The sequence below is a fragment of the Vidua chalybeata genome, chromosome 15 (assembly GCF_026979565.1).
Source record: "Vidua chalybeata isolate OUT-0048 chromosome 15, bVidCha1 merged haplotype, whole genome shotgun sequence".
NCBI lineage: Eukaryota > Metazoa > Chordata > Aves > Passeriformes > Viduidae > Vidua > Vidua chalybeata.
Genome location: NC_071544.1, coordinates 13,861,186 through 13,917,902, shown reverse-complemented (window position 1 = coordinate 13,917,902; position 56,717 = coordinate 13,861,186). Strand labels below are relative to the sequence as shown.

The following is a 56,717-nucleotide window of genomic DNA, read 5'->3' as shown; positions in this document are numbered from 1 at the left end:
TAACCTCTCCAGCAACATCAAAAGGCTGTTCTTTCCTCTGCTCTTGTCTGCTCATCTCTTCTGTTCTGGAAAAAGTGATGGAAAACTACTGAGTACCAACTGTCCTCTGTTAAAAATAATGGTGGAAGTATCCTGCTAACAGGTGATGGAAACTTTTGCCCTTGGATGTCTGCTAGGCATGGTTTCTGTGGAGAGTTTCTGAGCAGCTTTGCAATATTCTGCTCTGGCTTTGTATCTTTTTAGAGCTCCAAGGAGCTGTTTGCTGCTTCAAAGAGAGGGTGAACACTTTTTCTGGCAATGATTTGATAAGGTAGGGGTTAAGGGAATTGCCTGGTTTTGGATGATTGCAGCACTACATGAAAGGATGCCCAAAGCTTGAACGATTGAACTTGGATGAGCAGACAGCTTTTAATTCAGCCTGTCTCAAGGTAACCACGTCTGCAGTGGCTGAGGCTGTTATTTGGTGCCACCAGAGTTTAGACAGCACCAACAGAGACAGTTCCCAAGCCTGCCACAGCCGTGGTGGGTTCTAACCCTTGTGGTTCTGCCCTCCCCATGCCAGTGCATGCACCTGTGGGTCTGTGCTAAGCTGCTGAGCGATCCAGGGTCACTGGGCCATAAAATACATCCCGGCTCCTTTCTCCCAGGGTTGCTAAATACTTTATGCAGGTCACTGTGGCCCCACAAAGCCTCGTGTTGGCAGAGCAGGAGTGGTGGGCTGGTGATGGACAACAGTGGGTGAAGTGACACGTAATCAGCAGATCGTTTGTTTGCAGACTTCTTATCCGGAGGTGTTTGCATCAGAACTCCAAATCAAGCAAAGCTGCATGTGAAAGGCACTCCTGACTTGCAGAGGGGGTCACAGAAAGGGTAATTTTGTTAAGCTATTGAAAGAATAAAACAATCATTAATGAGCTGTTCCCTGCATTAGTGAAGCGACTTTTATCTGGGCATGTAAACATATTTAGGAGCATTAGGAAGAAGGAAGATGGGGGCCTGTATCTTTGATACTGCTCCCTTAGGGCTGGTTGTTCAAAATTCAGAGCCTTGGACCCTGAGACTCAAAGCAAGGACTGATTCTGGCTTCAGGTGAGACCATGTGAACTCTCAGCACTTCATAGGGCTGGTGTGAGAACTGGGGTGTCCATGACACAGCAGCTAAAATTAGTTTAAAAAAACAAAAAAAAAAGAAAGGAAGAAAAAAACCAAAAGAGAAATCTTGACAGGAGAAAGGATAAAAGCCAAAAAACCTGCCCAGTATCAGTGGCTGATGCAGGAAGAAAGTCCTGCTCTCCTCTCTGCCATTCCCTGTAGTAGAACCATGTTGAAATCAGTAAATATTGGGCAACTTTGAACAATCAAACAGTCCTGCACAGCAGGGTATCACCCAGAGAGCTGCAGCACAGCCTCAGAGCACATTGGAAAGATCAACAGAGCTGCCTGGCCATGGTGAAAAGTTCACTTCCAATTCTATGTGAAGAATCATTGCATTTCTGTTCCTCTCAAGCTAGGAAGCTGTTCCCATGAGGAAACCTTGGGAAGAAGCTGTGAAAGGGAACAGCAGTTAGTGTTTGGGCTGGAGCTGATGAGCACAGGAGTCCAACTCCCATAGACCCATGTCAGCTGATTCTCCCTAATTCCTCAGCTCCCAGATCTTTTCCCCTTGCTTCCCACTTCTCTTCGGTCAACAGCCACTGCTGCGTCTTGGGTGCTTTCCACACAAAAACTAAGAATGGTTTCAAATGGAAATTTGGGAAAATAATAGCAAGGAGAATCTCCTGGAATAAAAAAAGGCCCCTGTGGAGTTGACAAGGCTGCAGTAATGAGAGGAAATTAGCACCTCAGTTTAGCTTTGGGTAGAGCCTGTCAAAATCTGTTAAAAATGATTATATGATTTTCCCTTCCCTGACCCTCTTATACTAGAACAAGTTTTAAAATGAAAAATGTGTTGTGCAAGAGAGTTCTTCTCAAAAATCATTAACTTTTTGATAGGAAAATATGTCTGTTTTGGTGTTGGCCACAAAGCCTCATATGTTTTCCTTTGGTTTTTAAAAAAGCTTGACATTTTTATCAAATTAGCTTTTCTTTTGTGCAAGGTACAATTGAAACCTCTCCCCAAATAACAGTTATCACAATGATGATGACACCACAAGGTAAATTCTGCCCATTTCATGAATGAGCCCAATTTTTATTTCTCTTCATCACAAAAGTAATCCCACATTTGTTGTACACATTGTTGGTTGCTGTGTTACGGGACATATCACCAGGTATCAGATGCTTTACTCTTGCAGAAGCACTTCTAATGGAGATGGAAGCTTCTGTTGGCTGAATTTTAGAACAACAGCAAAAAATAATAATACAAAACAAAAATATCATCTTCAGCTGCATAGCAAATATGGATCAAAAATTTAACACTGTATCAGATCACAAGCGTAAATATACCTCACCATAAATAAAATTCATTGTACAAAATAACTCAAGCAGCTTTTCATACAAATATGGTACATTTGACAACAGTTTTTGAGAATATTTTCTTGGTTTTTTACACCTTTGATTCTTTTCTCTTTTGTTCTCCAATACACATGAACCTACTGGACTGGAGTAATGCAGGAGGAAAAGGACTAATGTTATTCAGTGCTACTAAGTGCTGTCAGAATTTAAAAGGAAAACCACTGAAGTGCTGAATTTGATCTAGTTTGCTTCCCCTTTCTATTGCAGCATTGCAAGTCAAGTGTAGCATCATCCCAGAAAAGCATGTGCACTGCCAACAGTCACATTTTATAAGGGCAAAGCCAGAGGGAACATGAAAATAACCCAGTCTGACTTCATTCATGACACAGGCCATCCCTTCTCCCTGTAATTTCTGTATGGGGCCAACAACTTGTCTTTGGAGTAGACATTCCAAGTGGTGGCTGGTGAGTGCTGGGCAGTTTGCAGACTACTTTAGCATAAGCAGGAAAATATAGGTAATAAAAAGCAAGTCCATTGTCAGTGGGCTTGAGGGGATTCAGACAGGGATCAACATTTCCCTAAGAAAACAACATTAGAAGTCTGCAGATTAGAAAAGACTTAAAAATATAGGACTGAAGCACACTGCAAGGAAGACTCCCAAACTTGGCAGAAAGTCTGCAAGTATCCCTGACCCCCTGGCAATCCATTATTATTTAGCCCTACTCTTACAAATTTGCTCCCTATTTCCATAAACAATTATGACATTTAAAAAAGCACGGGAGGAAAAATAAAAACATTTTCAATGGACTTGTTTAAAGACCTAAGCCTGGACCTTTCTCATATACAGACAAAGAGGGTGAGAAAACTGAAGCTAAGGAGAATATTAATCCTTGAGATAATCAAAGGACAGTAACATCAAATCTCAGAAATTAAGACTGTGATTATTACTAGCTGATATCTCATACTACTTGAGCAACAAGGCAAAAAATCTGCATACACTCTACGGTCAAAACACTTTACATTTTGTTCATGCACTTTGACATTTTGCTCAAAACATTTAATCCCTTGGAATCTGGAGGGATTTTATATTTTTGCTAGCAAATCCGAGGGCAACAAATAGATTTCAACTACCTGTTCTTTCAAGTACAATCTGTACAAGTACAACAACTTTCCAGTGCAACTGTGTTTTGCAGGGTTGTAGGGAATTATGGCAAAACTACAGGAAAAGAATGCAAACAGATTTACAGATTATTAGGTGAAATATCTCATGACTCACTCCAGACCTAAACTGATGAAAAGAGGGATTTAAATTCACCTTGCTGTATCCCATTTTGTCTAGCTAGCTGAGACTGGGCCATTTGGTGCAGTTCATCCTTTTGTAGCAACTTCTTGTTCATGCTGGTTTCCAAGAAGATTCCAGCATTCTACAGCTTGTCAGATGTAATAGGACACTTAATCTGTGCTGTGCCTAAAGGTGGCTCTGAAAGTCAGACAGGGACTTGTGCCAACTTTTCAGCAAGACTTTCATACCAAAATAACAAGCACTTGCTATTTAGGTCAGGAAAAATAGGATCTTGGTCGGATCTATCTTCCTTACATCTTGTTTTCCACAAAAAATAAAGTGCTTGATTCTTCTCTTCCTTTTAAAAATATATATCTTTAGATACCCTCACTCCAGTTGAGTGGAAGTGTTGGATCATGATGGAATGCCAGAACTGACATCCTGAGAGGAAGAGTAAGTGGAGAGCAAGCCCCAGATGCTCTTCTGCTGCTCTTCCTCACGGCACGGAGGAAAGAACTCGCTTTGGTGGGCTGGGTCCTTCCCTGCCACGCCAAGATTTCAGCCAGACTTCCTGAGATTTCATTTTACTTTCAGATTACTGTGCTGCACAATTTCCCCCCTGCAGCTGAAAAGGTCTGTCTCAATAATAAAAGGAAACTCAAGGTGTGAAAATGTCCAGCACTTGTCACATGTGTTGATCATTGATTATCAAGGGAGTAGGTGATGATAGTCTGGGAGCACAAACTCATGCCACACACCAATATCTCCTCTTGCCAGCAGTAGTTTGCTGGCTGTTGTTCCTGGAGACAAAAAACTCCAGCTCAGATATTTCTACTAATTGATTAGATGCTCCCTCTGAGAGAATAAATGCCCAGGCTCTGCCTTTTTAACATCTGTAACAGCATGCAGTTTACAAGGCATGATGAAATGCATGGAACAAATATATATCATCACATCTGGACACAGCAATTTTTGATGTGGCCAGGCCAGAGCTGAGGAAACACTGCCAGTGGTGAGGCTGGCATCATTTTCTCTTGGAGCACATGGTTTGATCTCCTTTCACATCAAGCATAAGCTTTTGTATCACTCCAACGACACTGCTGAGGGTTAGAAGCAGGTTAGACCAGGAGTTATGAAATTCTCCTTGAAGTTCCACCTGAATTTGTTCTCAATATCCAGGGATCTTAGATTAGCTGAGTGGGAAAAGGCAACAGACTCCAGTGTTCTCTCTGAACATCTCTGAACTTGGAAAATCCGGGGTATTTTTTAAAGCTTACCCTATATTTTATCTTTTCTAAACAATCACATAATTTCTGAGTGATGGGAAGCTTCCTAAGCCCTGCTGGTAGTCACCATTCCCTGGAGAAAGGTATTTGTTTGCTGTGCCACTAGGAATTTGTCTAAACCAAGGGAAAATAGCATCCCAGAACACACACAGGTGACACACCCTGGCTCTCCCCCTTGGCTGAAGAACAAAGATCCCGCATGTTCAAGGTAACTACACCTGTATCCTGTCAGCACCAGTGATTATTTCCACCCAAACTAAGATGTTTCAGAGCACATTCACATGAATGCAGCCTGTTCTGTAGTCCACAGGAAATCTGGTTTAGTCCACAGATGTGTCTTCAGGGGAGAACCTCTGCATTAAAATAACTGGACGTCCCATAGCATGGAAAAAGCCAGGCCATTTTCTCTTTCCCCAGCTCTCTGAAGTGCTGAGGAGTTATCTGATGACTGCATCATTGCTATCCTCAAGCCCACATGCCAAAGCTCATGGAAACAACTGCTGGAAAAGCCAAGGACACAGCAGAGAGCTTTGTGCCTGGGTCAGGCATCCATCCACGACCAGCCTGGCAGGGCTCCTCTGCACCCAGCACTCGATCCTCAGGGCAGTGCCATGGGTGAGATACTGCCTTCATCCCTTCTTCCCCTCAAAGAGTGGATCAGGGACTTGTCTTCAGCCCCTCCTGCTCCTTGGCTGGTGGCACGTGTCACGGGGGTGTTGATTTGTCCTGCTGCTTCTGCGGTGGGAGCGGGTTCCCGGCGCCGTGGGAGCGTGGAGATCTCCCACCTGAGGCTGCAGTATGGCTTCAGAGAGATGTGTGGACTGGGTGAATCACAGGGAAAACCGGACCACTTCATGGAAGAAAAGCACATTTTGCCCACCCACCCCCACCCCCCTCAAGTCCGAAAGCTACGAGTAAAACCGATCACAGGGATGGTACAGAGGAACATGCACTCAAACGGGGCGAGGGGAAGGTGTGTCCTCGTGTGGTGAGGCAGACCCAGCCTCACTCCCTTCTCAGGCCTCACACCATCAAGTTTACCCCTCCCAGCTGGTTTGGGTTCAGTCCCTGCTCCCTTCCCAACCCGTGCAGGGTCCGTGTCCACACTAGCAGGTGGTGGCCAGCGACTGGTGGATGGGGGGCTGGAAGCAGCGCACGTGCTCCACCGTGGAACTGTCTGTTTCCACCGACTTCATGTACTTGTTCAGGATGGCAAAGATCTCGTTGTTCAGGATCTGATACTTCCTGATCCTGTCGGCCATCTTCTTCAAGGGCTGGAGGGACGGTGAGGGAGAGAAACAGAACATGAAGGCTCTTATGTCATCTGACCAGCTAGGAAGTAGCAGCACCTGTGCCCTGCTGCTGGAAAGCTCTGCTAAGGCAAAGCAGCTCTAACACATGTTCCTGTTCCACTTAGCACCTCGCAGGGACCGGTGACTCGCTTCATTACTGGGTTTGATGACTCAAGACAGAGCATTAACAGGATCGCTGAGTGGTCCTCAGTTAACCACTCCGAAGTCTAGGCTCCCAGCTGCTTATTGATAAAGCCAGTGAGATTACAGGATGGTTGCTGGAAATACCAGCTCCTCAGGTCCAGCTTCCCAACCCCAGGAAGAAGGGAAAAGCTTTGGGAGAAAAAAGATTTGATTTTCAAGCCAATTAAAACCTTGGCCTCTCTGCTGAGACTGCAGATGGAAACCTTACAGCAAGGGCAGCCAGTAGGAATAAGATTAACACCAGGCTTTGTTGTAATTGATGAGTTTGGACAAAGCAGGATAGAAAACAGAAAGAAGCGTGCTGGTTTGGGTCCTTTGGGACCTCACCCTTCAACTTACCACGTTTTTTATGATTTCATCTTTCCCATCCTGCCTCTGCACCTTCAGCAGGTGGTAGCAGAAGTCAAAGAGGTCAAAGCGCCGTTGCTGTCCAAGGAGAACAATGATAGAGCAACCTGCCCAGTTCAGACCATCTCCAAAGCACTGCCTGGGGGGAGGAACAAGGTGATGGGTGGGGAGAGATGACAGGATAGAGTTAGGCAAGAGAAGTACCATGGAACCAGGAACTTTCTTTGGTGAATTCCTAGGGAAACTGGGTTCAGTCCTGCTCCTAGAAAGTGAGTATACACCTAGAGAAAATTAACCCAGAAGGAGATAATACAGAATTACACCCAGGCCAGGCTGTGTAGGATGAACCACATAGTAAGATAGGTGAGGACCTAGTATTGGGTTGTTGATCTACCCATCTCCTGCCTGTCACCTCAGGCACATCCCTTTACCTTGCTCTTTCCTCCAGCTGTTCCAATACAAAGCTGAGCACAACCAAGCCCTTTCACCAGGAACCCACATTCCCCCTCTACCTCCACAGAGGCTCTCACTGCAGCTGAGGGCACCCCGGGGGCTGGCTGGCCCCGTCAGCCCGCGAGCAGCCGTGGCAGGAGCTGGCTGGGGACACTCACTCTGCCGTGAACTCGTTGGTGCCCACGGGGATGCAGTACACGAACTGCATGGCGCTCCAGAGCCGGTGGAACTCCACGCACTCGTCCACGTGCATGACCCCGTTGGTGGGGGGCGGCCCGCGCCAGATGGGGTCCTGCAGGTAGCTCCGGATGCGCGTCAGGATCACCTCGAACATGGAGAGCCCGCAGCACAGCCGCTCCTTGGTCAGCAGGTCCCCCTCCCGGGCGATGGCTATTTGCTGAGGACAGGGACAGCCAGAGGGACACCAGTGAGGATGTGACCCACACCCACTGGATTTAACGCTGCCTGGTCTCTCCCCGGCTCTGTCGCCTCGTGGGAGGTCCAACCTTACCTCTGATGGCTGCTCCCATGGCACTTCCCACCAGACAATGCTCATCCCTCCAACAGGAGGCTCAGTGTGGTGCTCTGCTCTATTTCACCAACCTCACGATCTTTTGGAGTAACTATGTACGTCAGAACAGCAGAGCTGAAGGCAAAGCTCTGACCAGAAATACTGATCCTTAATTCTGTTAGCATGCTGCTCTGCCCTCTTAGTGCTACTCAGCATTTCGTTTCAAGATTTTCATTTCATGATTCATTTAATGGGTTTCGTCTCATGATTTCTGCAGATTATGAAGATAAAACAGGAGAGAACAGGGACATTTTGCTTCCCAGGACATTGCCATCATCTCTTCAAAATGCAGATACCCTATGGCTTTCTTGATTTCTTTTGTAGTTAGGGTTAAAAAGCTCTGAGGAAGATGAGAAGCCACTGCAAACTTGATACTGAAAAACTTGGGGTTTATAAGAAAGCCAAATAAATTTTTCCTAGATGTGGAAACTTTACACGTGTGGATAATTTCTGTGACATCCCCGCTCAGCTTTAGATACACAAATTTGGAATAGCTCCACTGGATAAAGTTATTTTGGCTTTTACACTAGAGGCAAATTAAAAGAGAATTAACTTCATTTCAGCCCCACTGCTCCCCAGGATGACAACAAAAAAAAAAAAAAAAAAAAAAAAAAAAAAAGGGATTTAAGACAAGCAAGCAGTGCCTTCCCCCAGGCTCACTGAGAGGTGCAAGCGTGGGGGTCTCTCTGCCCTGATATCCTCTCAGCTGCCCCTTTTCCTGCTGTTCCAGTGGCAGGACTGACTTCTCTTTGCAGTGCTGCCAAAAATAACTCATGAAATGGGAGCTGGGTGCTGTCAGAGCTGTGCCTGTGGCTGTGGGAGGCTCTGGCTCTGCCGTGCTCACCTTGGCAGAGGAGTGGCTGCACAGGCAGAGCCTTTCACCCCTCCCACCACTCTGGAACAGGCACACAGAACAAGTGTGACATTGACTGAGACCCTGCCTATCCCAGAAGACTTCCCGGAGCTTTAAGCACTATTTAAGCATTTGCTCCATTCCCAGCTGTCCCTGCAATGCCTATAAAAATGTTATCCCAATCAGTCACGACGGGGACTTGCAGCAGCTGGGACAAAGGGCAGGCACATGTCCTGGCCAGACATAAAGAACATGAATTATGCTTGGTTTACTTGGGTCATCTTCATTCCACTCTGAAAAATGCATGAATGTGCCTGCACATCCCCATTCCTGATTATCAATTTATGCTGGCAGTAACCTCAAGCATTTTTAGTTTGGTTGCTCTTGAAATTAGAAGCTTTGCAATTCCTGCTTGTGCCACAGTTTCAAGGATGTTCTGGTGACCTCAGCTTAATTAATATTCAACTAACAGCAAATATCAAGGGAAAGCTGTCATCATGTGCAAAGGCCATATTTGGTGTGGGATCCCTTGATCTGTTAAAAGCAGGAACGGCATCACTGGTTCCATGGCACACACCTGCATGTGTTTGCTTGGCAAGTAAAGGTTTATTTCATCCAGCTTTTTAGCTAAAGGCTTTACACTGTCCCTCTCCTCACCTGCTCCAAGCTCTTATGGGCACAGATCTGCACACACTGGTCTATCATGGCAAAATGAGGGCACAGTAGAAACAGAGCCATTACAAATATAAATTAGGTGTTAGCATTACTGTTTGCTAAAACGTAGTGATAAAAGGGACACTTCTGAGAACAAACTTCTCCAGTGATCCTAGTACACGATTTCTGAAGAAATCTTAATTTAGAAAGGGATGCATCTGGCTTTCAGTGTAGGTAGTGCCACTCAGTTATGCACATTCACAGACAGAATTTGGTTCTAAGACTCATCACAGTAAGACCAGTCTTTGATACAGGACTACCATCCTAGGGTAGATATCTTAACACGGGCAAAGCAGCTGCAGAGCTGTTGGTCCTGTGTTCAGAGCTGCCTCACAGTCTGGGGTCCCACTGATTTCTAAGATCAGGAGAGGAAGGATGCTCTCAAGGTAAATTGCTACAGGATGCCACTGTGCTGACTCAATTATTCCTTCTGTCTTCAGAAGCAAATGCTCTGATTATTTCCAGGGAAGAAGCCAGACTGACCAAACACTTTGAAAACCTCTTACTAAATACCTTTATGGTCGGCATTAAAGGGGAGAGGATTCCTTTAATGAATCACTTTGACCCCCCTGCTTCTTTATAAATGGTCCATCAAACAGCTGCTTCTGGATTTCCAATGCAAAGTAATTATTTACAACAATCATTGGCAGTTTTCCTGCCATTGCACAAATCCAGTTTTGATTTTCCAGTTTTTGAACCTCTTTTACAGCCTGTATACTGGTGAACTTGACAGAACCCTACCCAAAACCTGCAAAAACCCATAGATCCTCACTATAACATGCATGGGGCCACCTTTTGGGAGAGGCTTCGGGCAGGCAACTTCAGCTTAGATTCTGGACAATTGTTACAAGATGTTTATGCATTCTGTAGGAAAAAATCCTGTATGGCCTGTGTCCAAAACTGCATTTCCAAAATGCATGTCCAAAACTGCATAAAAGGAGCAAGCTTAGAAGCTATGGAGGCATCTATAGAAAGCAATTCTTGTGTTCATTTACATTTGAGCTCAAAAAAAAAAAAAAAATCTGGTACCCAACTGTACCTGTGTGATGAATATGGGAACAGTTTACAGAAAAATAACTTTTTAGTGGGACATGAAATATCTTTTGTTTTCATCACCATTATAACTACAGCAGAGATAAGCAACGAGTGGACTCTAATAGCAGAATTCAATGATGATTTTGCATGGAAAGAAGGAGAGATAGAAAGACCAACACAAAGACACGAAAACACAGAGGTGAATTCTTTTTCTCGAGTGTCTCCTTTAAAAGGAAGCGTCTACAGAATAAGATAAAGTCCTCAGTTATCCAGCCAATTTCTCTGTTTCAGATGATTTCCAATGATTCAAAGTTCAAAATGTCCTTGATCCATGAGAAAAAAAAATACAGGAACAAATATCAACCACTTTCTGCCTGCCATAGATCTGTCACCTCCTACACCAGCTGACTGTTCGTTCCATTCCCTCATCAGTACATTGCAGGAAAAGGGTGTTGATTCATTTGATACTTGAAAGATTTTTATCCCATCAACCCCAAGTAAATGGGCACTTGAAGTTTGATTATTACTATCAATGGACCTCAAATTTTGCCCATTACACTGATCAGTCTAGGGAGATACTTTAAACAGTACTGAGTTTCTGTACAAGAGGTCTTTCCCAAGCTGAGACCCACGTCAAGAAGACACTTAAATGGAGCAGTAATTTTAAGCATTTGCTGAAGTTCTAAGCATGTGCTAGGAGGGAAACCATTCTCAGATGTATTCCTTGACAGGGATGAGCTTAAATGGACCCCACTGCAATCCTAAAATGGGATCCCCAAAAGTGATGGCAATTGATTTTTAGGATGGCCTTGCAAAGATTCTCCTCAAACCACTCCAGCAATTCTCCATCTTTAAAGTGGAGATGAAGAGGTTTTTGGAGTTGTTCTGATTCAGAACTGGCTTCTAGCACACTTGCCTTACAGCTCCCTGCCAGCTCTCCTGACTAGAGGCAGCAACACACAAATTGTTTGTGGTGCCTGGACCCACTCACAAATTTCCCTTCAGAGCATTTGCTCGGGCAAAGATTCGGATTTGCTCATCCAATTGATGTTTTGGGGGAAAAATCAACCAATCAATAAAAAAAAAAAAAAGATCACTTTTCCCAAGGCCATGCAGGCCATGTGGGGACTGCTACGAGTTTCCAACAGCCATCCCTTCCAATGCAATCCTTACCTGCGGAGTGCCCAGCCTCTCTATTAGGGGAACCAGGTGAAGTGGGGCATACTTGGCTTCGAGACGCTTCATGCGCACCTCCAAGCGTTCTCCTTCTGTCAAGCGAGCAGCAAACAGTGAAATGAGAGGAGGAAGTGGAGACCCGCGACTTTCCGCAGAGTTTGCTCAGAGCTGCCCCCCAGCAACCATCCGGGGAGACTGTGGGACCAGGGAGCCAAACCGACAGCAATGAGGGGCCAGTGATGCAGAGGAGGGAGGGATGGGCGAGTGCAGTCTCAGCAGCAGCTTAATCACACATGTCCAAAGCACGTCCCTGTTACCGAGCACTCCTGTTGAGATGGACATTTCATGCTGCCATTCTCCAAAGAGGCTGTGAAATGCCTTCCAAACCTTAAGGGAACCCCCGAACTGACTGAGGTTTCAGGTTGTAACTGTGCTACAGGAAATGCACCCCTGGCTTTTGTTTGCACCTGACGTTTGGCTGTATCCACTGATCTGTTTGGAGGGGGAAGCAGGGTCAGAGCTAATCCTCAGGAGAGATGGGAGAGAAAAAAGCCTCTTGGCAGAGACCTCTGAGTCTGCCCACTGCTTCCCTCTCAGCTTCTTACCTTTGATGTAGACCCTGGGCAAAATATTTTGGAAGGGAGCAGCATGCAGCAAATCACAAACTTCTTCCTGGGACTGAGGCAGGAAGAAAGAAAGATAAAGTAAGTTAAAAAATACCTATGGGGGAGACTGAATGGCTCAGGGGCCTGGGCAACACTACAGCAGTTCACACCTACAGCACCTATTCAGATCCAACCCAGCTCAGTAGTAACTCCAGTGGTTTCAACTGAAATGATCTAAAACTGGAAGTAATACCTCAGCTTCAGTCAGGAAGTTTCCCTAACTCAAATATACTTCCTGCCTGTATAAGGCCAGACCTTTATACTGATTTTCTGTCCGACTTACTAGTCCTGAAAGTAAGAGGGGGATAAAGAATATGGAGATTTCTATTTCATTTTACCCTGAATGAATTCCTGCAGCCTGTTCTTTAAGAGAGTGCCCAGGTGGAAATTACCCTTCGGTTCAGTTATTTTAGGAAGTGTACATGAAAAATATACTGACATGTGGCTCTTCTGCAAATAGCACATCATAACTGGTCTGAAATGATTTGGTTGTTGGTGTGGTGTACTCAGCCAGGGCTATCAGAATCCCAGTGGTGCAGGCACCAGGAAGAAGAAAACAGAAGTCCAGAGAGGAATAACACCATGAGATGCCACCTTAGGGGATGCATGCCAATGCACTTGAGAAAAAAATAATCCCAAACACAGATGCACAAGGAGGAGAAACCTAGAAATAGGCAGGTGGTGACTGAGGAGCGATGGCCGACAGTACATTGTACACGAGTCTGCAATGGGAAACAGCAGCGAGGAAACCAAAGCTGTTCAACACAGAGGCATCGTGTCATGACAAGGCATCAGCCTACTCCTGCAGAAGCCTACTCCTAGGACATGCTTTCAGTCCTGAGCTCACTGGAGAGATGTAGACACACTCGGAAGCAGATCATGACAGCGCAGCAGGAGAAACCTGGGGCCCGGATGGAATGACTCAGCTGGGCCTGTTTGGGATGCAGGGGTGGACACCACCCTTCCAGCCAGCAGGACAGCAGAGCATGGAGCTGCAGGAGGCTGCACTGGCGCATGGATGCTGGGATGAGAGCAAGTTTGTGGGAGTGCAGTTTGTGACACAGTGCTGGAGGGACAGGAACAGTCTGGGGCCCCTCCACGGGCACAGAGGTGCTGATGCTAACGGAGTGGGCCTGCCACCTTGGTCATTTTGTTTGCAAAACACTTCATTCCTAGGTGAATGTTCTTCCACTGCTGTTTTCATCTCATAAAGTGAACATTTTCAGCCATTTGCAGCCTGCATTCACCTCATATCTGTCCCAAAATTAGTCATGTTATTAACAGACCTCTTCCCCAAGGCCCATTAACGGAGAGCACAAACTCTGCTTAGAAATTTCATCCCAAGCAATTCCTCATTCCTCAAACTTAAACAATAAAAAGGGGGTAAAATGCAGCAGACTGGACATCTGCATCAGAGCCATTTTTGCCAGCAAATACCACCAGCCTTAGATCACTCAGACAGCTCTGAAGGTAATTGCAGTATAAAAGCAATTCCTCCTGCTGCACAAGAGCTCCATTAGAGGGAAAATCTTGTTCTGTGCTGGCTCTGTGCATCTGACATCCTCCAGCAAGTGGGAACCAGTGCCCACTGCATGCAAAATGGCTTTGTATTTCAGGCCTATTACTGCCAGGAAGAACAGAGAATCCAAGAGGGAGAGACTCTGTCTGGCATAGAAAGTAGGCAGATGTGGATTTTGATGGGCAGCCTTCCTTAAAGGATCCCCAAATTCCCATCATCTTTATCTTCTGCTATTCTAAAATGCCAGTACACTGCTGATGTACAGTTCCTGGGACTGAAGGAACATTTCTGCATTGAAATGAAAGATTTCTAAAGAAACCACCATGTCCCATGAGTGTCCCATTAAAGATGTGATAGGAGAGGCAAATGCAGTACATCCAGCAGAAAACCCAACACTGAGAACAGCAGAAAGTACTGACAAAGCCACAAAAAGAACAGAAACTGCCAGAATAAAGTTGGCAACTCTGGTCATTCTATAAAATTCTGTAACAGCCAAGCTGCTGGGTGATACACATCTCTTGTCTTCTTCATCATATGCAACCATTGCTCACTGAATGTGTTAGATACACTGTACCAAGAATTAAGAGTCTCTTGATCTGGAGTTAAAATGCAAAGGCAAGGGCAGAAATCTCCATTTTGAGGACATGCAGAGACTTTTAGTTTTCTCTGTGCTCTATGGCCAGATAAAATTTGGAATCTTTAAACTTTCTTATGGCTTTGCTCTGAACAAAACTCCTGGTTTTGCTTGGAAATTCTGTCTTATGCTAGGAAAGAAATTCAAAAATATTTCTGGAAAAACTGAAACAACCCTGCCCAAACCATTATGACACAGTGTGCACATTTAATGTACAGTTGTGTTGTTGAGCACACCTCAGTTGGCTCTGGGCTAAATTATGAGATGAATTCATTGCTTGGTAAATTTGTTATGTGAAAAACTAGGAGCTAAAAAGATAAGACACTCAGCCACAGCCTTTGCCCCACACTAGTGAGGGCATCACATGAGCTGAGACTTGTGCACGTGTAAAACTCCTGTGCAGGGGGCAATACCAAGTTGTTACTCCAGCCAAATTTTCAGTGAAGATGTCCTAGGACATATATCATCAGCAGATTTCCTTCCTGTTGGATTGCTTTATCCATTTCACCATTACAATCAAGCAGGTTGTTTCCATTGCACTGGCACCCTAAAAGAGCAGAGGGATCAAATCTACTTCTCACTGTACAAATATGTATATAAAAAAGTATTGATCCCTGCCCCAGAGAGCTTACAATCTAGAAATTAACTCCAGTTGGTTTTATTTCTAAGTAGGACAAACAAGGGGCAGCTTTGGGTCCAAGAATAAAATCTGGATCTTCCAGTATTCAGATTCAGCCATCCCAGAGGCCTGACCAAGCACCAATGCACACCATCCCCATGGACATGCCCAAAGACTCCAACAACACAGCCCCAGAGAGACCCTGAGAAGATGAGAAGCTGGAAAGTAACACTTCCCAAACTCTTCTGCTGGAGAACCCACTTGCACTTCTACTCTTGAGCTGGAAATTTCGGGTATGATGTTGGTGTGGGGGTTTTGCCTTACCAAAGCCTGCTCGATAAGGAGGCAGAAGAGAATGGCATTGCCCACTTCTCTGAGGCTCTGGAACACGTCAGTCTTCAGCTCTGCATACTCAATGATGTCCTTCAGCTGATGGTGGAAGAACTCCAGGATTCCTTAACAGAGAAGGAAGGACAGTCAGGAAGAGATTAGAATCATTTCCTGGTAATTTGAATGAAGAGATGATCACTGTGATTAAGGAAAGACTGTCTGGTATTTCCTTAATCACAAACTGCAGCTGCTAAATGGATACACAGAGACTGGCATTGGGAAGAACTAACATTTAGTGTCTTATCCTGCTTTCAGTAAGCCTTGGGAAATAAGGAGTAAGTCATATAAACTTGCTGGATTTCTTCATCAGAGGAGGAAAGAGGTTCCAGACTGTGATGCATGACTTGGTGCTGGCTCATATACAGCAGCCACAGTTTCTGACTGCAGCCATGCTGCAAAAAATCTCTTCACCAGCTAAACAGAGCATTTAAAAAATACCAGTGAACTCACAAAAGCTTACAGAATCCTGAAAACATAAGAGAGGCTACCAGAAGACATTCCCTTATCAGCCATTTATGTGTTCAAAAGGAAATTTCCAGCAGGAGATTTCCTGGAAAGGTTTCCTATACACGTTCCAGTGTCGACAGCAGAGCAGCTGAAAGTGTCCCAGCAAACCTGGCTGCAAGTGGCACTGGCAGGACAGGTGCCCAGCCTGGATTAACCACGAGTGTGGGTCTGAGTAAATGCTGCAGCAACATGGCTGAGCTCCTGCTCCTGCTCAAGGATCCTACCAGCAGCACCCACCTGGAGAGCCATATTCATGTCTTGGCAAGCGGCAGATCTTGGGCATTACTTCAATCAGAGTCTTCACATACTGCAGGATGGTGCCTTGGAGCTGTTGGAGACAAAGGGAGGTTAAACTGGAATGCCAGGTCTCCTGGCACTGGTTTTGAAACAGGCTTGTTGTGGATGGGTCCACATCTGACAGCACAGGATGAAACTTCAGCTGGAGTCTGAGAAGTTGTTTAATTTGGATTTCACTCAAAGATGAAATTCAGCCCAAGTGTATGGAGTCAAGAGTGCTTTTACAGCTTCCTCCCAAAGAATAAATCCCAGCTGCATGGATTTCCAACTTCAAAATACAGCTTGCTGTGTTTGCATTGTTTGCAGCTGAAATCCAAAACAAGGCTCAGTCTTAGATGCAGCTGGACTTGTGCTTCTAACCCAAAAAGCATTTCACCAGAGCTGCCAAAGGATTCACTCCCTTGCAGAGGAAACGCTCCTTCCACCTGAGGAATGATCACTGGATACTCAAGAGTTTAATAAGGAATTTACATTCATGTACAGCAAGTTTCTGTAGATCAGATATTTTGGACATACATGGATTAGAGCAGAGCACACTGCTTACTTTAAAGCCCTTGCTGTCATTTGGAGTTACACACCTGCACCCTGTGGATACGTTATGAGATAATGCACTGAATTCCATTTAGTCAACCATAAAATTTTTGTGCTGAATGCTGTCTGATCCTGCTGAAACACTCCACCATCCCACAGGAACTACTGGGGTTGCTCATCACTGAAAATCAGCCCATGGCTCCAAGTGTTCCAGCGTGGATCAAGAGACACGACGGCGCCCCGATGCCAACACCCCGATCCCAACGCCCACACTGCCTGCCTGCCTGCACCCATCCAGGCATTGGGGTTTCTCCATCACCAGGGCCAGGCTCAGAATTACCAGGCTCTTGACGATCTTCAGCAGCTCCTCCATGACCACGGCGATGCCCTGGTAGCCCAGGAGCCGACAGATGGTCTTGAAATGAGGTGGCCCCACGAAGTTGCGGTAGGAGCTGTAGATGTGGCTGTAGGCAATGTTGAGAGGCTGGAAATTGGAAGCACAGTGACAGACAGGACCTGTAATTCCTGACCAGACCTGTAATTCTCTTATCACAGTATTATGTTCCATCACTACAAATTTTAAGGAGGTGGAGGAGAAATAATAACACCAGTGGCCATGCCCACTTCTGCTTCTTGTAGGAGAAAAGATTGCTTTTCTTCCTATGTGCTCAGATACACTCTAACCTCAACACTGTCATGTCACAAGGTTTTATTATCCTCCAATGTAGCAACACCACTTTCATTTCCAAGGTAATTTACTCTCCCATACACTCCCAATCAAATATTTCAGTTCAGTGGCCCTTTGCCTCTTCAAAATCAAATTGCTCTCTACTAAAATGAAAAGTTTTACACACATTTAAGCAGACAGATATGTATTTCCTCTATGAGCACTTGCTTTAAATGAGGCTTATTAAGAAAAGCAGGAACTGAAGCAACTGAGTTTAAGGGCAGATGGAAAAGACATGGAAAAGACGCAGAAAAGATCATTTTTGCATCCTGCAAAGCTTTACATCAGCCTCTACTTAACAGACATCCCATGGGTCTGTGACAAGGGTAAGAATCTGACACTGGTCTAGGGAGAATGGTACCCAGGACACTGCCCCTAAAAATTCTTAGCAGAGAACAGAAAGTGATTTCCAGGAATATACTCTATCAGTGTCATCTTGGAAACATGGAAATTGCTGCAACATTTCATCACTGGAACATTTACAGGATCCATTTGGTGTGAGGCAAAGAGAAGTAGGGGGAATTAATTGACTTGTGTGTTCTGCAGAGAAGTACTGAGAGTCAGATTTAGCTGAGACACCACATGCTCAGAGAGGGCTCTGCAATGGAAGTGTTGGCATCACGACTCAGCCCAGCAGAGTGGCTGCACTCTCCCCCCATGACATCTCCACTTCAGCCTCAGGGAACAGCAAAAAAGCCATCCTGGGAAAGATCCTGGCACATAGTGCCCATTCCAGCAAAACACAGATTAACCCCGGGCTCATGCTTACCTAAAGGTGAAACAAAGATAAGGAAACCAATCAGACTGAATCCCAAATGCCTCCCTGTGGATATTGCAGACGTATTCTGCAATATAGGATCCCCTTTCCTGCCAGTAATGGAGCCAAGGGAGTGATGGAATGAAGGCACTGAGGAGGTTTGGGTAAAAGGGAGCAAGGGCTGGAGTAGCAGAAAAGGGCAAAATGTTGTCTTTGCTCCACCACTGCTGCAATACCCCCAGCTGGAGGCTCCTGTCATCCTCCACTCCTGACTCCCTCCACAAGGTTTATTTTTAACACTTCATCTGAGCAGCTAATGGCTTACAAAATCATTGGCTAAAAATTGGAAAAGTATTTTCTTTTGCTCTCAGCTGTATAATTTCACCAGTGTACTGACCACGCTTTCACAGACTTGTCAGTTACTTTAATCAATTAATTCTCCCTCATTTTGTCACAGCCCTACAGATCAGGTCCAGCAGGTTGTTACCCGCTGTAATTCCTAAGTGCTCTTTGAATGAGCAGAAATAAGGCACAGCTAGAAAGTCCCCTATTTTCTGTGAAATGTAATTTCACCTCTTGTTCCTGGTAGGTGCAAATAGCCCTGAAACACAATATTAAGTGCAGAAAGACTGTCTTGGAGGCTCATTCACAAAAAGCAAGACCTTTCTCTCCCATTAAAACTTTAAAAAAAAAAAAAAGGGCCCTAAGTATGTGAGTATGTATCAGAGTTAAGAATTATTTAAGCAGACAGAAGCCTACTTTCAAAGCTCCTTGGATACCAGCTCTTAAGAGAACTGAGCACCTCAATTAGGCTTCTGTCTGCATCCTCAGATAACCAAGTCTTTAAAAATCTGGTCAAGACAGCCCCAAAGCCACTGGTTATGCACCTTGATACATTTGAAAAACTGCATTTTTTTTTTTTTTTGAAAAGTGTTTTTGTTTAAACACTAAGTAATGCCCAACCTGGAACATCTGCCAAATGGCTAACATGACCATCCCAGAGGGAAGACAGTGCTCCATGGCCCCAGCCCAGCCATACTCCCACCACAGCTTTTGTTGCTTTAACTTTTGCAAGGCAGTGTCCCCGCCCCAGGTGTCCCCACAAAGCAAGTGCTGCAGGGGTGATCCAAGTGGCCCAGAGATGGCTCCTTGCCCCTTCCTTCCACACCTCCCTGTAGGCTCCTTTACCCTTTTATTTCCCCAGACTTAGCACACTAGCTCATCCTAGCTTGGGGGAATAAAAAATAAATCCTTGTTTCAGTGGGCCCATGAATCCACATTCATTTCTGGAGGCCTCTTTGCTATTCCATGGCTGTGGGACTTCTGTCTGTGCATGTCCCTTGTTCCCCTGAGATGGGCCCATGAATCCACATTCATTTCTGGAGGCCTCTTTGCTATTCCATGGCTGTGGGACTTCTGTCTGTGCATGTCCCTTGTTCCCCTGAGATGGGCTACCACCACTGGTACCAGCTGTGGTGCAACTGGTCAGGTTTTTCCCACAACAGGGCTGGTATCTGGCTGTACAGGCAGCTGCTGCACAGCCCCCACCTGGCAGCACTCCCTCTCCAGCCCCTTTATCCCTTTATCACTCCTCAGCGGGATAAAGAGGCTGGAGAGCAGCTCCCAGCCAGCTTCTCCCTAGAGTGGGGGTCTCAGCAATTAGCCTGACTGGGAGAAGACACATTTTAGGATGCGCACTGGCTGCAGATGAGCAGGATGATTCACGCCTGCCTGTCTGCAGGATGAGGTGGGTTCATGGAGCTCTCTGCGGAGCCATACAGTGCACTAACAGCAGGCTTGTGTCTAATAATAATGCTCTGCCAGCAATTAAAAATATAACTCCATTTAAGGGTGAGATACACAGCTTGGGGTAGAGACTGTAGGATGTAAAAAATGACACCAGTGGGTATTTTAAGACAAAGCAGCTGAAGGCACAAGCTGGCTGCACAGCACAGCACTGCTCACTCCCCCGTGTCAGTGGCCGCTTCTGATCCCTCAGAGGACCAAAGCAAAAGCCTGACCCTGACGCTTCCTGTGAGCAGCAGCTGCTGCAGACACTGGGGAGGTTTGCCCCATCCTTGGTTTGGGGCCAAATGGGCAGGTTTTGGGGATGGGAAGCTGGGATTTGCAGCATGGGGCAGAGCTCCCAGTGTCCCACAGTGTCCACCCTGTACCCAGGTCTCAGGGACAGCCATCTGTAATTGTGAGCATGTGGGCAGCATTGCTTTAGGAGCTCAGGAGGTTACCAGCAATGCTCTGGAGAAGCTTTAGCAACAAATGGAGCAAATCAAACCCCAGCTCTATTTCCATGTCTTTGACCTTGTTGTTGGCCATCACTCAGAGCTGTCTGAACTCACCTGAGGACAGGCAGGGAGAGTTTTATCTGGTAAAATTGAACAGAGGGGGATAATAAATAGTACTGGCTGTTACAGAATTCCCTTGGAAAAATGAAGAGCTAATGAAAGAGCAATATACTCAGAGACAAAAAAAAGGAACTTGCACACAGCCCAAGACAAATCAGGGCTCCCAGCCAACCTAATTTCAGTGCAACTGCTGAAAGTGTCTTAGAAAGTGGAATGAGTAACTCCAGACTCAGCATCAACATTTCTGGGAAAGTTCCTCTCAAGCACATTTTGGCTTTAGAGAGGAGCAAGTCACTTGTTCAGAGCCTCTCCCTACCAGGCTCATCTGTCCCCTCCTGGTCACAGGCTCGACCTGCTCCCCTGAACACCACAGGCACTGGCTTTGCCTCTCCCTCCTGCCCTCTCACCAGACTCACAGGGGACATCCCCAAGCTGTCTGTAAGTCAGAGGCATTTAAGAAGAGCAGATCTTAAGTCCATGCAGTTCAGTGGGAGGTCAAGTCTTTGAAAACCCAATTCCTACTCCCATCACACAGTTTAGAAAATATTAAAAGGTTACTGGAAATTGCAGCACCATCAGAGATCAAAATGCACTGCTTGTGGCTCTCACTTAAATCAGTAGTTTAAGTGTGCAAGAAATCACAGAATTAAAGAGAGAGTCTCTGAGTAAACAGGTACCACAGGTCAGGATCCCAGAGTTCACACCATGTGCCAAAGTGTCTGTAACCCCAGAGCCTGCTGGGCTCAGTGATGGTCTTGCTGGGGCACTGTGGATACAGGAGAAAAATAAAACCCAAATAAGCCAGCAAAAAAAACCTACCTGGCTTGTTTTTTCCTGCCTTGGAGACATACACTTCTCCCAGGCAGAAGCTTTTAGGGAAAACATTCCCAAATCACTCGAAGATGCCTGCCCATCCTTTCCTATTGGTTGCCATGGTGAGAGATGACGGAGCCCGAGCTGGGTATAAACGAGGGAGTTCAGGGAAGGGATTTAGCAGAGGCAGGAGGGAAGTGAGTGCTGGCAAGACACTGCCTGAGGCCACTCTGTCACCAGACCTGTCACCACCCAGGACCTGGCTGGAGGTAAGTGCTGGCTCTGGGAGGGCTCAGCATGGGCATGTGCAGCCTCATGTAAGGACAGATTAGCAGTCATTAGTATGAGCTTATTCTTGAGTGAATGAAAGGAAAGTTAGTTATTGTTAGAGAGAGAGGAAAAAGGAAAGAGTAAACCAGCTCAACTGAACGGAGGTGCTGCTCTGAGCTTTCTCTGGCCAGGAGAGAGAACCCTGCAGTGATGCTCAGAGAGCACTTTGGGGATCTAAAGGAGTGATGTGCTCAAGTAATTTGTGGCTGTTGCCAAACAGCCACACAGCTCAGAGAGTATTAAAAAACTACAGGGCATTGCACCATCAGGGATCATCATCTACTACTCACTAGCTCTGGCTCAAATCAGTTTAAATGTTTAAATTTGTTAGGCAGACAGTGTCTTTTTTCTGTCTTTGTTCTTATTATTCATATATTTGTGTTTCCCTAAAGGTACTGCTTTTATATTCCACCAACCTACAGATTGCATATTTGAGACCCAGATATTGCAGTGTGAGATGCTGCGGGAACAGAAAGAGTTTATACTTTATTAAGCAAGGAAGGTACAGAAAATGCAGTGACAACTTAAAACAGTGAATTAACCATTATGGAGCTTTCTAAATGCCATTTAGGTGTAAAATCAAAATATCTGTTGATTGGCAACTTCACAAGGCAAGCTGGAGCTAGTTTAATCATCCCTTTATGCTAATCACACTTGCAGTATCCTTTTTATTTTGTGGGAAACAAAAAGCTAAGATAGCTTCTGATACAGACAAGCAGTCACAGAGATTTTTAAAAAAAAATAACTGGAGCAAAAAGTGTACCCTGTGCTCCAACTGGATGTTTTTGTTATGAAGCAGAGTTATACAGTAGTCTGGGCAACAGCAGGATTTGTCTTTTGTAATTTTAACATGTAACCTAAGTGAGCCAGGATAGTCTCGAGTCCAATCTAAGGGAGAGTAAAAGTCAGTGGAAAGATTTCATCAATGTCAGTGTCCTCTGAGCCTTGACACGAATCAGCAACCTGAGCCTCTCCCTGATTCTGGTTTCAGGGGCACGATGAACATCGAGGTGCACAACATCACCTACACCAGTGCCACCGTGTCCTGGGCCATGAGCAGCCCCTGCCCAGAGAACTACTACCACGTCATGTACCGCCCCAACTGGAACAGCGTCTTTGCCGGCTACCTGCGGCAGAACTTCCACCGCGAGGAGCGCGTGCCGCACCCCCTCAGCTCCCTGGTGCTGCACCGCCTCACACCCTCCACCATCTACGTCCTCTGCATCACCTGCAAGAACTCCTACCCCTCCAGCAACCACTGCACCACCTTCCACACGCTGGACAAAATCCCCCTGGTTTTCGGTGGCTCCAAGCACGAGCCCACCACATCCATGTGGATGGTGAGCAGCCTCCTGCTCCTCTGCTTCCTCGCCCTCCTGGCCTACGGCTGCCTGCAGTTCTGGTCTGCGCGGTGCCACTGGGCTGCCAGGCTGAAGCACCCCAACAGCAGCCTCGAAGAAGTGGAGGAAGGAAGTGGCTCACCAGAGGAGCCACTGAGTGATGGACTGAGAGAGGAGCTCCTGGAAGTGCCCATGACCACTGTGCTAATGAGGAGTTCCAGTTCCGTGAAGGAGAGCCCCTATAACTCCCCTCACTGCTTTTTTTCCTACAAAAACAGCGATGATAAAAGGGCCATCTTGCCACAGCATGGCCTTCACTGAAAGCAAAAGAAAACAAAATCTTGCTTAGAGGTTTGGTTTGTCCTGCTCTTTCCCAGCTCTTGCCAAGAGGACTGTCTGTGTGTCCATGGCAACTGTCTGTCCCAGGGTAGAACATGAGGTGTAGACATTGGTCACAGGGAGAAAGATTTTTGTCAAGTGACAAAAATACTCTCATTTGCTGAAGATTTTTAGAAAAGAAACCAAGTCAGCTCTCTGGGAACAGCCAGGCTTGGCAGACTGTAGTGTCATTAGCTCATGTGCATCAGTGCTGTAGGTTCACTTCAGAGTCATCAATCAATATGCATAAGAAATAAACTCCACTCAAGTAGTTTCACACTTGAGTGCCCCTCCACTAGCATCACAGCCCAAGCCCTTGTAACACCTGTATAAACAGTCATTGCAGCCTGAGAAAAAAGCTTTTTGTCATATTAAGTAGCGCACACACAAGTATTTTAGTAATTCCCATTTTGAACAGAAAAGTGGTACCTTCCTGAAGTGGTACCTTCCTTGGGGAGCATCAATGCATCAGAGCACCAACTTGCTCACCTGCCTGTGCATTTAGATGGATTTGACTCAGTCTCAGTGCCAACACCAAGCAAAAGCCGTGTTCACACCCCATAACATGGGCATTTTATGAAGAATATGGAAAAGCAACAGCAACAACACACTGGATCTGCTTCTTGCATGTCTGTTAGGTTGCACACAGCAATGTGGCCCTGCTCGTTCACACCCAGCACTCTGTAAATGAACCAGTCCTTGCATTTCTTTGTCTTCCTAAATAAATATTTCCAACATCCACTCCTCCTCTGGCTGTTGTGGCTCATTTACTGACCTTGGACCCATAGAGGTAATAGGGCTGGACGTTGGCTGGCTTGTCCCGCTGGGGCTCCTGTGTGAAGGGGATCGCTGTCCTCACAAACCTGTGGCAGGCATGGGAGATGGGGAGGGAAGTGGTCAGAGCCTGGTTAACTATCACACACAGGGCATGGTCTGGGATGACCTGCAGTTGCAGGCTACTTAGAATTTATCACTTGAACTACACCAACAGGAATGCAAAATCCTGCCACAATCTGTTGGTGGTGTAAAATCTACCAAAAGAGAGATTTCTTCTCATTTTTGACAGGCAAGAAAACAATATCTGAGCAGCTACCAGAGCTCTCCTGCTGAGCAAACCAACCCTCAGCCACTTCAACTACTGCCTAACTGCTGCTTGAATTTGTTACTAACATTTTAAAGACCAAAAGAAGATGGTGAGTTTCAAATTAGTTTTAAGAGTAACTATTGCATCCCACAGGGAGCACAAACCTCGCCACAACGCATCTCAATTTTACGTGGCAGGTTTGACGTTCTGGAAAGAAAAGCAGGGTCTCGAGGTGGCCTTGCTTTCCCTCCTCACCTGTTGGTGGATCCGTTGTAGCAGTAGTTGGGCAGGAAGTCAAAGTTGAGCTCCCAGAAGACGTGCAGGGTGATGCGCCCATAGGGCGCGGACACGTTGTGGTTGGCCTCGCGGAACATGGCATCGAAGCTGTCCAGAGTCATGTGCTTGCACAGCAGCCTGTGAGTCAGGCGATTGATTTCCAAGAGCCACTCCAGCTCCTAAAGCAGTAGAAAATGCAATGTATTACAACAGAAATAGCTGATTTAATTGCCAGGGGAATGGCTTTTTATCCACATGCACGCAGAACTAAAGACATCAATTCAACTCTGCGGCCAAGGCCAATTGCACTTCCACTCAAGGGGGTCCTGGTCCAGTATTTTGTGAACCTGCAGGAAGCAAAATTAATTTGTTCCCCACTGAGCACTGGCTGGCTTTCACCTCAGAATCTTCCGAAGGTGGGAACTGGTAATTTTACACTGCTTGACTCTGATGCTCCTATAACATATCAAAGACAGCAAATCCTGTACATACATGAACAATGTCACAGCCACCTTCATCCAACTGGGAATTAAAGCCAAGATTTCCTTCTCCCAGTTTACCAGACTCTCTTTATATGAACTCTGCAAAGTCTAACTGCTGATTGTCACCTTATGATTTACACAGATACTTAATGATCTGAAAATAATGCAATTAAAGCTGCATAAACAGCTTTAAACTAAAGACTCAGCAGCATAAAGGAAGATACATAACTGGTTGAAACCTACTGCAGGAGAACTCAAAACAGAAGACAGTTGACTGTGCATCCACAGCAGTGCATTAGTCTCCCTGCTCATACTCAGAGTCAATAGAAGTTCTTACCACAATGGATGTCAGGTCCTCGCTCTCGAAGCGGCTGATGGCCTGGTCTAATGATTTGTACATGGCTGCAGAGATGCGCTGGGTAATGAGCCTGTTCAGGTCGATCGATCTGCCCAGCAACTGGCAAAAGGAAAGATTTGCATGTTATATACTGATGGGGAAAAGGTATTGGATTTTTTACTCAACACACAAATTAAACCCAAACCTCTAAATCTGCTAAAATGTGAAAGTGGTGGCACAAGTGCCTTGGTTGTGTGTAGATTACTTAAGAAGGAATGAGGAAAATGTGAAGCATAACTCATTTTTGTGTCACAAACAGATTCAACCCTTCTCAGCCCAGAGCTGATCTCAGCTAGGATGCCCTCCACCACCAAAAGGAAAACAGACCAAGGAGTGATGAGTACTGGAGTCTGCTGCTTGCACTGTACCTGGACGTGCCTCTGCTTGAGCAGCGTTTCGTAGCGGTTGGATGGTGGGTATGGAATGATCACCCCATAATTCTTGCACTCAGCCCGGAAACGTTTGTCCAGTAAAACACTGGAAAAGGGAAGCAGTGTCAGGAAAATAGAAACGTACACTATCAGCTTCTCTATGAGTCTTTACAGAGTTGTTTTAGACCTTCTTTTAATCTTGGCTCTCAATTCCAAGAAATTTCTACACACGAAATCACAGAGCAGTAGTTGTTATCTGGGGACTGCCCTGCTTGTCTTTTGTGGCTAAAACATTCAAAAAGATAAAAAAAAGGTGCTGAAAGATATCAGTGCTAAGTACTGGGTGGCTCCCCTGGTGTGCTCCCTCCTTGAAGATCTGCTGTGGGAACATTTGGTTGGCAATAGTGATTGTCCTCCTTCTCTAAGGCCAAATGTGACCTAGAGACAGAACTTGCAGTCACAAGGAAGATTGGTTCATCTTTGAGGCCACAAAAAGAAGACTCTCAGTAGGTTTCATCCATGCCCTTTAAATTGGTAAGGAGGATATGCCACAAAGGTTCTATCTCCCCAAAGGGAGAACAAGTCCTACTGCTTTACTAGGGTGAGGACAAGTGCATATTCCTGTTTTGTAGAGATGGGAGGCTTTCAGTCTTCTGCCTGGTACAGAAACAGAAGTCAAGCAAGGACATGCCTGTAACAAGCTCAGTTTGCTTTTCTGCTGCTCTCACAAACTGTACTCTGACTGCTACTCCGGATGCCAATTATTATTTTTTCACTTTTAACTGTGTCTCCTTAATTAATTTTCCTCATCTACATTGGTCTGACATGGACAGCCAGCTCTGGGGGACAGGGATGATCTATGTTTTGTCTTCTTGCAGTGGCTGCTCCCTGAGGGAAATCTTTTGGTTAACAACAATTTGGATGCAGTGATATCATCAGTCACCATCAGCAGTCAGGTTGTCCTACCTGCCAGCCATTGCTTTGTAATAGGCAAAGATCTGATCTGCCAGCTTGTAGACAAATTGATCAAAGCACAAATTCACCTGGGGGAGAAAAAACAAGACATGGTGAGGGTGTCACCAGCACAGAACAGCTCCTTCCAACACACTCAAGATCAATACAACCCAACAGAGATCCTTCATTTAATACAAACATGTATTAAAGGTCACACTATCTTAAAACCACACTGCACTTCTCACAGTGCTGAAGGTAAGCAGAAAATTGCAGTTACATTTCTCTCTTTATAGTTTCAGCATGTTCTTACAGGTCCTGGTCCCCCACCCTCAATCACCCTTCCCTCTCAGGGAATTTCTCTTTTTCCTCTGATGTCTCAAACCCTCTGCTCATCAGGCTCTGCCATGTCCCCAGTGTTTGACAGCTTTTGGCTTCCATGGTTCCCTACAGGTACAGCTGAGCTGAAGCCCTTAATCAGGAGAGTCTGTAGGGTCTCTGGAAATGCTGATCTTTTTGAAAACTTCTCAGTCTGATAGGATATTTCTTTCAGGATAAAGGTGACTATAATGAACTGCTGGGTCAAACAGGGCAGTATGACCCCAGTGAGCTTTTTCCATACAATAAAGATGAAGAGAACTTACTTCAGCTTCAATTTCATCATACAGGAACTGCTTTTTGAACTTGGTCAAAGCATAGTATGCACTGTCATTGTAGAGGTCCAGGGGGTACAGCACATACCTGAGGGCAAGAACACAGACCACATCTAAAATTAACTTTGGAGCTTATCAGCATAAACTGCAGCCAGTGCATGTTGTGCCCTGCCTGATGCAAAAAAATTGGCTTTTCCCTGACTTCATGCCTATCACTGCCACCTCCTGCAGCCCCTCAAATAATCCCTCTTTATTCCTGGGTTCTGCAGGAAGCACCTACTACAACCGACCTGGAAGTGAGCTCATTATGAGTTCTTCAATTAACACTTGCTTCATCTCTGCCCTTAAAAAAGCCTTCACCATGCCCTCATTCCAGAGAGTGCTCTGACAATGCCCATACAACAGAAAACCATGTTTTCTTAATGAGGAAGACATTATGAAGATGATTACACTTGAAGAACATCAATTCCTCATATCATTTATCCCACATATAAAAAAAAAACAGTTGAGGTGGCTTAGCTTGGGCCCACCCCCTTTGGTGACACATCTGTCTCAGTGCTGTGTGCAGGTGACAGTGCCACCGTGTCCTGCCCACATCCCAACAGCTGCCAGCTGCTGTTTATGACACATGAAGAAGTGCCAGTGCCAGGAAGTCGCCCCTGTGTCTGCTAACTAGGTGTTCACACAGCACCATTCATGTGACAGCAGATCAAGGAACATTTATTTACCTCCCACATCAAAATGACTGCTCATCACCAGCCTACCCTTCTTCCTGAACAAAATCCCAAACCCCAGCACGTGCACGGTCCCAACAGGGCCCATCAGCTCTTACTCCATCATGGAGGGTTCTTTGGTTTCCAAAATATGGTCCGTGAGGATCCAGGGCATGGACATCTCGATGGGGAACTGGATGCGGCGGCCCATGGTCAGCTCCAAGAAGAACTCCCGGAACCAGAGCTGGGACAGGTCACAGCACTGCTGCAGAGCTTCTGGAATGCACAGGGGATCCATGTTACCACCACGTTACGCCCCTGGGGATGGCAGTGAGGGCATGACACAGGAGGCAGCTGCTGCAGCCTTGCTTTTGGTATGGAACACTTTTCTAGGATGTCTCTGGTTTTAAACCCAGACCGTGTCCACGCTGCCTGAGCACTTGGTAATGCAGGAAGAAGGAAGGGATCACTCCTTTTGCTCTAGAAGGCCAGCACTGGAGAACACTGGAATGGCTCAGAGTTATTATGGAAGACTTCTTCTGTGTCCAGTGGCTCAATTTGTCTGGGACAGAAGGAAAGTCCAGTCCTAGAAAATAAACTACCACCTGCAGCTATTTGCCCTTGCTGACAGCCCTGTTCACATAACTACTACACCGAAGCATGCCTGAAGCAGGCAGGAGTAAGACATTTGGGAAAAATCAAGGAAAATCTTCTGCACATGTCAATGAGGAGCAAAGCTGATCTGCTTTTGCCTTTCTGAGCATGCGAGGGCTGGGTTCAAACCTCCCCCTGCCATAATCTCACCGCTGATGTTGAGAAGGTGGGTGAAGAAGAAGGACTGCTTGTGGAACTCCTCAATGGCCAAGACTATTGGCCCATCCAAGCTGCTCCTCAGAGTCTTCTTCGAGCCACTCTTGTCTGCTATGAGGGACTCCAGCATGGTCCGCACCATGTAAAGCTGTGGAAAAAGGGTGACATGCAGTTACCACTCTCCAGACACCATCACACACGGCCTTGGTGTTCTGGGAACAAAAAAGTAACACGTCTCCAAGGTGGTGACCACCCTCTGCACACATAAGCCACTATCCTTGAGAGTTAGAGATAATTAAGCCCCTAAAATAAGAGGCTTTGGGAATTATACAACAAATTAGGCACCAAAGCAACATTTAACACAACAGCATGAAGACTCTGTGGAACAGAGCACAGAAACAGCTGCTAATCCACAGGGTAGGAGACTCCTGCATGGCTCTAAGATCATTAATTCCCCACACAGGAGACAGACATTCACATACCTGCGTGCTTGATGGTCCTACAGCTCGTCGTGGGACTTTAATATCAAATCCACCTTTGGGATCCTTCTCACCTCTCAGGCAAGGATCATTTGGAGGCTCTCGACCTCCCTCCCAGTCACAGATCGTCTTCCGAATTGCCTGAAGGACACTGGAGTGGGGGGGAGAGGGAAAGCAGCGCTTAAGCTTGATTTTACTTCAAGATGAAAACACCTATGGCTGTGCACATACGAGAGGAAAGGTACCTGAGGTGGGATCATGCCCAAAAGTTACCTCTGGAGGAGCTGCTGGCCAAGGACTGTTGTCTGCTTGTGTACTGGAGCATACACAGGGCCATGTGCTTGTGTATTACAAAGTGTAACACTAATAAATATATGGGGTTTGCACTGAATTCAGGGACAGACTGACCTGATCAGAACGTTCTTCTTCTTCCTGACAGCCTGTCGGAGAGGCTCCCTCAGGGTCACCTGGGCGAAGTCCTGCAGGGCGGCGTAGATGGTGTTGCGGATGGCCTGGTTGAAGACACTCTCCATCCGCCCCATCAGCACTTGCAGCCCTTTGATCATGGCAATCACCTGAAGAAAAAGTTAAACTCAGATGTACCTGCTGTTTTTCCATTGTGTGAAGAGGGCTATAAATCCAGCACTGAGAGAACTCGGGACTGAATTAATTCTACTCAACTAACATAGGCCCGGTGATCAGGCAGCTAATTTTTGGGTGTTAGCTGCTTTGCAGGTCACAAGAAGCTGAGGAAAGCATTTATACCATCAGTTTCTTGCAAATGGCCCCTGTCCCTTGTTTCTACTCCTGATCTCTTGGTATCTTTAATACCACACAGTCCCAGGAAACTGCACATGCTCCACGTGTGTGTGCAGCTTGCACAGAGCTGCATCTGCACAGGGCACAGCTTTCCCTGCCCAACAGCACAGTGGGCAACATCCAAACCACCCTGGACTGTGTAAGGCAGGAGGAAGGTGAGGGCCTCCCAGAGCCTGGCTCAGAGGACTGTTCCCACTGTTTACAGACAGCAAGGCTGAGAGCTGATGTGTCCTGGGGACTGGCTGAGCATCTCTTGTGTTTGCACAGCTACTGAATGCAGCAACATCTTGGGAGTAGGAATCTACAGGGGTGACTTCTGTGAGAAGCTGCTAGAAGCAGCAGCTCACGTTCCCCCCACGTCTGATAAAACCAATGTCAGCTGGCTCCATGACAGAGCCAGTGCTGGCCAGGGGCAATTTAAAGGCCAGATTAAGGGATGTGGGAACCCTTAATCCCTTAACATGGGTCACATGGCAGAGTATGGTGAGAAAACCCTTCCATTCTCTTTCCCTGGCCTGAGGAACATGGACAGGAAACCAGCCTGGACTGGCTCTGACTCCTGTGCAAGTGGCACCTACTTCCACAAAGGCAAACTTCTCCTCACTGGTGTAGTTGTACCGGGTGGCTCTCTCATACTCTTCAGCTGTTCCTGGGCAATCCTTGTTACAGAATTTATCTGTGGGATGAACCAGCTTCCAAGAGTACTAGAAGATGGAAAGAGACCATGTCAATATTGCAACAAGGAAGAAGATAGGCTAGAAAGACTGAATTAGGCCATATGCCAAAAAAACATTCTCTAGACATCACTACAGTTTGCCATTCTTTGCTTTATTATCACTTAGTTAATTGGTTTTCTTTATCTGGGAGGTTGCCAGTCATAACAAGCATTTGACATCTATGAACTTGTGTTAAGATGTGGTCAAAACTTTGCAAATTAAGGATTTCCATCATTGTTTGAATTAGTTTTAGTTGCTCCCAGACTGCTTTCAGTGATGCAGAGATGCACTCACCACTTCCATAACATGGGCACTCCACTTGGACAGCAGCTGCAGCCCCCGTAAAGCCAGGTCAAAGAGCTCCCTGTACTCCTCATCCGACTTCTGGCTGTCCAGGCCTGAGCCAGTGACCACCTGGAAGAAATCACATCATGCTACAATCAGCAACTTGCTGCAGGGACTTCAGTCAGTGAATAGATTTCTCTCCCAAATCCCACCTGAAATAAATTCCTGACCTTATGACCAAGCTAGAATTGAGTAAAGCATAAACTCTCCCTCAGGAAAAAGGACCGTGGCAAGGCTCTTTTTACACAGGCAGTCAAATTATTCCCTGCAAAAAAAATGAGTCTGACCTGTCATCTCAGAGCAAATAACTGACTATTTTTATTCCACTTTCCCATTTCTTTTCAATGGTCTAATACTACTGAAATCCTTGAGAATCCTTTACTGATTAAAGTTCAAATAAGCTCTTACAAATGCCAAAAAAAAAGCGCCTGAGAATGCTACAATTTGTTAAACTGACACTGATGAATGAGAATCACATGTGCAAAAAACAGCCCCAGTGGCATCAGAGAGGGCACTGGCATTCAGTAATGAAAAGATCAGAGGTGCCCTCGTGAACTTTCTTCAAAGCCCTGACTGATAGGCCTGTGTAATTGAAAAGCCCTATTTGCAAGTCATTGGTGTTCTGACTTTTACCTGATTATAAACATTTAGTTGGCAGGTTTTTTTTCTGCTTATTTTAACAAAGCAGTGGCCAAGGAGCAGAAGCTGCTGCTGTACATCTCCTGGTGCATGTGATTTTGTACCTTTCATAACTTGCTTCTTTATTGCTGCATCAAGAGCTGTTTGTTCCACCCATGTCCTTCACCCCTCCTTGCTGTACATCTGTGACAGACCATGGTCCTGCCACATTGCTCTGTCCCAGGCTTGTCCACTAATGGATTCTTTGCTTCTTTTTACCAAGGTCAGGATTAAATGTGTGAGATGGTATTTCTGAGTTAGGACTCAGATGTTTATTAGTTCTTATCTATGTTACAGTCTCACAAACTGTGAGTTCTACAGCACTTAACTCTAACAAGCTAAAAATGGATACATATCTCTCTTTCTACATAGCCTTTTAAGGATGAACTGTCCAATTAAGAAATGACACCTCAATTATTTTTACTTTTAACCCAATAACCAACCACCTGTGCCTGCAATGTGGACTTTTTTATCCAATTACACAAAACCACCCAAACCCATGGAGAAGGTGGTGAAGAAGAAGGTAAAGAAGAAGGACCAGCCTCTGCCCTAAAACCTCCATCTTGCTTCATATATATTACTATATTCTATAATCTTAAACTCTTAAGTTTTCCACCATGTGATATTACACACTTCTATTCAAACTCCACACCCACGATCCCACTTCTACCATTTCATTTTGGAAGCTTTCTCCACAGCTGCAGGTCAATGCAGTGTTCTCTTGGGGGTCAGAGACTGTCAGCACAGGAAGTCTAAAATTCCCCACGGTCAGGGTTCCAGCAGTCCACCTCAGAGCCGGGCTGCAGGGTGCAGCTGTACCCACCTCGCTGTTGCTGTAGCGCGCGAGCTCCGAGATGAAGCGGATGTGGTCGTCTCGGATCTGCACCATCTGCTCACAGATGTTGTACTGGGGGCTGATGCTGCTCTGAGTGCACGTCCACCTGGGCAGAAGAGCAACGGTGTCAAGGACAGGACACAGCTTCCACTCAGACACCCCAGGGACAGCTGATCTCTCCGCTTCAAGGTGCTCCAGGCATGCCACCCTCATGGCAAATGTCAGCCCGTGTCGTCTCTCTGGTGTGTGGGGGCTACCAGGGGTGGTCTCACACAGCAGGATGGGGACACTTGCCTCACCTCTCAGTCTGAATGTGTCTGCTCCATCCACCCTGAAGGCTGCTCTCCATGTGGGCTCACCTACCCCAAGGGCAGAGATGGCAAACTCCCAGGCCATCATGGGACAAGCTTTCAGGGAAGGATGAACTTCAAAGACCTGCATCTTTGCATCCTTTCTGCTAAACCTAACGATAACCATCCCCTTAGAGGTCCTCCCTTCAGGTCTGGGTTGTGCTGCCTTCTTCTGCAAAGAAAAGCTCTGCAAAGAGCTAGCCCTCCCATTGTTTTTGGTTCTGGCTCATGCTACCAGCTCACTGAACAGCCCTGAGCACAAATGATTAGCAGAATATGATTACCTGAACTAGATTTTCATTTGCACTGAGCCATATGTACCATACAACAGTGTAATTAATGTCATCCTAAATAAGGGCAGCACTCCCCTTCCAAAGGCACAGTTGTATGAAAGAATGGGACAAACCAGGTCTATTTAATTTAATATCTTCTTTCTCCCTGTAAAAGCCCCAGATATAGAACCAGAATGGCTCCACCAAAATGTTTTGTGCAACCAATTGTCTATCAGTGAGATTCCCATGTCTTACTCTGTCATCACAATGTAGGAGCTCAGATTATACTTTTTTCCCCCTCTAAATGATTGTCCACCTTATGATAGTCCTTTTCTCCAATTTAGACTGCCCATACAAAAGGAAGGTGAGAAACCTGTCCCTGATAAGGGCATACACATATCCCTACACTTAACTGCACTTGTTGCCAGTATTTGTGGTGGTGGTAAAAGGTCCTGGAAATGCTGGGCCACGTCATCCCTTGTGAAATCCATCCTCCCCCAGTCCCCTGTTTGGCTCTTACCCGTTTCCACGTGCTGCCCACTGGACAATGGGCAGGTTAGCAGGACTGGCCAGGGCTGCCCCAGCCCTCCCTGCCACACACAACCTACTCCACAGTGCAGAAACAAAGCGCCATGCGGGAAAAACACCAATTAATTCCACTTGCACGGAGACAAGGAGGGAGAGAAAGTGACAAAAACAGTATTAGTAAGAAATGGGGATTACATGGAAGCACCTTGGCAGAGTTAGAGTTGGGAGTCCCATGCAATTTGCTGGGAAGGCAAGTGAGTGAGGAAGAAACATTGGTTAGTACGGTACAGCACACAGACCTGGTGAGACAGATTTCAAAGACAGACATTAAAATTGTGCACAGGTAAAACAGCCCACGAGCTACCTTGGTTTTGAGATGAGAAAATGAGAAACATTTCATGTTTCGTTGAAATGTGCTTTCTGAATGATTTGGGATAAAAAGGAGCAAATCTTCAGAAAATTTTTCTCTTTTTTAAAAAGAGTTTTCAAAAATATTCTTTAAATTCACATTATACAGAATCTTTTTTTTTCCTCTCTTTTTTTTCCTCTCCCAATTTTAATTGAGAACCTTTTGCTCAGGAGTTTAGCCACATTGTTTTCAAATGTCTTCTGAACAATTAATGGGCACTTTTCAACCAGTTCTTGGGAGGAGGGCTGCTCCTGGCAGGCAGAGAAGCCAGACCCTCCGGGGTGGAAGGGGACGAGCAAACAGAAGCAATGACACTGCAGGTTAGTTCCTGTCCTGCTGAAGAGACAGCCCAGCCTGGCTGCTCCTCACAGACACCAGAGAAACCTGATTTCCACCCAACACAGACCCACAGGTGGAAGGCCACTGCCTGCTGAAAGCCTGGCTGCCACCCACCACTACAGCCAGACACAGTTCAGGCAGGCTGTGCTCACGAGGGGTTGCAAACCTTATTCCAAGGATATCCAAACCTAACAACGATTCTCCTGGCAATCACTGAGCATGATGCAAAGCTACAAACACAAGTGGGGCCTCTCACGTGCCCGCTGTGACTGAAACAACGTGTGTGGATTCGTGTGATGGCAGCAGCAAATTGCCTGTGAGCCCAGGCCGCTCCTGAACTCTCCACTCCTGCTATTCTCCCACAATATTCAGAATCATTAAGGTTGGAAAAGACCCCTAAGATCATCAAGTCCAACCTCTGACTGATCACCACCCCGTCAACTAAACCAGAGCACTGAGTGCCACATCCAGTGGTTAGTGCCACGTTCAGTCTTTTCCAGTTCATTAAATTCCAGAGCATCTGAGCCTCTGCTTCAATCCTCATGGCTGCTGTCCTTCTTCATGAACCCTGCCTGAGCTAGAGGAGACACCCTGGCTACTGCAGAGATCCACTGCTGTGTTCATGCTCTGGAGGATTTTGTCCTCGGGGTGCAAACTGTGGATTAAAATCTCCCCAGAGCAGGGACACACGGCTCACACTCACACAGCTCGCACGCACTCGGCGCTGCCCCAGGCCGTGCACCAGCCACCCTTCCTTCCTCCTGCCTCGCTGCCAGCCCCCTCCCAGCCCTGCCTGCTCCCAGGGGATGCTTACACGGAGCTTGGGAGCTGGCTGCACCCCCAGGGCCGCCGAGGCCATCTCCCCATGCAGGGACAGGCAGGGAGACGCGGGCACACAGAGCTGGCACGCCGGACTCACACCTCACAGGGACACACACACATGGGCACAGGCCTGGCACACCCGCGGGGCCGCAGCCCCCACGGCCCTCAGGACACACACAGAAGCCAAGAGACATTATGGCAGGCACTCACTTGGATTTGTTCTCCTCATAGTGAGCACTGGTCTTAATGTATCTGGCCAGTTCTATCTGCATATCGCCGAATAAAGGAACCACCTGCAGCTGCTGGAAAAGAAAACAAAATATGGTTGAAACATGGCAGAGAGAGAGAGAGAGAGAGACAGAGACAGAGAGAGATCCTGGCCCCAGCACAGCACAAGGGACTCCAAAAAGGCATGCTGCACCTCTGAAGCTTTGCAAAGTGTCAGGATGTTTGAAGCAAAGTGCAAACCTGGACCAGGGTCATTTCACACCTAGAAGATGACTGAGAATGATCACAGGGCTTTCTGTGAGGGAGGGAATCACTCCCCGTGCATGCTCTGGAGCCCTGGACTCACTGCTACCAGCACTGAACCATTCTGGCTATAACCAGCCAGAGGAAAGGCTCTTTTTACAACTAAAAGAGAGAAGTGTGGTTCTGAGCAGGCCTTATTGTCTCCCAGCCTAATCCTCCAAGAGAAGAGAGGGATGAAAAGCCAGCATGTTGCTATATTGGACACCCAGGAAGGTGCCAGCTTTCCCCAGGGACTCAGCACTGTGGTTGCTTGTGATGTGTCTTAAAACTTCTCCATGAAGAGACAGACACAGGCAATGTAACATGGCTCTGCTTGCCCTTTACATCTCAGAAGGTTTTGGATGGGAAATAAATTCCAAGTGCTCTGAAGATACCTCAAGCTCAGACAGGTCCCTCCTTCACTCAACTTCCACCTGCAAACAAAATCCAACCAAGGGCTACTGACAGCTCATCAATAAAATATGAACCTTCAACTTCACCCAGCTACAAAGGCCTTGCCCCAAAATTCAGGGAAGATGGGGGCAAATTCCCTGTCCTATTATCACACACTTCTCAGGCTGAGTTGTGCACAGGATGTGTAATGCTGTCATCAGGGATTCCCACTGGCATGTCCATAAAAGGTTTAAATGAAGGGGTAGTTTTCACTAATTTTCACTACTCAAATTCCCGGGCAATCCACTAGAAATTTAATCAGAAGGCAATAAGCAGATGTAGTGAAGGAGTAGTTGGTCTTTCCTTATTGAGATCTGATAGTTTGGAGTGGCACTTTACTGATTAGGTGAGACCACGGTAGATGCTGGAGAAGTGCAAAAGGAAACCAAGCTGGAAAAGAGAAAGTTACTCCATGCAATGGAAGGTATTTTACCTCATTCTCTGATGGCCCACAGCATTTTTCAGTGACCAGCAAACCTGTCTGAATGCACCAAGATGACCAAACTCTACAGATTACACTGAAGGCTTGATTAAGAGATTTAGTTGAATTAGCAAAGCTGAATCAGGGAAAACCCAGAAGACTCTGAAGAATGATGTGATCAATCACCTTTGCAGAGCAGTCTCCCCAGTGATAGGAGGTTTTTTTAAACACTTCATCATTGCCCTGTCCATAAGGTTATGGTGTCTGTGGCCCCCTGCTCTCGGGGCTGTCCCCAGGAAATGGTGGAAATTGGGGTAAACAGGTCCCCACTCGCTCAGGGGAGGATGCACACCAACCTTCCATCAAGCCTGGGCTCACCTCCTCCCTCCTCTGCACACACCCAGCACATCACCCATAAACCTTGGGGCAATAAGCAGAGAGACATTCTCTATCCAACACCACCACCAATCTCTTCACCCAGGCTCCTCACCCCACCTCTGGGGGAAGTACCAGGGAGAATCCACCGTGCTGGAAGAGTGAGGGGAAGGAGCCCTCTGTGCCCTTCCACAAATCATCACCTTCTCATTTTCCCGGATCTGGAGCAAGTGTTGGTAACAGAAACTCATCTTTCCATCTCAGGGGAAAGATTAATAAAGGACTCAGGAAGGAGTCCATCTGCTCCATCTGGGAAATTCTTTTGCTGTCCTCCTGCTCTTTGCCACCAACTCATTTGTCTTTTGCTAGATCCCACCATGCCTCCTGCAGCTGACCTGCTCCAAACCCAAAATGCTTCCCAGTCCCAGCCTGTGCCCAGAAGCAGTGGAAAGGAGGCACCACCTTTCCTGAGGTGCTGTGTGGGCTCTCAGCCCTGATCTCCACCAACAGGGTTATGCCAAACCTTTCCTGTGCTGAGTGGTCCCTGGCCTCCAGCTGTGGATCAGACCATGGCCAGATGTGCTTCAGCAGAGAGAGGTTGTGTGGCTGCATCCCACCCTGCCAATGGGAACACCCAGGTTTCATGGGTCCTTTCCCCAAAATCCACATCGGACCAGACAAAAAGGGTTCATCAAACCACAGAGTGACCCTTTGAAGATCTCGGTGAGCACCTCCAAGTCCCAGTTGACACAAACTCCCCCAAAAGCTTTTCCTGTGCTACAGGGAGCACAGTTTATACATGAAATAAAACTGCCAGCTGTGTCCTCTGTCCCTCAGCTCAGCAGCTTGCAGAGGGAAAGAGAAGCAGAACCATCACCCACAAACCAGCCAGGTTTGCTGGTGGCCTGAAACCACAGAGACTGCAAACCTGCCTCAGGAATGTGCAAAGAGACAGAAGCCATGTCAGTCGGGCACATCCTCCCCTCACCCATGAAACAGCCTCTCCATCCTCTGGCCCTTGGCAGAAGCAACCAGAGCTGCAGCTCCCACTGGCTGCCCACGGGAGCAGAGCCAGCCCCAGCACTGCTCTGCATCCCCAGCCCTGCAGGCACTGCGGGCCAGCACTGCTCACCTCACCCCTGCTGCAGCTCTGTGCCCAGGCCTGCTCACAGCAATTCCATTCCTCAGCCTTTGGCCTAGATAGCTTCTCAACCCTTGGGTTTTTTGGACCTGTAAATGATCCCTGTGGTTTGCTTTTTGCTAGCAGCACGTCCAGTGGTCAGGCCATTAATCCACTGGTGGTCTGCAATAAACACCAGCCTCACACAGACAGCTCACTGACCTTGAAGAATTTGTCTATTTTGCTAAGGTTGATTCTCTTCTTTGCATCCAACTTGTAAATGTTGCTGACATTCCCATCCATGAGATACAGGCCAAACCCCATCACCTGCAGAAGATGGAAAGGCAAGGTTTCATCAGCATGAAGTCAGCAGCACAAGTCATATACAGTTCTCCATCACTCAGCATGAGGAAAGGCCATTTCAGGTTCCTGTTACCACCTGATCCTCATGAGGAAATGTTTAAAATGTGCCTGTATCTGCCAGGATGCACATGGTAGGCAGAGGACACACAGTGGATTGCTTCTGTCGTCTGTGCAAAAACACAGGATGCTTCCCTTAGTTATTTGTTCCTCCTCTCCCCACATAACAACAACCCAAAAGTTTTCTCCACTTGAAGGCAAAAGTTTACTTCTGTAGAAGAATTTAAAATATTTTCCTGGATTGATTTCCCTCCCTCCCCCATTAATTCAGTACAAATCATTACAAAGAGTCAAACTCCCCACACTTCAGAGAACCTGAGCTGACTCACACCACTGTAATGAAGTTTTTATGGTGATAGTGACTGCAATCATTGCCAATAACTGACTGACAGCAAGGACAAATACACCAAATAAAGAGATATTTTGGCATGTTTATCTTGAGGACTCTTTACAGCCAGAAAAACAAACTGGGGAGCATCTAGCATCTGCCTTCTGCAGGGAATTATTGCTGGGAATGGGCATCGAGAAGAAAATTCTGGGTGACAAAGTTGGTGGTGATTTTACAATGTCCTCTGCAGTTACACAGGTCAAGCCCACGATCCTGCACCTCCATGCACAACAGAAAAACCCCTTCCAGCCTTGGAGGGTGTAGGGCACCCACCAGTGCTCTCACCCAACCATGTGCTCAGTACCAGGCAGGCAGAGCTGCTGGCAGCATTGGGAAGGACTGTGGGGAAAACAGAGATGGAAATGGGGAAGAGAAGGGGAAAGGGACAGAGAGGAAGGAAGATTTTTATACGGGAATAAGGGAGAAGGTCATAAAGGACAGCAGAGGATTGATGGGAGAAGGTCCAAGTGAGGGCAGGAACAGAGGCAGCTCATGGCACTGCCCAGCAGAGCTGTCACTTCAGAGCACTGGGGTGGGACATCTCCAACTCATGTCCAGCCTGTTCAGCTACAAAAAGACGTGAGTGGGAGGACTGAGGTACCACAGCAGAGGACACAAAGCCACAGGGATCAGAAAGGGAACAGGAAGAAGAGGAAGCAAAGCAGCTTTGCTGCTGCAGTGCCTGCAGAGCACTCACAGCAACATGTGTGAGCAGAGGGCACTGTCTCTGCAGAAAACGGATGCATGTCAGCCCAAAGGAGCAAAAAAAATCAAGAAATTGAAGAGAGATGTTGTCCTAGGAGTGAATTTCATTTTACTAAAACAACAGTGAAACTATGCAAGCACCCAGCCCTACAAGCATGGCCCAACCTCACCTTTAAGAGCATGTGCTTCTCACTGGGGGTGAGATACATCTTGTTTTCATAGTAATCCACACAGATGTTAACAATATCAGCCAGCAACTCCTCATAGCCAGGGATAACCTCTAGTTGTTGGTGCAGACACTGAAACACAACAGAAGCCACATTATCCACATGGGCAGAGGAACAGCAGAAACCAGGCAGAAAATATTTTAAGGATTAAGAGTAGAACAATAAGAGTTTCCTTCAAACCTCATTTGTATACATTTCTTAAGTTTACCAGCAGAAGACTGAGCTTACAGTACCACCTGGAAAAAAAAAAAAAAACCTTCCTCTGCAGGACAACTTTTCTTCAGACTGATCACAGCACCCAAACATCAGACAATGAAATGTAAAAGGGGGTGCCTCTGAGCAAACTGTCTGACTCCTGTCTCTGTGCAATATTTTAACTGGTTAGCAGAACCAATGGAGCCTGTGCAGTGTGGAGGGCCATGGGGGCTGAGCTGCAGTCCCCATGCAGCCGCAGGGGATGGAGTTCTGGCAGAACCTTCACCTCCCAGAGCTCTTCTTACATCTTTTAGACCTTCATCTTTGTCTTAACATAGAGACCTTCAAAGCCACCCATGATGACACGAGGAGACATTGCTAGAATTACACAGCCTGACCAAAAGACCACAGAGTCAGCGGCAAAGACCCAACAGCTGCTGCCACAGCCTGCTCTGAGGTGCTGTCAGCCTCAGCAAGATCACTGCTCCTCTCTACTCATGAAAGGTTCAGTGGCTCAGAGAAAAGGGACTTGCCTGAGTGATGCGGTTGTGGTTTGCCAGGAACATGGAGAGGTTCTGGGACTCCTGGATGGACTGGGGGTCTGCCATCTTCCTCAGGAACTGGGCAGCTCTGGAAGGGACAAATCCAACATCACCAAGGGTCACTCAGCCAGTGTGAGACTGTCACCACCCACCTTCCCTGCCTGACCTGCAGCAATGTTGCAGCTTCAGAGCCCCCAGCATCACAGCTCTACTCACCAAGAGGGAATTGCAACACAACAGGGCTCAGAGATTTGCCTAAATTCACAAAGAGAGCCTGGGACAGCACAGAAACCCCATCTCCAGCCCTGATATCCTCTTGCCCTCACTGCTGCTCAGACCAGGTGCTCCCTTGCAGACCAGGCACAGTCTTGTCCCCATTCCCGCCACTTTGTCCCCTCTCACCTTTTGTAAGCAGAATGATCATTTTTCACGCTGCACTTCATGTTTTTCAGCTCATCCAGGACAGCAAACATGTTGATGAACTTGCCCAGAGTGAGGAGATAGGCCTCGGACACGAAGTCCTTCCTCCTCTCAGCATGGCACAGGCGCTTCACCTCGCTGCAGAACCGCTCGATGGCCTTGCGCTGCAGGGCAGGGGCACAGGGTCATGCACCACCAGGGGAACCCCCTCCACCCCCAGCAGCTCCTTGAAAAAGCATTTTTTGGCTGGGGATGGAGGGTTTGAGGTTCCTCTCTGCTGTTCCCATGCAATGAAGCACTGTTACAAATCACTGCTGACAAACATGCTCAGTGCTTGAGGGGAGAAAGGGGCTCGAGCTCTCCAACTGCACCTGCCCCAAGTGTGGGGTGTTCTGCAAAATCAGGCTGCATTTTTTAGGTGGGACATAAAGGGCCTTACAGGCTATAAAACCTAAAAATGATTGTGAATCTCAGCTTCAGCAAGTTGTAATGCAGGTGGTGATAGGGAGCCCTCAGCAGCTGTGACTGCAACATGGCAATGGACAATCAGCTCTTCACATCAGTCAACATCCCCGAAAAATAGAAGTGACATCCTTAGCTCCAAACAGTGGGGACTCTGGGTCTCCATGAACTAGAAGGGGTGTGCTCTTTCCCAGCCTGTATAGAAGAATTTGGGGCTGAGCAGATTTTCCTTCACCCAGGTTTCAGGTGTTTGCTCAGGTGGCTGGAAGGGAGAGACCTACTGAGGGCTGTCCTGGCAGGCAAGAATAGCACAGGACTGCTTGGGATGTTAACACCAAAGTAAATAGATTATTTTTGCCTCTCTCCTTGACCACTTACCTGAAAATACATGAACTTCATAAGCTTGGTGACTTCTGGCTCCAGGACTTCCACTGTTTTCTCATAAATCTCCACTCGGTTTGGCTGTTCATTACATTTCACCTGCATTGCAAAGAAAATAATCTGTGTCAGCATCTGCTTCTAAGCCAGCTGTGGGTCACTGTGGCTTCTCTTTGCTTCACCTGGAGTCCTGTCCCCACCCAAGGACAACAGTGGGACCTGAGAAGGAGCTGGTTCTCAATACAACAGGTGAAATCAAAAGGGGATATTTAAGACCTGAAATTCTCTCCGTGCATTCTAAAAAGGCACAATCCTGATTCTGGGGGATAAAAGTCTCCTAATGCATTTGTCTGGCATGCAACACAAGCAATATTGAGTCTGGACTTGCTGTACAATGTGGGAATGTTGTAGCATGAAGTTATCTGAGATTTGTGTTGCAAGACACACAAGGCACCAGGTTACAGCTCTGCCAGAGCCTCGCTGGGATTATTCTGGTTCTGTAGAGGATCCATTAAAAATCACTGGGCTTGTCTGTGGCTCACAGCAATGAACTGAGTCACTGCCACTGGGCTCCTGGGAAGCTAAATTTAAGGACTTACTCAGTTGTCATCCATCTCACTTCCAAAACAGTTACTTGGAGTCATTATCAACCTTACAGGGAAAACACCAGCTGCCCAGGGCATCCTGCTGCCCTTCTCTGGTTTTGTCTGCAGCTGTTGCTCCCAGAAGGCTGTGATGGGGCTGACAGCTCTGGTGCAGCTCAGTAACCCAGCAGCTGAATCTCAGGGCATGGGGGGACACATCAGCCAGCCTGATGCCAAAGGAGCCTTGCCCTCCCTGCAGTGGGCAATCTAATGTCCCTGCCCCGCTGCTCCACACTGCAGTTAGGCACGAGCACAGCATCACAGAATATTCTGAGCTGGAAGGGACTCACACAGATCACCAAAGCCCAGCTCCTGGCCTTGCCCAGGACAGCCCTGAGAACCCCACCATGCATCAATGGCCATGAGGATGCAGTCAGGGTAGGGAGAAGTGGTTCACCTGTGAAGCCACAGTCTCTGATGCAGCAGGGAGCTGCACCTGACCAAGCAGGGAGATTGGGGGGCCAACACAGGACCCCCCAATGCCACATCCATGTGCCCCATGGCAAAGCACAGGGGTCACTGCAAGATCAAACCTGGTCAAGGTGTAACTGAACCCTCTGCTGTGGCACTCTCTGCTCCTCCATCACACACAGCACTGACAGCAGCCTGAGGGGAGCACAGGGGGAAGGGGCAGGGACCCCACAAGCTGCTCAGAGAGGCACAGATGTCACAGGGAGGACACTACACCAAATGATTTGTAGTGCTGTCTTGCCATCAGCTTAGCCACAGCCTTCTGCTGGAGTAGCCAGGGGAGGCAACAGCAGCAGATAAAAAGTACCCAATCAACAGCAGACATCTCCTCATGGCTGGATCTCAGCATCATCTGCTTTAGTTTGCTTTGCTTTTCCTGTTCTTCTGTCTCCACTCCAAACTAACCCACACTCAAGACAAAACCAAAGAGGTGCTCTGGGAGCCCCCCTGCCTGGGGAGGGCTTGACTACCTGAGGGATGGCTCGTGAGCAGCTCCTCCACGTGTAGAGCATCACGGCGTACTCGTGGCCTTCTTCCAGCATCTCATTCTGAAAGACAGAGGGGTGTTGGTGGGACAGGGCAGGCACTGGGGGCTCAGCAGCCTGGGGACAGTGCTGGGGGACTCACCATGCTGGAGTGCACCGTGGCCTGCTCGATGTACCTGGCAATGCCTGTCACAAAGGCGTTCCTGTCTTCAAAGTTTGTGTCAAAATTAGCCTGTGAGCAAAATGGAGAGATGGGGATTAAACACAGCTGGTTGTTTGCTCACCTGGTACAGCCTAACATGGGATGTGTTGGCAAAAAGTAGAATTAGTAGGGCTCCTGGGGCACAGGAGGAGCTTGTGAACTATTTGAGGTGCTGCACCACTAGGTAGTGGAAGTACCTAGTGGAAGTAGTTTCATACACACACACCCCCTGAGATGCTCTGGAATCATACGTGGTTGTCCTGCAGGGAATATGTGTGGAAATATGGCAGTCAAGACTGACATTTACAATCCTTGTAGAATTAAGCCCAACTTTAGTGCAGCCACACCAGAGAGAAAAGCTAGAGCAATTATTCTAGAGATTTTATCTTGGTAACTCAAAGACAGATGCAGCCTTATTAATTTCTGTTTGTGCCCTGGCTGCTAGGGGAAGACCACATCCTGTCAGCAGGAAGACCAAGGGATAAACACAGAGAAAGGGCAGGGAATGAGCTGTCTGGAAAACATAAATATGAAAGTCAGCCCTCATCCAGGTGCTATTCTCAGTGCAAGCACAAAAAGTTGTTGGGACAAACATTTGTTCTGGAAGTTGTCATACAGTTTTGGGTTGGGACAGGGGAGCAAGAAACTGCAGAGGCAGGTTGGGGATGGCAAATCAGCTCCCTTGGCTCTCTGGAGTGCCCTTCACATGCCCTGTGCTTGGTGATTTCCTCTGCCAAGGCTGGCTGATGGTACCTGCTGCAGGGCAGGGCAGACAGAGGTCCTAAGCACCCAGAGCTGCTCCTTGTGATGACAGCAGCACTGCAGCAACCACACTCACCTCAATAACTGATTTCCTGAGTAGGAAAGCTGGGAGCACAGACCTGTGGCCAGAGGGCTACTCTTCAGAGTGCCTGCAGGACATCACATGTGACCAATGTGACAACAAAAGCTGAGATTGCATGAGCATTTCTGGCTAGCAGGGGAAAGTGCTACACACAAAGTGAGTATGATGAGGAAACAGGCTTGGCCAACATTTCCAGATCCAGCTTAGAGGAGGTTTTTAGGCCCAGCTGTGTGCACAAACTTATGGCCCTGAAAGGAGGCTGTGCCATAAGGCTGGACCCTGAGCCCCTCATGAAACACAGCCAGCAAAGGCTAAACATTTATTGAAAAAAGAGATAAGCAAATAATTACATCAAGATTTTTCAGGGAGAGCTGAAATTTGAACAGCCCAGAATGACCTTTGGGTCTGATAACCCACAGAGATACCAAAGCTGTGGAATGAGCCCGGGGTCTGACCTGCTGAAGGAGATGCTGTAATTCCAAAGCCCTGCGTACAAGGCACAACAATCACAGTGCTGGTGTGTTTATACACTGCCACGGGTGAGCCAGCAACTCAGGAGTGGCAGGATGGAGAAAGGAACCCCCTATTATATTTAACCCTGGGTGTGTGCTACAGGGCAGGGTGTGGTGGCCAAGCAGCAGAGGCATCCCACTGTGGGAGCAAAAGCAGGAGCCAAGCCGTGCCCTGGGCCTCTGCCAAGCTTTGCTTGGTGAGTGCAGCTGCAGCTAAATCTGAGTTGTTCAGGGCAGAGAAGTGGCTCTGGCAGCTGCCCTCCCTTGCATGCCAGCAGCTCCAGCTGTGCTAGAGGCACAGGCCAGCCAAAGTCAGGCAGGACTTTGAGCCTGCCCTGCTCAGTTCGATGCACGCACGATCATGGAAAGGAAGCACAGAAATATGTGCACAAATAAACATCGCTGAGAACTTTCTGCTGTTATCACAAATCTTATCTCCTGCTTCCCACCCATTCATGCACTCTGGTCCTCATTTTCCTCGGCCTTAAAAGTCCCTTTCACCAAACTCTGGTGCCTTCCTTTTAAAGTCCTTGGGAACACATTTGTGGCTAGATCTGTTCTGAACACTTCCTTCACCATGCTGAACCCCGGATGTTTTCAGCTGGTTCTCACAGCACTGTGTGTGGCCCTGTGCTGTGCATGAGCCACTGGAACAACCCTCCCTACCCTGTGCCTCGGGGAGCTGAAGTACCTGGTACATGATGGAGGAGGGAGGAGGCTCGATGCATGGCTGCTGGTCTGGCAGGGGCAGCTCCTCCAGCAAGTCCACGTTGGACAAGGCATCCTCGAGAGTGACGTGAGTCGTCATGGCTGCAGATGTTCAGCTCCCCTGCTAAATCCAAAGCAAAAGAGAGGGTGATAGGCAGACAAGAAAACCAGCCAGCCAGCAGGACACTGAGTGGGAAAGGACAAAATCAGAGCACGACTGGCTGGCATTGCAGGGGACAAAATCCCAATGTATGTTTTCCCTTTTCTTGTGCATTATACCACATCTCTGTGTCATCTCTCTCCTGCGATTCAACAGCAGAGCAGAAATGCAGAATAAGAGAAACACAACTACCCACCCAAGCACTTCTCTCTTAACTCTATGCAAAACTCTCTCAGACAGAACAGCTGGGTGCTGCAGTGCAGCTTTAGCTGCCCCGGGTGAAAGCGTGTGCTCCGAAATGCAAAGCGGTGCTATCAAGAGTATCTCCCGAAGCAGCTTGAGTAGAGAAGTATGACGGATGCTGACACTCACATGCTCTCCTCACACACATGAACAGCCCTGGAAACTGTAAACAACCAACTGCATTAAATCCCAGAGGTGAACTGGAAAGGCTCGAGTGTTGTGCAGGCAAAGCTTTGGCACTGCAAGCAGCAAAAAAAAAAAAAAAAAAAAAGTTGCTGCTAAATTTCCTTACTTTTACCACTGACGTGGCATCCCCTGCCCAGTCCCAGGAGCTGCCAAGAGCTCCAGTTGCAAAAATGAAAATAAATACACAAAATAAAATCAAAGGGAGACATTTCTGGAAGTTCCCTGGTGCTTACCCCAGGCAGGAGCCCAGTGGGAACCACAGAATAAACCTGTGTGTCCCCATCTCCCCTGCCACTCACCTTGGCTCTGAGTGCTCAGGCACGGGGGGATGGTGCTGTCACCCAGGCTGAGCCCTTGTGTAATCACAGCCACAGGGCTTCCCCAGTTAATGCCTAATCCTCTGCAATAGCTGCAGCCAACCTAGAGCCTGTATCTCCCAGAAAAACACCCTGCTGCACTTAGACATTTGGAGAGAGAGAATTCTTTAAATATTGACACCTGTTTCCATTAAAAAACCACCCCCCCCCCCCACCCAGTGCTTATTGCCTCACTCAGAGCCTGTCTAGTTTGAAATGTGAGCCTTTGAGTTTCATTGCTCTGATCTGCAGGACAGTAGAGCTCCCTAAATCAAAGTTCCCATCGAGATACTCACACATTTCAATATAACACCCTGCAAGCCAGCTAAGCTCTTTGTCTGCCTCATTACAGTGCATGTTTTCAAATCCTTTAATCATCTCTTTGGCTTTTCTCTAAGCTTTTGCAACTTTTTTTTTGCTAGACATGGTAGCAGGCAGGGCACAAGGCTCCAGCAGTGTCTGCACAAGCACCAAGTACAGCAGCAGCAGAACACCCCTTGAGTACAACCACACCACTCCTCTGGTCACAACAGCATCTCCCACTGCTCCCAAGAAAATAAGTTTGCTTTTTATTTCCAGCACTGGGAGCATGAAGGATAATGGCTTTGGGACATCCATGGATAGGCACACACACATCCAGCAAGGGCCACAGCTAAGGGGGTGACACAGGGTGTCACCCTGGGGTGGCTTCAACAGAGGGAAGGAGTCTGTAGCTGTGCCTCATCATCGTGGGCTGCAGGAATACCTATGAGTATTCCTGGCAGAACTCATTCCTGCTCCACAAATGCCTCCCCAAGGCACCAGGCAGCTGAGAAACAGGTTTGGTTGTACCTGCAGCTGAAGAATCATTAAATGAGTGCCTGGAAAATACCCAAAATCTCAAGCAGCTTTTCCCCTCCACACTCAAATTTCTGTTTTCTTCTTCACCCCTGTCTGGTTAAATGGTTTCCTGTTACAAATTGTAGCAACTGTCAAACCCAGACATTACATTTCTGCAGCTTCCTCCCTGCCTGCCTGCGGGCTCCCTGGGCTGCTCTGCACGGGGGGAGGCTCAGCCTGCCCAGCCCCAGATGGACACAGATGGACACAGAACTGCCCAACACGCTCCTCCACCATCCTCCAGCACCTCAGCACTCACCACTGGGATCCCAGAACAACACTCCTGGCTACTCACTCATGCTTCATTACATACTTCAGGCTTGAGAAGGCAAAACTTTCCATTTCATAGCTTTGAGGGCTTTGTGGCTGTTTATTTGGGCTCATTCCCCATTTTTCTCCAAGTCCAATTCTTAGGCCATTTGTGCAAGGTGTTGTCCATTTGTTGTAGTTAAAGGCACTCCCACAACAACCCTGTGACACCCAAAGAGCTCAGCAACTCAAGGGACAAAATTATTGCTGCTGTTTGGGCCACCCCAGGAGAAAGAGTACCAAATCCAGCATCAAGGTCCTGCTGTGCCAGGCAGTGCACACACCTGGGAGGCTAAGCCAGTCCCTACCCTAAAAATCTTGCACACAAACAGGCAGAGAGGAAGGGTGCAGAAATACATGAACAGAAAAGAATGCATCAAGTCATTGCAAGGGAGAGGTGCAATCAGCCACCAGCCCACCCCATGTTTTGCCATGGCTGAGCAGTGCAAGGATCCAGATGCAGCTGGAGAAATGAGACTTCGAGGGTTTAACACATGAGGTTTTATGGGGACTTCCAGTTTCCACTCCACCCTTTCTTAACACCAACCAGAACCCAACAGCAGCTCCAGGGAACAGCGTGGTCAGCCAGGACTTCCCCTGGGCCTGGTGTCTCTAGCACATTGCCACAGACAGCAGCCTCACAGACAGAGTGTGTGACAGAGGGGCCACTGGTCCAGGGCCAGCAGACCTGGATCATCACCCCAGATCATCCAGAGAGGATGGCAGACGGAGCCCTGCTCCCCCAGACCTGTGCCTTCCTCCCTCACCCTAACCCAGACATGCTGGGGCTGTGCTGTAAATCCAGCCCCATCCCCTCTGTCCAGAGACAAGGGGGGCAGCTGGGAGGTCATCTGGCAGTGGCCAAGCGGCTCCAGCGCAGGGAATTCAGGGATCCCTGGGGAGCTCATCAAAAAGCCTTAACTGCCATCCAGCACCTGGGCTTTGGGGTGGGTGTCTGTGCTGGGAAGAGGACACTCAGCTCGTGGTGGTGGTCTGGTGACAGTGCTTGGGCACACGTGGCCACGGGGCTGGGCTCCACCCAAGCAGGGAGCAGCACAGCAGCGTGCCCAGGAATGGGGCTTTTCTCTGTCCCAGCCCAGGCACACCTGAAGCACATCCTGCCTCTCTGGCCTCACAGGCTGCCAGGAGCTACCTCCATATCCCACCCCTGGTCAGAGAAACCAAAGCTCCTCTGGTCCTACGTGTTTTGGCAAAACTGAAGGTGAGCCTGGCAGAAACCAACCCCACCCCAGTGAAACCCGAGGCAGGGATGCTGCACTGGGCTGTTTATCCCTTCTGCTCATGAGCATCCGTGCTAATGGGTGCAGTGCTGCCCACACTTTCTGCTCATTTGCTGCAGAAACTTCCCATCCCCTTCCCACACCTCAGCTGCAAACCCTCTGGCCATCTCACACACCTTCTAAAGCCAAATGATCTCACAGAGGACCTGGGGGAGCTGCAGGGAGCCAGCCAGGCAGGGAGCATGGCTGCACCAGCCCGAGATGGAAAGGAGGAGTTCCTGACACAGGGGCTGTTGTGGCAGCAGCCTGGGGACCAGATTTCACAGTCAGCACAGGAAAGTCTGATCAGACATCTGATCCCAAATGTCTGAACTTACAGGGCATGTCCTGCCTTCCCCACCAAAATGCTTGCCCAGAAGTATTGGTGCAGTATCATCCTTTTTGCAGGGAGAAGCACAAAGGTGACTTTACTGTTCAAGCAGCTTGGGGAAATAAAGGCTTTTAAAAGCAAATGAATATGTTGCATGCACGTGTGCTCAGCTCCCAAGCTGCACAGCTCAGAGCTCTGGGGAAGTGGCAAGGGGCTGTTTAGGATTTTCAGCTTGCCTGCTCCTACAGCAGACACTCACACTGGTGCTGTAGTAGACACCAAGAGCAGGAAAGGAGGCAAGAAAAAATGGGAATTGCCCAGACAGAGTCTGAGCCCTGTGAACCTGGGGTGAGGTGAGCAGGAAAAAGATTTTTGCTGGGGAGGTGGCAATGTAGAGAAGGAGGACAAACCTGGTCACTCTCTGAGGATCTGAGAATCTTTTCCAGCTTTGATTCCCAGCCCCTGGGTAACCTGGGAAAGTCACTGAATTTAGTTTTACCCCTGTGAAAATGCTTCCCTCTCTTTCTCCAAATATAGCACCAAACCAGTGGGCAGGCCCTCTCCTGGCCCAACAAATACCCAGCAGAACAAAGTGTCAGTTGCATAAAAGCCAAGTTTCTGGTACCCACTGCCTGACAGCAACAGGAGGATAAAGGATCCTGGCCACAAACATATATTTAGTAAAAAATAACTTCACAGTGTAAAACTTTAGTTTGACTCCTGCCTAAAATGCACAGGACTTGCAATTGCAACCCTCACCACAGTCAGGAGGTTCTTTGCGGAGTGAGTGAAGCTGGCAGAGCTGGGCCTCTGCTGTACACAGACACAGATGTTAATACCCATAAAATTACCCTTCCCATTACAAAAAGGAAGCCAAACTGCATGACTCCTGAAGCTGTTTTTCTCTATATCCACTCTATGTTTTCTGCCATCCCATTAGGGCTGAGTTCCAATCATTTGCAGCATCCTCGTCTCTGAGCAACACAATTACCCTGGAATTTATTTCTTTTAGAATAACTAAATAGTATTTTTTTTCTGTTGCCAAAGAAAGCAGGTCAAGGAAGGAGATAGGTATATGAAACTACATTTCCAATAGAGTTGAGAAATTTACAGCAAGTTTATAAGCAAGCCACTGCTGACAGTTAAAGCACTTCTTGGGAAACTAAATCACACAGGCCAGTATTGTTAATAGTTGACCAATTATTGATCTTCCAAAACCAATCTTCCCTTTTCTCATGCAAAGATGATAATTGTTTGTTAACAAAATTGAATTCAGTGAAAATGAATTCAGCATACTCTGCTTTACTCCAGAGACCATGGTCAGAAAATGGAAGATTTTTCTCTATTCCTTAGGCTTCATTAAAAACAATCAACTGTCCAAATAAAAGTAAAAAAGAATTTCCCTTTGCAGGGAATTAGCACAGAATTATATGGCTGTGACACCAGAACACTGGGCTAGTCACCCATGTCTGTGCCTAACCCCAGACTACCATCATCATGCAAAACATGAGGATGATTTTTCTTTCGGTATCTCAGGGCAGGAGGGTGCAGAGGCTTCAGCGACTCAGCCTAATTCTTTGAGACCTTTGTGATCCAAAGCCCCCAGGCAGGAACCCCCCGTGGGAAGCGGCAGATGGCAAAGGGGGCCACGCTGTGCTGCTGGCAGTGTCCCCTGACAGCACACAAACCCTGCACCCTGCCCCCTTCTCCAATAGCAGGGAGCGTTGACTGTGTGCTGCTTCTTCTTCTCCTCGTTCTTTCCCGGTCCTTCCAACCCACGGAAATTTCCTGCGGAATCCATCCACTCGCTCCCTCCCCCTCCGCCCGGTGGGATGCGGCTGGCACGCGGCATTTCCAGCGGCATTTCCAGCGGCATCGGGGGCAAAGTTGAGCACAAAGGAGCGCTGCCCGGCCCCGCGCACGGGCACCGGCGCCGCGGGGCGGGAGCGGTTCCGCCGCCTGCGACCCACGCCACAGCCCGAACCTGCGGCCGCCGCTCCAGCCCTTCGTTCCCAGCGCTGTCTCTGACGCTGGCGCTGCCTCCATCCCTCTCATCCCCCTGGAACACCGTATTTCCACGCCACGGGTGCTCCGGGAGCCGGCCGGGGCCGCCCTTCTATCATCAGCATCCTCTCCGCGCCCCGTTCTCCACCAGCACCGCCGCCACCCCGGCTCGGGCTTGCGCTGCCGCGGCGGGGCCTGCAGCGCCCGCGGGCCCGGGGCTCGGCCCCTTCCCCCGTGCTGGGGATGCGAGGCGGGGGGAGGACAAGGGGGATTTGCGCTATTTTTTCCCCGGCGCCGTGCGGCGGCTGCGGGCAGGCTGAGCGCCGCAGGTAGCTCGGGGCATTGTGGGATATATCCCATACATCCCGCACATCCCGGCCCGCACATCCCGCACATCCCGGCCCGCCCGCCGCGCCCGCACCTGCCCCGCTCCGCCCGCCCGGGGCTCCGCGGAGATGGGGCTCGGCGGAGATGGGGCTCGGCGGCGGGCGCAGCCCCGGGGAGGGAGGGAAGGAGGGAGGGAAGGAGGGGATGGAGCCGCGCAGCCCCCGCGCAGCCCCGCGCCCACCCCCGCCCGCTCACCTGCGCTCCGCGGGTGCGATGCCGGCGCCGCGGGATGCTCCGCGGGGGATGCTCCGCGCCGCCCGCACAAAGAGCAGGAAATGGCTGCAGCAAGTGCACTTCCGCGGCTCTCTCTCTCCGCCGGCCCCTCCGCGCGGCGCGGCGGCGGGGGGAGCCCCGGCCCCGCCGCGGGAAGGGGCTGGAGCGGCGCGGGCGGCTCCTCCCCCAGCGGCGCGGGGGATGCGCGGCGGGGCCGCGGCCGCGGCTCTGCCCCCGCTCGGGGCCGGGGGCCGCGCTCTCCCCGCGGCGGGGAGCTCCGGGCTGGCGGCAGCGCGGCGCCGGCGGCTCCCGGCGGGGAGGGGAAGGCCGCCCGCACCCCCGGGGCACGGAGGGGAGAGAGCAGGGGGCGGCTGCAGCAGCCCCTCGGAGGCTTGGTGCTGGCACAGCGGGTTTGGGTCCCTGAGAAAGCGGGACCAGGCTGGGATTCTCCATGTCGCTGCTGCTGGGCTCGCTGGGTCGCGGGTGTTCAGCCCCTCTGCCCCTCGGAGGACCATTGATAGGCGTCACCTACCATCTTAACAAACGCCCTGGTGGCAGAATACGTACACATGTAGAAAACACACAGAGCCTCGGATGACTGAGCATGTTGGGGATCAAAACCTGAAGGAAGGCAGCGCCTTTGCTCAGAGCTCCGATCCTCTTCTGAGTCAGCACCGCCTCTGAAAGGTCTTCCTTGTGGCATTTTTGGCATCTGTTTTTTTTTCAGGGACAAGTTTCCACTCCTGCTTGTACATCTGTTTAAAGCTCTAATATAGCTTCTCAGATGTAGTGTGAAATCCGAACTCACAGCTTTCAGAGGGACACTGCCTCATGGTGATATAAACCCTCTATGGAGCTGTCTTCATTGTTGAAAGACACTGGTGGATACCCAAGGATTCATGAAAGCCGAGATACAGGTCTAGAGGTATTTATTTTTGTGGTGGCCCTGGCAGCATCCCTTTCCTGAGCATGAGCTTATGCCAGAATCAGATTGCTGCCTGGCCTTTTCTGGATTTGAGAGACCCCCCTCCAATTCTTCAGAGGCTGCTGCTGCTGTCCATGAAAGTGTGGGGCTGAGCTTTCTTCCTGGGGGTGTCTGTTGGCTCTGTGGGGAAGCCTGGACACCAGGTTTACACTCAGATCTGCTGCTGTAATTTGAATGGATGCCATGGGCTGAAGGCACTGCAAACTAGAAAAGCAGCAGAACAGTCTTAGGAACTAGCTTTGTTTTAAAGGACAGGATCATGCCTGAAAAAAATGTATCAGTAAATCTCTGGGTATGGAGCCTTTCTCTGCACAGCATTTCTTCCTTGGGCTTTCAACTGGGTGACCTTTAAAGGTCGCTTCCAACCCAAACTATTCTATGATTCTGTGATATCTACAACTCTCTCTCACCCTTGACTAGAACACATTGTAACCATCATTCCTCTTTTTACTATTTAATACTTGTCAGAAAAATTCAATAAGTGAGCATTGTTACTGCAGACACAAAAGATTTAACAGCAAATATCATTCTGAGGCCATGGATGAAACAAGGTTCAAGAAATCTGTCAGAAAACACTGCTGTGGACTTTTTTTGCACAGTTTAATCTGGTCCCAATCTGGCCAGGTTCAGTGTGATGGGAATTCCATGAATGTTATGATACTATTTTAATTTTCTGCTCCATGCTGTGTTAGCTGGTAGAAGGATAGAATGAGTTTCCCTGCATTTGTCCTGCAGATCTCCCTGCAGGCTGGGGACAATGGCAGCGAGGGGCAGCCCCATGCAGCTACAGCAGCAGTGTGTGCATCAGTGTATGGAGAGGAGTGAGAACATGATGGTGAACACAAGAATACACATGAATTTGTGGTGGCTGCCAAGTGAGCTTTAGCAAAGCCATTCACCTGAATCCTGCTGCGCTGACAAGCGTTCAGAGAGGAACAATGCCAAACATCACATAAAAACCTGTTCATTAAAAAACACTTCAGGTAATTCTAGATTTTTTTTTTCAGGCCTGATTTTAAGGTAATTGTGCAGTGGAACAACACCCACATCCCCAGGGGTGCTGACCCATGCCCAGAAAAGAGCTTTTCATGGCTAATGCTGCCACGCTGCAGTCCCTGGTCTCCACTGAGAAGCATCAGCTGCTCTTTCTAGATGAGGTTACTGCTTGACTGCCTTTGCTAGCAGGGGCTCCAGCCTGGCTGTGCCTGTGCCTGGCCATCTCAGCAGCAGCTGGGGACACGCTGGGACACAGCTCCAGGCCTGGCTCCAGCCAGGTGTGCAGAGCCCTGCACCCACCCAGGACAACCAGTGGGGAAAAAGAGGGACAAGCACAACCTCCCACCCTGGTGAGACACAGCCAAGCCAAGAGGCAGCAGCTTAAATGTTCAGCACGTGTGAAATGCTTTCTAGGGAGGCAGGGAAGGGGTGTTCAGAGAAAGGGAACTCACTTTGCAGTGGGAGACTGATATTCTTACCTCTGCTTTGTGGGGAACTGATCTGGTCAAGCCATGTGAAGGGCGCCCAGCTAAACTTGCCTTAGACACTGCTGTGGTGAGGGAAGACTGTGCTGGAGTGCATTGATATCGTGCAGTTATCCCACTCTGATATGAGATTCCTTTTGAGATTCCTGAAGTGCCCTGTAAATTATGGGGAAACACCCTCTGGGAGCACTCAGATATTACCACCCCGAATTTTATGAAGATTCAGAGAATTTAAAGCCACCATAATGGATATTTAGACCTAAAAATCTGGTGTCTATGTAATAAATTACCATATTTGCAGAGATTCTGCATGCTTCTTACTCCCACAAACCCAGCACATTGTGTAACCCCAGAATACAACCATAGTTCTGGGGAACAGAGATATTTCAGAAAGCCAGAAGATGCCTGATTGCATCGTGGTGGAGGAGATTTGATTATAGGTGCATGATTTTTGCAGTTTTGCTCATATATAGTGAAAGTCACAGTTGGGACTTAGCAATTTTATTGTTTGTAAAAGTCCACATTGTGTGCATAGAAAGACTGCAAAATAAAACTGAACATAAACAATCACAACAATATTTTGTGCAACCCACTCCAGCTAATAAATATTACACTTATCTAAATATAAATATAACCTTAGAAATGTCACCTAGTAGAGCAATATTGCTGCTCTTTAATAGCAATGTCCTCATGCTTAGCAGACCCCTGGTTCCTTCAAGGATGGTGGGGGCAGTGAGGCAGAAGCTGAACTCTCTGAGCCTGTAGACACCCCTGTCACAGTGTGGGGAGATGTGTAAGGCAGGAACTGATGCCTTGCCCATTTCCACATGCCTGAAAAGATATTCTGGCTCCTAAAAGCCACCCTAGAACAAGGAGCTTGAAAAATACCAAAAATTAAGCCTCCTTCTGTGAAGAAATAGTTTGACACAGGATATGTGAGATCATGGGATTACATGATTTCCTTGTTCCATTTTTGTTGGCAAACATATTTGAACCTGACTTGTGTAGTGACAGGAGGTTGCTGCTGAAGTTTGCACTTCAGAGTTTTTGTAAGCTCCTGTCTTATAAGGTTTCCTCCTGTTCTCACCTGCCCAAACAGAAAAGCATCAAAAATATATATTGCATATCTGCACATATCATCTGTGAGTCCTCCCGACTTCCCTAGTGATTGTTAATGCTTAGCAAAAAGTCCTCATCTTATTTACAAATTCTGCAGGACACCAACACCCACACATTTGGGGTTGAAGTAATTTATGTCAAAACAGTGTCTCTGTCTTGCAGCGAAACTGCAGTTTTAATTGAAATACCAGGAGATGGATTTTGTTTATATCTTCTGCTGTCGCCACATAATGTGGAACTCCTTGAGGAGGAAGAACCCAGGCACACCATTCACACTGGATTTTTTCTTTGGTCAGTGCCTTTGTTCACAGAAGAGATGGAGAAGTCTTTACTTGTGATGATTCTGTTACTTTTTAAAGTATGAGAGAATTCTTCTCATGATCACTGGTGCACTGAGCACATACTCTGCATGTTTTCTCCTCCTGGCTCCCTCCTGAG

General features: G+C 47.9%; 2 protein-coding genes across 4 annotated transcripts; one reads left to right on the top strand and one right to left on the bottom strand.

Moving 5' to 3' along the window:
* Positions 1-2,154: 2,154 nt before the first annotated feature.
* CYFIP2 (cytoplasmic FMR1 interacting protein 2) lies at positions 2,155-52,757 on the bottom strand. 3 transcript variants are annotated; one of them, XM_053956662.1, is made up of 31 exons: positions 52,677-52,757; positions 46,330-46,470; positions 44,223-44,312; positions 44,066-44,143; positions 42,481-42,582; positions 41,623-41,804; positions 41,212-41,308; positions 40,427-40,555; positions 38,966-39,070; positions 36,075-36,166; positions 33,133-33,250; positions 31,581-31,700; positions 31,149-31,274; positions 30,160-30,326; positions 29,755-29,902; positions 29,267-29,420; positions 28,582-28,738; positions 27,741-27,837; positions 27,112-27,188; positions 26,143-26,251; positions 25,715-25,834; positions 24,875-25,074; positions 24,311-24,398; positions 17,168-17,311; positions 16,237-16,327; positions 15,427-15,557; positions 12,271-12,343; positions 11,663-11,757; positions 7,475-7,713; positions 6,855-7,002; positions 2,155-6,293 (listed from the first exon to the last, which is right to left on the bottom strand). In XM_053956662.1, the coding sequence occupies exons 2-31, from the start codon at positions 46,444-46,446 to the stop codon at positions 6,126-6,128; spliced, it is 3,762 nt and encodes a 1,253-aa protein (XP_053812637.1). In that variant the 5' UTR covers positions 46,447-46,470; positions 52,677-52,757; the 3' UTR covers positions 2,155-6,125. The 3 variants fall into 3 exon arrangements, with proteins under 3 accessions (XP_053812637.1, XP_053812638.1, XP_053812639.1); XM_053956663.1 differs by having other exon boundaries at positions 36,075-36,163; XM_053956664.1 differs by lacking the exons at positions 2,155-6,293; positions 6,855-7,002; positions 7,475-7,713 and adding an exon at positions 10,730-10,812.
* On the top strand, positions 21,669-24,277 carry FNDC9 (fibronectin type III domain containing 9). Its single transcript, XM_053956665.1, has 2 exons — positions 21,669-21,756; positions 22,809-24,277. Exon 2 carries the CDS (start codon positions 22,816-22,818, stop codon positions 23,476-23,478), a length of 663 nt encoding a protein of 220 aa, XP_053812640.1. The 5' UTR covers positions 21,669-21,756; positions 22,809-22,815; the 3' UTR covers positions 23,479-24,277.
* Positions 52,758-56,717: the final 3,960 nt, after the last annotated feature.

What these genes read in the sequence shown, in the direction of transcription:
- FNDC9 (XM_053956665.1), top strand. Translation starts at nt 22,816, where the DNA reads ATGAACATCGAGGTGCACAACATCACCTACACCAGTGCCACCGTGTCC.
- CYFIP2 (XM_053956662.1), bottom strand. Translation starts at nt 46,446, where the DNA reads ATGACGACTCACGTCACTCTCGAGGATGCCTTGTCCAACGTGGACTTG. An exon ending in ATTACCTCTATGGGTCCAAG is followed by an intron (nt 17,312 to 24,310) that starts GTCAGTAAATGA and finishes TCCAATTTCCAG; the next exon opens with CCTCTCAACATTGCCTACAG. An exon ending in AGAGGCTGGGCACTCCGCAG is followed by an intron (nt 7,714 to 11,662) that starts GTAAGGATTGCA and finishes CCCTGTCCTCAG; the next exon opens with CAAATAGCCATCGCCCGGGA.